General features: G+C 27.3%; 4 protein-coding genes across 4 annotated transcripts; 2 read left to right on the top strand and 2 right to left on the bottom strand.

Moving 5' to 3' along the window:
- Nucleotides 1-16,225: 16,225 nt before the first annotated feature.
- LOC145834477 (uncharacterized) lies at nt 16,226-24,014 on the bottom strand. Its single transcript, XM_082941915.1, has 4 exons — nt 23,821-24,014; nt 19,218-19,377; nt 18,454-18,632; nt 16,226-17,338 (listed from the first exon to the last, which is right to left on the bottom strand). The coding sequence occupies exons 1-4, from the start codon at nt 24,002-24,004 to the stop codon at nt 16,512-16,514; spliced, it is 1,350 nt and encodes a 449-aa protein (XP_082798041.1). The 5' UTR covers nt 24,005-24,014; the 3' UTR covers nt 16,226-16,511.
- Nucleotides 24,015-36,842: 12,828 nt separating this feature from the next.
- On the top strand, nt 36,843-48,872 carry LOC145833327 (anoctamin-5-like). Its single transcript, XM_082940510.1, has 3 exons — nt 36,843-36,864; nt 37,282-37,760; nt 46,311-48,872. Exons 1-3 carry the CDS (start codon nt 36,843-36,845, stop codon nt 48,870-48,872), a joined length of 3,063 nt encoding a protein of 1,020 aa, XP_082796636.1.
- Nucleotides 48,873-50,459: 1,587 nt separating this feature from the next.
- On the top strand, nt 50,460-53,075 carry LOC145833326 (anoctamin-5-like). Its single transcript, XM_082940509.1, has one exon. It carries the CDS (start codon nt 50,460-50,462, stop codon nt 53,073-53,075), a length of 2,616 nt encoding a protein of 871 aa, XP_082796635.1.
- Nucleotides 53,076-59,951: 6,876 nt separating this feature from the next.
- Nucleotides 59,952-68,923, bottom strand: LOC145834502 (uncharacterized). The gene is made up of 9 exons (XM_082941946.1): nt 68,344-68,923; nt 67,516-67,585; nt 67,107-67,187; nt 66,346-66,648; nt 66,245-66,279; nt 65,400-65,488; nt 65,258-65,309; nt 61,551-61,691; nt 59,952-60,300 (listed from the first exon to the last, which is right to left on the bottom strand). Exons 1-9 carry the CDS (start codon nt 68,875-68,877, stop codon nt 60,190-60,192), a joined length of 1,416 nt encoding a protein of 471 aa, XP_082798072.1. The 5' UTR covers nt 68,878-68,923; the 3' UTR covers nt 59,952-60,189.
- Between the last annotated feature and the right edge of the window lie 3,166 nt (nt 68,924-72,089).

The following is a 72,089-nucleotide window of genomic DNA, read 5'->3' as shown; positions in this document are numbered from 1 at the left end:
GTCTTAAACAAAATGCTACGTACATATATTTCGCTATTGTCACTTTCATAAAAGCTTTATTTGTACTTGGTAATATTCTTTGAAGATTTTAGTAATGGTTCACGCAAAGTTAACAACCCCGATTTTCCTAAAAAAGTACAATGTTCATCTAGCTATAGATAATTGAATTATGTGTTAAGTAGGATTTTAAATGAGATAATTGTAAATAGCCGTTTACTTACACTGTAGTACCATTACTCTAATTTACAAAGCGTGTAATTTTTTTTAAAATAAACATATTTATTTGAAGGAGTTAAACTTATAACTTGTGCTTTAAAACAACATGCTTGTAAAAGAATAAAGTATAAGCTAACAACAAATTAGCCCGTGTAAAATACGATTTTTTACTTTTTTTAATTTTTCAGCCTTCTCTCATCCTCAGAAATGAAAACCGACAGATCACGTCAGTGCAACTTTATTCATATAGAACTTTTTGCAGCAAAAGTATGCAGTTTTAAATCTGAACTAAATTAGTTGAAGAATGCTTCAAGTATTTTATTTTATTTTAACATGAGTTTATAAATTAGGTTTTGAATTTTTTTAACATAAAAAAAATTCTTTAAGCGTATAAAAGTAAATAAGCATCAATTTCAGTTTTTCATATTTTCTGCCTACTGCAAATAGTTTTTTTATACTTTTAATTTAGTTTATAAATGTATTAATTTACAATCTTTTACAATAAACGTACGTAAATAGATTTTAATGAAATATATGTTTTTTATATGTTTTTTAACTACTAAGTTAAAGTTTCATTGAAAATTGTGACTTCAATATAAAAACTAAAAAAACAAAATAAACGTTACTCAATAAATAATTACATAAGTGTTGTTAAAACATGAAAAGTTGTCACATTACAAACGATAGCAGTAACTCAAGTACGAGTTTAGAAAATGGCCGGAGCGACGCTTCATCAAATGAAGCCGGCAGCTCATTAGCTACGCAACAAGTTTTTCCCTGGATGCATGGTTCGCGACAACTTCAAAAGAAAAATTCTACAAGCAGCAACGGAAACGATGAATGTTTGTTTTTAGTTCTAAAAGTATAACTATTTTATATAGTATAAATAAAACTGGCGTTATAACCGTTTTAAGCATCAAATAAACTAATATACGCACGTTTAATAATTTAAGTTAAGATTAATTTAAGCTAACACAAATTAGAGCTGTCAAATATAAATACAACATTATAAATCTAAATATTATAAAGAAGTCTAACAACTAGTCAAAGTACATTTTATTTTAGGTAAAATACACTTGAGATTGCTATTTACGTTCAGTTTAAACTATTGAAATAAATAAGCATAATATTTGGAACTGTCCTCAGAAAGTTTTTGTAAACTTTTTACCCCAAAAAGGGCAATCTTTTATATAGTCACTACCTGTTGTATGTTTTGTATGTTTGTAGCAATTAGATGACAGATTAGATAGCCTAAAATGAACTTTGCTAACGAGCTTGTCTTACTTATCACTCATCTTCCCTAAACATTTGTTTTAAACTTCAGTTCAATTACAGTTCAAACAAATATTATAAATTTTCAACTACCGTTTAGTAAGCTGCCCTAGCCAACTTTAAAACTTGCTTGTAATTATTACTGTCCAGAATCACGTAGCAATAAAAGTTTTATACTTTTTTATTTTTAAGAACGATGTTCAGATTGAGAATTAAAGGAAAGTTTTTTAAAGATTTTAAAGAATTAATATATGGTATTTAAAGCTTATTTTTTATTATTCAGATATTGTACCAAATAAACTATAATAATTAATACGTTAAACATGACTTTTTTGTTTCTCGAATATTTACGTTTAAAGTAATTATTAATATACTGAATTTTTTTTGTTCATTTCAATTGACTTAAAGTATTTTTGAAATTAGTTTAACTTTTTTTTTTATAAAATTAAAGACTCATTAAGCAATTATAAGTAAAAACTGTGTTTATGTTGAACATAAGACTTTTTTTTACGTTTTACTTTTTCTTAGGGTATAGCAGTTATTTATGATATCTTTCCAACTTACTTAGATTTGTTAAATTATATAAAATAAAATTTTTGCAATGAATTTAAGTAAATCTTATTTTTTATACTTTCATCTTTTTTAACAAGTAGTAGCTTTTTTTTATAACCTTGGCAACTTTCTACATTTAAAAAAAGCTTAGAGTCCTCTTGTAATTAAATCACAAATACTACATAAAACCAAGGTTCAGTATGTCATTGTTCTTATGATATTGATATTATTGATTTACGTAAGGAAAATTATATGAACAGTAATTATACTAGTGCTGGTTATTTTTAACTGATTTGTTTAAATACGAATAACTGACAACTATTAATTCAAATATAATTATAAAAGTTACATATTATACCGATAAAAAAAAACTTTGAAACACAAAACTTATAACTTTTTAATATTAAACTATAACCTAACTGTACCATAAACTAAAATATATTATTGATTTTTTTTAAAGTTTGAATTTTAAAATAAGCAAAAGACTTATTTACTTCATAGTTTAATTAAAAGAAAACCAAAATTTCACTTGACAGTCATTCAGCAAAACTTAAAACTTGATTATTAACATGCGTATTTTTTATTTAAGGACAACCATATAAAACATATTAAAATTTAAAGGGAAGCTTTATAGACGTTTTGTTCTTTAAAGAAATCTTTCTCTTTATATACGTTTTGTTTTTTATAACTCAAATTGCTAGAATTTTACTTTATGTGTAAGTAGATTTATAAAGCTTGCTTACTAAGAATAATTGTAATTGATAGTCTATCTATACGTTAAGAACACAAATGAAGTTAACTACAAAATGAAAGTAAAAACTACAAAATAGTTCAGATCAATAAAAATATATTTAAGTAAATCTTACGGTTGTACGTAAGTAAGGATTCATAAAAATTAATTTAAAAGAGCTAGTTGAACTGTAGTATAGTAAATATTATTTGACTGATGATTACTTTTTTGCAAAAAAAATCAAATTTTAAAAGTTTTCTTTTTTATTCTTTATCTCGAAAAGATTCTCTAACAAAAATAAAAAATTGATTTGGACAATTTATAAATTCAATAAATAAATAACATAAAAAATATTTTTTAACGGTTGTAAACTTTACAAAAAGTGTGAATAGAGTTATGTAAAAAGTGGTTATTTTAGTGAATACAAGTTATTTAATGCTTGTTTATTTGTTACGAGTTGCTCTCCTAAACTTTTATTCTTAAAACTCTTAAAAAAGCTTTAGTACTACCTACAGACCTTTTTGCTATTGAAAAGTATATTTTAATTTTGTGCTTTTAGCAGCTGTTTTTTCGTACCACAAAACATAAAACATGGTTTAATTGAACTTCCTGATCAAATTGTGTAGCTATAACGCAGTATAATAGAGCCAAATTGCAAAATGAACAGATCATTTTGCTCTTTTCGTATCGGTAGTCTGCGGAATTTACATGCGCACAATACAACAAAAACTTTCCAATTGTTGAAGGTACTGTCTCGTGTTAAAATTCATTGTCAGGTAGACATAAGATAAGCAACTTTAATTTTCATATACGTGAGAAACATAACAACAAGTCAAATTGAAATTTACATATTGCTTTTACTTGAAAGGCTAAAGTTTTTTTTACGATAACTGTAATTGTTTTAGTTATATAACGTTTTGTAATTTTTTGTCACTTAAATTATTATAATATTAACCTAAAAAACAACTTTAAGAACAAAAAAAAAAGTTATTCTTCAACTAATATGAATCAGTACTTAAAATTTTTTTTTTTACAAACATATATCCAAAAGTTTCAAAACATTAAAAATACTTGAATAATGAAAAACCTATTAATCAATTTCAATATCACTATTATATACAGTACTAATAGTAAGTTATATACAATTTTTTATTATTTTAAATTGTGTATACAATTAAGTGTTTCAGTCTTAAGTAATATAGGTTAGTATGATTAAGGTTTTCATTAGATAGAATACAAAAATGTTTTTATAGATAGATACACTAAACAATTTAATTAATTAACAACGTTATATAAACCTCTAATCGGTCAATTTAAGCTTCATGAGCAATACAGTTTATTAAAGATAAATAATAGAAACCATAAAACTACCTTTTTACACAAAATTTAGTTCTAATACGACTAATTTGAAAGCTAACCTTTTAGGAATTTTGAAGTTTAAATTATTTATTTATTAAACTTTTAAACAAGTTTAACATGAAATTTTAGTTAAAGAAATTGACATTTTATGAACTTGATACAAAAAATGGTTTTGCAGTTATAACGTACTAAAGATATAAAACAAATAAGCAAGTTATTTTTGATTAAGTCTAAGTGATTTTTAAACCACAAGCCATCTTATAAGTTTAACAACAATTGAATTAAAGTTCCAAAAAAAAATAAATATAAAAAGTTTAATAGTTTATATTTCTGTCTTGAAAGCTTTCGTTACCTTTTGAATAATTAAAGTAGGGTTAGGAGCTTTTGATGTTCTAAATTTTTCTCTACTCCACCTCAACCTTATTATCTTTTGCTGTTACATTTTTTCTCCTTCAAAATCTTGAACCCAAATAATGAAAAATAAGAGAAAAATTGCGATCAATACGTCTACGTAGAACATGACTTTCAAAAATCCTTTTTGTTGGTAACTTAGTTTTATTTATACGAAACAATAAAAATGCTTTTAAGTAAAATATTATTTATAAATATATTTAAGATAATTTTCGGAGCCATTTTAGATTGGATCTTAAATAAATTTTGAAGCAACGCTTTTAGTTTTTAATTTTATTAACTTTCTATACGTATTTCGCTAGGATTATAGTTTATTGAACGACAAAAAAAATACGCTCAAAATATTTGGTCCTAGGACGTGGTGCACAAAAAACTTTTCGGTTATAGAGTCGAACTCCACGAATATCTTTTAACGTCTTGTCTAGGACTTGGATGTGTAAAACGATCGGTTTTATTTGAAAAAAAACTTTTTAACTTTTTTTTTATGCTGTTTCTAAACGTCGACTTTAAAATACTTAATATTATATTTTTGTTTATACCCAAGACGTATTGTCTGCATATTTTTATGAATCATCTTTATTTAACAGCACCTATCAACGATATGCAGTCGGCAGCGGCAAGCAAACGAGAAAGAACTGCTTACACCAATTCACAACTTGTAGAGCTTGAAAAAGAGTTTCATTTCAACAATTACGTTTGTAGACCGCGTCGTCATGAACTTGCCAACACTCTTGATCTCAGTGAAAAGTTAGCTTTAGATATTGCAAGTAACTAAACTGCTATGAATGAAAATAATGTACACTGGCTCTACAGTAAAACAAAAAATAACAGTCTTTTTCAAATAACTCTTAGTTTTTACACTATTCAAGATTTAAACCAATAACAAAGCTACTTAGTTCAGTTTTTCTACATAAAATACATTAACAAATAAGTTACTTACTATACTAAGTTACATTATTATGGATTATTACACGTTAGTTTACAAAAGGAAGCCATGATAAAACTGTAAGTTTAGTTAAGCCAAATAAAATTTTGATAAATAATTTGAAATTGTTTTTTTTTTTGAGAAACTTCAATAAAATTGAAAAGTATTTTTTCATAGAACGTAAAAAAATGCTTGAAAATTAAAATATTGATAACTTTTAAATAGTAAAATCATGTTGCACTATAGTAATAAAAATTTTCTAATATATGTATTTGAAACTAAGTAAAATAATATTTTCAGATGTTCTAAACATACTTAGTTAATTAAATAATAGTTTTTTTTTTTTAAGAAAATCTGTTTAGCTCTTTAAGATTATAAAATAATAGCTTAAAATTTTTGTATAACTAAAAAACACTAGTAATAAAAATAAATCACTATTTTAACCAAGTTAAATGTTCTATAACTTGCATTATGTAATCAAAAATTGAGCTGATATATAAGTTTATTTAAAAATTTTAAATGCCTTATGAGACATTTTAATTTACACAGGTAAATAAAATAATTAAACGAATATTTAGCTTAAACTAAGTTTATACTTTATAGTTTAAAGAAAAACAGTTTACTATTGCTAAACAAGTTAATATTTAAGTAAAGTTTGTTTTAACTGTACAATTATAGTTTCGAAAAATTTCTAAATTTTTTTAAATACTTTAGTTTATTTTTAGTAGAAGTATACTAAAAAAAGTATATATCAGATATACTTTTTTATATTTCTGATTTAATATAAGTCAGTACGTTGGAGTCAGACTGATTTAAGTTTTACTTTACAAAATTTTAATTTTTTATTCTTTAAACGAAATTAACTTGTTGTTAAATGTTCTCAAATTATCTTCAATTTTCATATATATTTTTTTTTTAGCACAAAAGTCTTTAAACATGTAAGCTATTTATTGATATGTTTGCTTAGAAATCACGTTAGCTTAAATTCAAAACGATGTAAAAAACTTTATGCAGAGTTTTTTTTAAAACAAATTGCATTCAAAAAAATTATCTAACTTTAAATCAGTTAAATTGGAATGAAATGAAAGCAAATGAACTGTTGAACTAATAAGTTGTATAAGCAGTTTAAAAATAAGTAGGTCAGCGTCAGTGAATTTAGCTGAACTCTGTCATTCGGCATCAATCAGTTTGTCGATCAAACGATTCTGTTGGGTAAGATTAAAACACGACTCATTGCAGATTTAAGTTTTAAAGGAAAAAAGAAACACTTTAACCGCATTAACGTTTCTATAAATAGATTTTTGATTAAATAGGTAATGAACTCAAAGCAAAGTAAAAAAAGTAAAACAAAAAGTGTTTTTTTAAATATTTGTGTACAAGAAATTAGTAGAAATGAAACAACAATAATTTCTTTTTAAATCTAAATTATAAGGTATTTTTAAAATTTTATTTTAATTATGCTGAAATGACTGCCATTAAAGTAATTATACCTTAGTTAGATATATATTTTATAAGTTATAGTACTTAAAAAATTTCAAATGATTTGATTATCTTAAAAACAACTTTTCACAGACAGATAAAGATTTGGTTCCAAAACCGCAGGATGAAGCACAAAAAAGAACAAAAACAGAGGTGTGCACTGGGAGGAAGAATGAGTGAACCTTTCCATCACTCAATCCAACATCGGCCCGATTACACGCTTCCATATGCCGATTGTTCGTCAAATCATATGCAGCCTGCCAGTGATCAAGGTATTTTTTTACATTCACCTTTAAGTTATACAATACCTTTTTTTTTATTATATTTTAACAAAGTATACTAATTTGTCAGTTATTAAATACATGTTGTCTGTAAACATTTATAAAAAATATAATATAATAAAAGTTTATCGTTGGCATTCTTCTAAAGCAGGGGTCGGCAGCCTTATGTGACTCGCGGGCAAATTATATTTGAAAAATTTGCTCGCGGGCCGCAATATTTAGAAAAAAAAAACCTTTGAGGGCCGCATTTATCTGAAAAATTTTAGTAATTAGTTGAAAAATTTTATTTAAGATCACAAATTTAACAAATTCAGTAATATTATACCATTAATAAAGAGTATTTATTGAATTAAGAGCCTATATGTAAGTTTTTATCACAAAAATATAATTTTTATTATTTTTAAAATGCCACTTTTCTGCTGAAAAGGAGCTTGTGGGCCGCTAAGATTGACTTAAAGGGCCGAATTTGGCCCACAGGCCGCAGTTTACCGACCCCTGTTCTAAAGAATTAAAAGGCACTGTTGTCAACGGAACGAACTACGCTCGTATGTTTACAAGTTTTTTTTATGTTAATCCCTTTAGAAATTAGTTGAGATAGACTGATATTTTTGACAAAAACAATTCAAAGAAAAAATTAACCTGTAGTGTATTCTGAGTTAGTTAAAGATTTTGAAGGAATATTTTTAAACTTATTTAAACTTTCTGCAATCTAAATATTTAGTTTTTATTTGTACAAATAAAAGCGTATATGAACACTCTAGTTTTATTGATAGTATGTCTTTGAAAAATAAACTTCGAAACATTATATTCATTTGATAATGTTCTATGATATATATATAGACGTCTTCATAAATACGCACTTCTTAGGTATACTTGCTCAGATTAGGTATACTTACACACATTTGATCCAAATAACGTTGTTTTTTAAAATGCAAACTTGTGTTTTGTTAACTTAACCTAAAAAATTATTTCCTGTAATCCATTGTATATATATATATCAGTATTTGTTCAAGTTTTCTAATAATTAATGAAGTTGGTTGAAGAAGGGAAAGTTGACAACACAGAGTAAAGTTACCATTAAACATAAATGGGATCATGGAAGATTTTTTTCAGTTTTTAGGAATTCGGCCATGATAACTTTTACCTGTACATTTTTGTGATAAAATATTTTAAAAACTGACAGAATGTTAAACGTAATTTTAAATTCTTTTTGTTTTGTAAAAACTACAAGTTTTACAAATTTGAAGTTTATAAAGAAAGGTTCAAGTTAAGAGTTACTTCATTTAATTATTTAATCATTTTAAATAGATCAAAACTAAATATACCTACAATATTATATAAAACTGTTTGTTAATTGAAACAAGAATATGAACAATTCGTTCACTTGCACTTTTAATAGCTTCAATAAAATAAATAGCGAATTTATACATTTTTTTAGAGATTTTAAATCAAATTATAACATTTGTTAATTTAAACATAATTCGATTAGCCTTAACGTATGAAATTGTTGACGAGGACTTTATGAGTACGCACTTTTGGGCTGTGTTCAAAGTTCGTACTTAAGCGAAAGATGACTGTACTTATAAAGTATATGCATTAAAGATCGAGCTTGGAAAACAAAATTAAAAAAATAATTACAGTACTTTTATGCAGATAGGAATGTGATAAAAAATATGCTACAAAATAATCATTCTTTCTCTAAATATTTTCTTGAAAAGCTATTACAAAAAAAATTAAAATAAAATAAAATTCTGTTTATTAAGCCTTTTAGAGTCTTTTGTTGTCTGAAATAATTATATTTACTAAATAAAAATATCAATGCTTAAATTAATGCACAAATTAAACTTATTTGTTTCTTAGTATACATAGCACTTTAAAAAAAAAATTAATGGTATGGTCCTAGTATAATCTTTAAACAAACATGTTTTTTTTTTGTTTTTGATATGATTATAAGTAAAACAACAAACGTAAAATTTCTCTCTTACATGTATGATTTATATCAAAACTTACGGAAAGTTTTAAGCTTGAAAACTTTAACTAATCGTAGTTAACTTTGTGATGATTTATGCGAAAAATATAGACATATAACTAATTAAGTTTTTTATTTACATACAATTTTTTTTCAGTAAAATATTCATTGCAAAAACTTGTTTTATGTTTATTAAAAAAACTATCATACACTAAAAAATTTTTATTTAAATAAAGAAAAAAAAAATGTTATATATTTCTTTTGGTATTTTAATAGTAACTTATTTTAAGCAGATTTTAATATTTGAAGAAAGCTATATGAAAACTATTTTCTAAAGTTAATGTATTAATTTTTATATATATTAAATTGACAAAAATTTAATGTTCACAACAAGATTTTACAGTAGAATCACTTGCATGAACTAAATATTTCTTTGTGAAACATGCTGATTAAATATCAAATATTTTTAATAAAGTTTTTTTCTCAGTATTAAAACTTTTTTAGACTTATGATTAAAACGAACCGTCCGATGATTTATTAGTTGCAAATACTTTAGCAATTAAAAAAGCCTTAAGCAAGTTAATCGATCAAATTAAACAAATTTATTTATTTGTAGCACCTGTTACCATTTGTTACATGTCTTTTAAATCTAATAAGTTAAGAAAACTTGTTGAATAAATTTAATTTTATTCAAAGCTGAATTTATTAAAACTAAAACGATATGCTTCATATAGTTTTAAATATTGATAAAGTTAGTTTCAAAGCTTAAAAGTAAAGATTTTAACGTTTAACCTAATTAAATTAATATAGATAATAATCTTATTTTTCTCAAATTTTAAAAACAGAACATTTTACAAAAAAAAGTAAAAAAGCTTAAGTTTGAGTTTAAAAACTATCTCACATCACTTACAATTTCTGTTTTAACTTGGTATTTTTACAAACACCGAATGAAGTTGGAAGCATAACATTTAAAAAAATACAATAATAATCATATAAAAGTTTTTTTTTAAATATGCATCACGTACTATTCGTTTAGTATAAGTTATTATTGAAACTTTCCAGGTTTTTCCTCCATGTACGGACCGAACGCTTACATGCAACCTCACGTGCTTCCAATAACCCGGCACCACAACAAGTACAACCACATGCCGGCCCACCACTCGGCAGTCGTGCCTCCTTCTCACCACTACCTCGGGCTGCACGGCTCCTCTTCCTTGCCACCGTCCTGCACCATCGACTGTTCCACCTCCCCTACAACGAGCACGAAACAACAGATGATGGGTCACTACCAACCTGAGTTTAATGGACACCGATCTCCAGCTAATTCCGCACTCCAAAAGTCGAGTTTTGTTGAAAAACCGAGGGCAGAGCCGATAATTAACAGCCGAAGCGCGTCAAAGACATCACCGCAGGCTTTTTCCTGTCAAAACGAGCACCAGTCCAGTCATCTGGCATTGCCATTCAATCACGAGAGCAACTCGCCTTCGACGACAATACAAAACAGTGCTGGTCGTTCCGCACAAATAAGCGAAGTCGAACCGGTGGATGCGTCGAGTCAAGCTTTGTTGCCTTACTCTAACAACGTTGCTGAAAAGTCAACTGCAATGACCACTCCATTCGACGTGATAAACAATGTCGAACCGTCAAACGTTTTTTCATATCATTCTTACAATCAAAGAAATCAATTTTCTCACTTCAACGGAGCAAACATAAGCCCTTTCAACTCACACTCTCATTTCAACACGCAGAGCAGATTCTCAAATCAGTTTTTGCCCTTTGCTTACTACCAACAACGACAAAAAATGGAGCTGGATTTCTCACTCATTGGTGGTACAAGCTCCAAAGATGCGTCGTCAGCGAACAGTAGTTATTTATTGAGCAACACAGACTCTGCTAACACGGCAACAACAAACACGGCGCACCAATCGCAACCACCCAACAATCATAACCGCTTCCAACGGCTTACTCATTTATGAACTAGCTTGTTTAGATTAATAGTTTTATTTCTAATGCCTGCCAACTGAAATTCGACGCTGCGTTTTTACTTTTGATAGCAAAAGGTTTCGAACTATTTTTAAAAACTATAACCGTTTATAAATTCACTTAATAGCTCTCATGCAAGCGTAATTTGCTGTTTTTAAAACTCCACAATACTGTAGGAAAATTAGCTATCCAAGAACTTACTTCTCATTTTTCTAACAAAGGTTTTTAATAACAATAATTTTTATTAGTTTATACAATATTTTTATAAAGTTTCAGTTCTTATTTGTAACTTAGTTGAAAACATTTACAAATTGAATTCAAAAGTATTACATAATGATACTTTTAAAAATAGCTTTGAGCTGTTAATCGTAGCACAATACTTTAAAACAGATAATTTTTTAAAATTTATTGAAAAAAGGTAAACAAATTGATATTTTTTTTTCTTAATAGACAAGAAAAAAATAGTTCACAAAAAATAGAGACACGGTTATTTTTTCTTACATACTGTACTAAATTTTATAAAAATACTAATGTACACATTTATGAACATCATTTTGTTCTTAGCAAAAATAAACTTAAAAGTTCAACTACTTTTGCTAAAAGCTTACAAAGTACTTACGAAAATATTTAACTTATAGAGTAAAACTATACAATACTATTTTTATTCTAAAACAGCACTTAGTAAAACTTACAAGTTAATATTTATGTGTACCACTAATCATTTTATTCAAAATGGAAACTTAGTACTTATTAAGAGAAATGTAGTCATGTAGTTACGAGCCTTTAATTAATAATATGTGCATGACAAATTATAAGTTTTGCATGTTTTCATAACACTTAACTTTTGGTGACGTAAAACTTTAACTTTCACAGTAAGCAACTTTTATTGTCATAAAACTTGGTTGCTACATAAAGCATTAATTAAAGTATAAAAGTAAACAATGTTCAGTTCTAGTTTTAAGTTTTTTAGAATAGCAATTAAACTTAACCTAAGTTAATTTAATTTTTAAAACTCTCAATACGCATATATTTTTCTTTAAGTTGTTTAAGTTAATTTTATTTATACTGATAAAAAGTGGTCTGAGTTTAACAAATTTCTTATTTAAGAATAATATATTTTAGATATTAAACATAAATTAATAAAATTATTCTCAAAAGCATAAGTTTTTAAAATAAAAAGCATACATAATAGATTTTTACTATCTACTAAAATGTTTCAATACTGTATTTGTATTTTGTGTAAATAAATTTAAGATTTTTTAATTTATCAAAATAGCCATTAATTTTATTTGCATGTTTCTAACTAAATATTTTTTCAAAGTTTGAGTTTTATCTTATGTATTATGATCTTTTTTACTTAATTGACTAAAGTTTATTGTCTGCGAATCCATTATAAACAATATTAAATATTTTTATGTTATTTTTGTTAATTTTTTTTATTTTTAGAACAAATATTAAATATATGTATTATCTTAAAACTTAATATTCAATTGGTTATTATTCTTTTTTTTTTGCTTGAATATAAAGTGTTAATAAAGCAAAACAAATTTAAGTTTTATTTCAAATGTGTTGAAGCTAACAATTTTAAACAGTTAGAAGAAATGTCAAATCAGTTTAATGTTTGAAATTTTTATTATATTAATGCAAGTGCTATCAATCAATTTATTAAGTTTTGTAAACATCCGATTTAACTATTACAATAAAATAAGTAGATTAAATAAGCGTCTATCACAGTTAATAAAACTTCAAAATTTGCTTAGTCTTTACAGACTTAAGAGTATTATTTTTTTTGTAGTTAACAATTTATAGGTAACAAAAATAAAAGTATCACAGTTTATATCAAAATACATAACTATTTATTATAAACCTTCAAAAGATTCGTAGATTTTTTGTCAAAAGAAAAATAGAATCTAGTCCATAGATTAGCGAAAAATTTTAAAGTCGAACTTGAGTTATAAAAACAATATTAACAATAGAAAACTTTTTCAATATAAATGGAATATATACGTTGAAACCGAAAGTTTTTAGCGACCAGTAATAGTTGACAGTATGTACTAAATGATTAACTAAATCTGTTTAAGCGTAGCCTTGAAAAGTTAAATAGAAACAAAAGTGTTTTGAGTTTAATTTATTTATTCCATTTACTAGCTTATTCAAAAGAAATGTAGAAAAAATAAATAAATTAACAACGAATTTAAATTGGGACTTTTTATACCTTTTTAGGTATCTATAGAGAGCCATAAGTTACACTTGTGAAATACAAACATCTGTCCTAGAATATTCTATAATATACTGAACTATTAAGTAAAGAATAAATACATAGAATTTAAATGAGCTAAATTATTGAACATTTAAATAGTTTTCAAGCTACAAGCTTTAAAACAGTTAGGATAAATCAAATGGATAAAACATTGAATGCTGTTTTGTAGCTTAAAAGACACTCAAATTACTTAATAATTTCAATATATAAAAATTTTAAACTCAAAAAATAAAATATAATTAAACTAAAATGCTATTAAATACAGCAAAATTAATCCTCATGTTTATTAAAGCATACAAATGCTGTATTGAAACCAAAGTAAATCAAAATATATTGCTAAGTATCAGTTTAAGTCATACAAAACAGTTATTCTAATCAAATTTTTATTAAACCAAACTTTTATTTGTAACCTTATATTTGAAGTTTGCCAGTTGAAGTTTTTAGTATAGATGTTTTCCTCCGACTTTTATTATAAACTAAAATGTTTATTAAACTTATAAAAGTTAACAAAATAAGACAAAACACAGTTATATACAAAACATCATATTATATACTTAACAAAATATCTTAAACCACTCGATGCACTTTTTTTTAGTTTTTTAGTTTTTGTTCAAAATAATTTTGTAATGTATTTTAAACGTTTGTCTATTTCTAAATATATACACTGATTACAAAATCAAAATTGTTCATATTTTTATAAGTTAGCAAAGTTTATCTTTTAGATACAGTTGAAATCTTATTTATAATAAAAAAAGCTTAATGTTTTATTGCTTATTAAATTTAGATAAATGTAAGTATACTTAAGTTTGTGCATTTATATACAACCTTATTTGTATTAAAATAGACATTATAAACGTGGCTGTTAGAAAAGTATGTCTTCTATTTATTTAGTTTTATTAGTAAAAAACTTCGAATCAATTCTTCTTACGAACAAAATAAACACACAAAAACTTTTAAGCTTAAAAAAAATCGCCACAAAATGCATGTTTTTAATTTTATTATTGAGTATATATACATTTTTTGTTAGTTCTAGCAAGTAATTTTGCAATGTATACATTAAAGAAAAAAGTAATTAAATTAAATATTTAAAGTTTAATTAACAATATAAACTTAATTCGATAATTTGAAGCAACTTATTGAAATATTTATTGTACTAAAACATTCCTAAATTAAAACAAAGCATTTATTTATTAAAAGAACGCTTTGAAATAAAGGTTGTTTTCTAAGCTTAATTGCTAGAATATCAAAAGTCGTTTAAAAGTTAAATCTTAAATCGTGGTTGTATAAATCAACAAGGGTCTAGATAAGTAGTTTTTATCACTTAAAACCCGATGTTTACAATTAAATCCTTCACATCTAAGGTTTTTGTATAGTAACATTTAAAACTCTAAAAAGTTTATAAAAGATAGCATATTTAATTACCGAGCAAAAATTTAGGATTATATCAACAAAAGGTATAGTAAGGGTAAGTATTTGACTTGTTAAACATTAATCTTAAACTTAGTTTTATAACTCAAAATAAGGGTATAAAAAATACAAATAGAAAACAAAACTAAAGAGTAGTAAATAAAACAAAAGCTCTACATTATACATGTTAACTTTAGTATTTTTTTATTTTATAAATTTCAAAAGCTATTTTCTGTTTAATTTATATTAGTTTAGTTTTTTTCGTTAAAAAGTTTTAAAATTAAGTTTAAGTGTTTTTTATCTTTACTTAATAGTTATTTTTTAGAAAATAGTTTAAACTATAGTATAACTGCATACAAAACTTCTTTTTATCTTTTTTATTAACAGAACTAACAAAATGTGAGGATTTTTATTATCAGTAGTCAACTGTTTTTCTACTTGTGTTAATTTTTTAAAATTAAGTTAAGTATAAAAAGCTTAGATCAAACGTATATTACAGCTTGAAAATGGTTAAAATCAAAATAGCAGAATTTTTATATACTTTATAAAATTAAAAGTTTTCTTATTTTCAATACTAAGACAGGGATTTTTACGAAAATTGAGTTATAAGTTTTAACGATCCAAAATATACATACAAAAAAAATCGTAGATAAAAAATTAAAGTAGTACTAAATAAAATGAAAACAACTTATAAACTTTTTTACCTAAGTTTTTTGTATAAAATATTTTAATTGAAGTCTAAAAAAAGTAAGTAAATTTTTCAAAACTTCTTCTTGTTTTCCATAGTATAAGTTTATTAAACATATACAAATAATACTAATGCCATCCAGAGCTTAAAAAACCTGTTGTAATTTTTATCCTTAAATTTGCTAGAATTTAATTTGCTAAGAAAATGCTTAAGTATAAAAATTTTCGGTACGCTTCGATTTCAAACACATAAATATATCATCAAATATTTTAGTCATAAAAAAACTATACATAAGTTGGTTTCAAAAAAGTACAACATACTTGAGAGAATTTTAGAAAATTTCAGTTCAATAATAAAAAACTTTAAAATTCATAAAGGTTTCCCTTTAATTGTTTTAATACTTATATTTATAGAATAATGATTCTCCTTGCTATGCTAAAACTGTTGGCAATTAAATCAGCCTGCAGAGTATAGTTTCAATATTTTTGTCTATTAGAATTATTTCTATACTGATAAATGTTAAAATAAACTCTACAAAGTATAATTAAGTGTATGTCTAATGCTTAAAAAACCTTAGCTCTACCAACTACATAACATATAGAATAAGTTATAAATACTTTTAATTTGAAAAAAATATGTTGATACAACATGTTAATAGTTTAATTTAACAGTTTGTTATTTTTTGAATTACGATAATTTATTGTTAAAACTGATTTATTGCGAAGTATAAAAAACGACTAGTTAACGACTTAAAATTAATTGTGTTACAACAACGTTTGTTTAACAACATTAACATACAGAAACTTATAGTAACAAATTTAGTTGTCTAAAAATTTTGATTAATGAAAAAAAATAAATAGGTTTTAAATTTAGTCAATATTTAAACAAACTTTTAATTAACAATTTTTCGTTAAATTAAGTTTGTAAACCTTTCTTTTCTGGAATTTTAAAGAAAATGAAAAACGATCTTTTATAAATATTAACTTGTATGTGCAGTGAGTGATGGACAAGAAAAGTTATCAAAATCAATTTTTGGTTTTCTTTGTTGATAGTACGCTAAAGGTAAAAGTTGATGGTTACCTAACCCATGCTGAGCTCTAAAGTGGGGGTGAGAGTTGAACTGATTAAATGGCGCTCTATTCAGGTGATGAAACTGACTTCTATGGTAATCTGAATTGTATTGAAATGGCTGAGCAGGTATACTTGAATTAGCCATATCAATATTGGGTGGTACAAAGTTCTTTTTCTCCACACAGTCACTGTAGATTGACTCTGTTCTTTTGTCGATCTCACTTGAGTAAGAAGTAGTACTAAACTGACCTATTTGATCACGGTGACTTTCAGGTTTTGCCAGGTTGTCTTTAGCGTTCAGTCCGTTATGCGCTGCTGAACTGTTAGAGTGCTTGTCGTGACCGTAACGACTATAGCTTTGTAAAGCACGGTCGTCCTGACCGCCATAATAGCTATTTGAAGAGTTGTTGCCAGCCAAGTCGTTGCTTTTGGTATTTGCCTTCAAGTCGTTGGTGAGGCCGGTCACGACGGGAGAGTTGTGGCTGCTGTATTCCGACGGGTATTGCCCAACCACGGCTTTTTTCGAACAGCTAGCAGTTGGAGAAGAAGAGTTGATGCTGGGACAAGAAGACGATAAGGGTGAGGAAGCTTGCTGCGCGATGTGCTGCTGAGAAGGTGGAAATATGTTCGGGTGGTGATGAGAATTGTAGTTGAAATGGTACTGCGATTGATTAAAAGTTGTAGGAATTCGCGAGTGCTGCACAAAGTTGTTTGTCCCATAAAGTGCTGCAAAGCCTGTTGAAGTTAGTAAAACTATTAGTGTTAACACTCATTTTGATTTGTCTAATACTTTTAGCTACTATATAAAAAGGTTGCATTTGTATACTTTTAGGAAACGTAAACATAAGTTTAACATTAAAACTTGAAACAAATAGATAAATAAAATACAGTTCTATAGTAATAGATAATTTTTTTAAAGTCTGCAACTTACTTAAAAATTTGGTATATTCCTTATTTGTAACGTTTGTTATGGTTATATAAAAAAATATAAAACCTGCTAAAGTTAAGAGAACCGTGAGAAAACTATAAACATTACACTAAACTAATTAATTAGCGTTGCTGACAAATATTCAGAGAATTGTGTTTATCATAAGTTTAGTAAAACTAATTCGTAAAAGTATTATAAAGCTTATTTCTGGAGAGGAATTAATTTGATTTAAATGAAAAATTACCTACTTAAATTTTATCACAATTACTTTAGGTGTATACTGCGATTAGCAAAATTTTACCTCAATTTAGTACATCAACTTTCCGACCAACCCTATTAGCTTATAATAATTAGAAAACACACGAGGCTTGTTTCATAGAGGCTAAACCATTGCTTTTCAAAATAAACAGAGCAACAAAACACTTAAAACTGCTACAGGCCACTTGAAAACACATTGCATAGCTTTTAATTTAAGTACAAAGTATAAAAACAATATTTCGCTAAAACGAGCCTTTAAAGTTTAGTAGAGACACAGTTTTCACTGTTAGTAATTTAGACCTTTCATAGCACAAATAAAAATCGGTCATCATTTTAATTTCAGGCTACATAAAACAAATGTAGCACTAAACTCGGTATTAATCAGAATATAATTTGTATTTGTTAAGTTTATATCCGCTATCGTTTACTTTAATTAGTCTATTTTTTTTAATTGCTTCTATACAAACTTATATTTATTCAATCAACTTTAACAAAAAAAATCAAAGTTTATTTTAGCTCATAAATACCTTTATAAACTTAAACAACAAGTCTTTTTTAATGCACGAAAATAAATGTCAAAATAACATAAAAACAAAATTAAAGTTTGCTCGATGCAAAAAAGTTGACAATAAAAAATGGCTGACAATGTGTTTATTAGAAATACCTTGATCACTGGCAGGCTGCATATGATTTGACGAACAATCGGCATATGGAAGCGTGTAATCGGGCCGATGTTGGACTGAGTGATGGAAAGGTTCACTCATTCTTCCTCCCAGTGCACACCTCTGTTTTTGTTCTTTTTTGTGCTTCATCCTGCGGTTTTGAAACCAAATCTTTATCTGCCTGCAAAAATATAGCACGACATTTACTTACGATGTTTTTAGCTTTTGTAAGCTTAATATTTAAATGTTATTTAGAAATACACGAAAATAAGGTGAGCTTGTTGAAACAAAGATATTTCTTCAAACTAATGAAATATACTTCTTTTTGTATGTGAGTATGTCTTGAGTTAATCGAGAAAAGCTAAAAACCAATTAATTTTTAAGTGAAAAAATTTAATTTTTCATTATCTAAATTAAAAAAAGTTTTGTATATTTTAAAGTCTAGTTAAATTTTCCGCTGAAATAGTTAATCTAACTTACATTTTGTTACCTATTTGATATTTTAATGCACTATAGGTTTGATATCTTAAAAACAATGAGGTCTCTACCTTGTAATTGAAAACTAACAAATACTTATCAGTGCTGAGCTCCTTGAGCGAAACTTAGTTTGATAAATAAACTTTAAAAAATTAAAATATGTACTCAAATGTTTTTGTATTTTCGAAGCGTAAATTAAACATTAAATTTTTTTTGTCTTACAAGTTAAAAATAATAAAAGCAATAAAATTATAATAAATAACTTAGTATTTAGCAGTCTTAAGCTAACTTTTCACTGAGATCAAGAGTGTTGGCAAGTTCATGACGACGCGGTCTACAAACGTAATTGTTGAAATGAAACTCTTTTTCAAGCTCTACAAGTTGTGAATTGGTGTAAGCAGTTCTTTCTCGTTTGTTTGCCGCTGCTGACTGGATATCGTTGCTTGATACTGTATGGTTATAAATTTTTTCGTATTCATAACAAATATTTTAAAAAGTTACAAATATTTTGGTTAGAAATTTCAACTAGTGTTTTCAAAACAAACACTTGAACGTTTTGATAAACAGAGATTGTTCTAAACTTTATAAAAAATCAAAGTTAAACTTTTTTGTTCTCATTTATGTTTAGCAACAAACATTGGTTGTATAATTTAAATCTAAAAGTAGATTAAAAAGTAAAGCTTTAAACTAAATTATTAAACTGAAGTTGCATTTGAGTACTTGTGAGTTTTGTAAATAAAAAAAGACTGAATTTCAGGTCTTTAAAATAAAATCAAACGATACAAGTTGAATTCTAAAAAAATCGTTTTATTTATCAGATACACGACACAGTAAAAGTAGTTTTGGTAAGCTTAACCCGGAATAAGACTGACCACTATTGCCAAGTAACTTTTGTCATGCTATGCTATCGTGGCCATTAAAAGTTTTTCTAGTCTTTTACATCAACATGTCAAACAGCGACAATTTGTTGCCTCTCTAAGTAAAATAACAACAGCTTAAAAACAAGAGCTAGATGTTTTAAAACTGTAAACACGTAAAGCTAAACAAAAAAGAACAATTAGTTTTGATAATTCAACTACTAAACACAGTTAAGAAAAATGCTAAGAATATTAATTAACATAAACAAGTTTAGTTTAGACAGAAAAAACTGAAAATCAAGTTTATACTTAACTATTTTTTTCACTATGTAAAACAATTTTCGTTTCCTTTATCTTAAGTAAAAACTAAATGTAAATTAGAATAGTTTTTAACTTGATACTTAAAACCTTAAATAACACTTATTTTAGTAATAAGTCAGTATTGATATTTTTTTTCAATTTCTAAAGCAGCTAGATATTTACAACTTAATTTAAAGTATTTTTTTAAGAAATTAATAAAACGTTTTGTTTTTGTATTTTTTTAAAGTAAACAAAATATAAGCATTATTTCAATATTAAAAGCTTTGTAAGTTATTATAAACAGTAATTTAGGTATAACATGGCTTATTGTAGACATAGGTGTCCTGTGGTTTTGTCTGACTATCGATTTTTTATTGTCATGTTTAATATTATATACGCTATATTTTATTGTTCAACTTATACATGTATTAATAAAAAGTATGTCGTTTAAAAATAGTTAAATTGTATTTTACAAAAATCTTAAAGACTAAAGCAAGTATTTTTTCTGATTACGAATCAGTAGTATATAATATGAGTTGATTGCGATACTAATAATTTGATTAGAGTTTTAACAAATGCTTTTTAAATTAACAAAAAATATGATTTTTGAGTTTTTCTTACAAAATATTTAATTTCCAAAAAAACAGACATTATTCAAATAGTAATACTTAAAAAGTAATATAAATTCATAAACAAAACAGTGATTTACTTTAACAAAAAAATACTATCGTTATTTAACTCTTTATTTTTTAAATTATAGACTATGTTTTTTGATTGTCTAAGGAAAGCGAATTATAATGTAAGTAAAGATTAAGTGTAAATATATGATACACAAAGTATTAGACTTAAACCAGTTTTAGACATTTACTTTAATAATTTACTCAAGAGAGATTAATTTAAGGACTTCATATACAAAACCGCAATTTAAAACAAAATAAAACTTAAACATTTTTAATTAAAACTGCAATTTTACAAATTTTAATGACAAAAACAACGGTATAAATACATAATTTCAAACAAAATATTTAAAATTAACTTAATATATTAATATACGCTTTTTTTAGATTTAAATAAAAAGATTAATGCTAGTTCAAAGGTTTTTGAAAAATATTTAAGGCATCTTTTAAATATAGCTTACTCAAAAGTTCCAACGCAGTTAGTTTTAAACGGCATAATTGAAATAATATTAAAAGTCGAACAGTAATTAGACAAAATTCAGAGAAAATTTATGTTTAAAAATAAACGTGCCATTTAGAGAGTGCAAAGTTAGCAGCTAGATAATTCTGTGATTCACAGCCAAAACAAATTAAAAACCAACAACAGTCAGCCCCATGCCTTTCAACATCCCCATGCGCCCACCCTTGTCCTCTGGTTAACCCCCGGTTTTAAAAGGGGCTTCCAGGGCAGGTTCACTTTGAGACTAAAATAAATTTTTCCCCCATTTAAGAATAGCTTAGCTTTTGTAAACAAACACTGAGATAAATTTAGCTTCAACTACCTCACAACACATATTGTATTACTTTTGAATATGAGCTTATATCAAGAAAAACCATCGGCGCGTATCGGAGCAAAGTTTTAGAGGGTTGGGAATTTGAGTACAGTTTAAACTTTTATTATTTTTTGAAGTAGTTTTAAGTTATATTCTGTGCCTACGTATAAATATTAACTTTATGAAAAATTAATACATTTAAATGAAACTTTGTAAAATATATTTGTTTAGAGGAAACGAAAATAAGTTATCATTTATTGTGTTTATTTTTTAATGTAATTTTTAAATAGCTAAATTCTATAACAGTTTTACGAAAAACTTATTTTGAAAACTAAATTATTGAATTACGTGAAATCTAATAAATATAATTGTGCGAAGCGTTTTCTTTATTTTTTGTCAATTGATAGTTTTAAAATTTGTTGCAACTTATTATTATATACTGCTTAAATCTTATTTTGTGTATTAAAAATATTAAAGGCAAAACAGATATTTTTAAACTAAATATCTTTTAAGTATTTAGCTTACTACTTTCTTTCTTTAAATGGTAAAAAATCTGATAAAAAGTTTTAGAGCTGTATATATAAAATCCAACAAAAATAAATACTTCAGTTATTTGTAAAAGATAACAATAATGTAAGTTAATGTACAAAATTGTATTGTTATTGTATTTATTACATATGTTATTAATGTATTGAGATAAGACACTTATTAGCAATTTTATATTCAAACTAAGCTGTAAACTCTAACACTTAAGTTTTTTTTAAACCTTCTTTATTGTTTTTAAAATCTCAAATTCAGGACAAAATTTTATAGCATTTTGTCAGTTTTATATAAAAAACGTAATGAAAATTGAAATTTGTTAACTAAAGTTACTTAAAGTTAAGCTTTTAATGTGTACAATTTTATTGTATAGTATTTAAAGATTTTATTTTCAAAAGTAAATAGCAACTTGATTCAACGCGTATACTTTTAATAGTATATCTTATTTTATAGCCTCACATTAGGGATACAGCTAGATTAAAATATATGCTAATTCGTAATAAATGATAAAAATAAACTTAGATACAAAAGATTTCGATAGATATGTAACCCATACTGCATAATTTTTTTTTAAATTCGATTATTGTACAATCAGAGTTTGTATTTTGATCATGTAACTCTAAATAACAAAAAATAAGACTAAACATAATACTTTGTATCTATAAGTTAATTAACAGTATATACATTTTTGTGTACTTTATTGCAATTTTTCTAAAGTACCTTTAAAAAGTTCTGATGCTTTTATTAATCATAATTATTTTTGTAAAAGTACTGTAAAATATAGTTGAATCTAAAGTTTATTTTGATGTAAAATATAACCGTTTGTTACATAAAATTTTTAATTAAAGCAAAATCTCTTTATACTGGTTAAAATGAATAAAGGTCAAACTTTGTAATAATCCTGTTTGTTTTTAAAATCAAAATAGCCTAAGAAGTCTACTTGGACAAAACATGCTCTTCTAGTATTAAACAAAAACATGTTTTTTTATTCGGAAATTAAGAAACATGAAAACTTTTGTAGTTTATTTTGTGTTTTTTAAAGCATTAACAAAATCGATTAATATATGAAACATACATTAAATTAAGTCGAAACCATGACAACTTTCCACCCAGCTTATAACAATATAGCTCAGGTTTGTTATAAAAATTTAAGAATATCTTGGTTTACCTTTTAGGTTAATGGCTAGTTAAGATTACGGAAGTATTTTGTAGTATGCTACCTAACACACAGATGATATTTTATGTACATTTTTTTACTTATTCTAATTTCTTAATATTTAAAAGTATTAAACTATTTTAAGTGTGAACTTTCAAATAGAGTTTAAAATAATATTAAGTATGACCATACAGCTGTTGTTATAAAACTGAAAATTAAAAACTAATTAGTCCAACTTTAAAATCAGTACGAGTGAAAACAACAACTATTTATTGATAAGTAAGACGGCCTCGTTAGCAGAGTTCATATTCGGTTATCTTATCTGCTATCTAAATGCTTGTAAACACATTTAGCATGTAACAGGTAGTCTCTGAATTCTGGATTGCTCTTTTCAGGAGCACAATGTAGGACTTTAGTTTATTTACCATAAAAAATTGAGTTGAGCTCAAAAAATATTATTACTTTTATTTTTATAATTATTAATATTTCATTTGAGTATAAATATAGTCTAAAATATAAAAAATTAATTAAATATTTTGCAAAAACAAACATTCATCGTTTCCGTTGCTGCTTGTAGAATTTTTCTTTTGAAGTTGTCGCGAACCATGCATCCAGGGAAAAACTTGTTGCGTAGCTAATGAGCTGCCGGCTTCATTTGATGAAGCGTCGCTCCGGCCATTTTCTAAACTCGTACTTGTGCTGTTGCTATCGTTCGTAATGTGACAACTTTCCATACTTTTAACTTAAACTAAATTTTTGTAAGTTCTTTTTAGTTTTAGTTATTTTAAGGTTATGTCCCAGTTAGTTTAACTTTATTTTTTGTTAGTTTTGAATTTTTAAAAAGTAATACTTTATTAGCTATAAGTCCAATTATATAATAAAACTTACTAGTTTAGATATATTTTCTCACTTATATAACAGTATTAAAATAGTAAAAATTTTATCAAAATTAAATCTAAATTTAATGAAAAAAATAACTTGTTTTAGATTAAAATTATACAATAAAGTAAGTTATTTATTGAAATATTTATAACAATAAAAACGTTTATGCACTGTTTTGTTTAATTACCAGGTTTCGGTGAGCGTGAGCTGACCTAGTCAAATAACAACAAAACAGTAAACAACATTTAAACAATGGCAGTAAAGTGTTTATTGAAATATTTAAAATATTAAAAAATATACTTAAAAGAAGTACTTTTTAACCAAATAGGTAAATTGAAAGAAATAACAACAATACTTGATTAATTAAGAAAAACATAAGTTAGTATAAAGCAAGTACCATTAGAGTTTAAGATAAAAAACCAAGCAAATATTTTATTTAAAAACAAAACAAAAAAACCTTAACAAACACACAATATTTTTTCAATACACATTTTCAGTTGATACAAGTGTCTTACTAGCTGAATCATATTTATCTAAATATAGAAACCATTATAGCACACACCGTTTATTAAGTGTGCACGTGCAAAGCAGATAAGAAGCTTACTAAGTGAGGTGAACAAATAAGCTGAAAACGCTTTCCTTCTATTGTAAACGAGAGTGTCGCTTGCGAAAAAAGTTTGGCTGCGGTGAAAAAAAAGAAAGATTTGTCATTTATACTATCAAAATCTTTGGTAAAGCGTTTTAATTTAAATGCTTATTGTCTTTTTTAGTTCTGTTTTCTTTTGGTTTTTACGGGTAGCAAAAAATCTTCAATAACGGACAATTTTTAATTTTTATGGTTATTTATCAACAAAAAAGTATAATACTTAAGGTTTTATTATAACTTTTCAAAACCTAATTTTCAACAAAACATATCACCACTCTTCATTAGTCCATAGAAAACCTTTCTTTTCACTTTGGTTTAGTATAAGATCTTAATATGTAAAAAATGTTTTCAATACTAACGGTATGCATTTAACCAAAAAAACTTGTTTGTATATATGTTTTTATACCGACAATATACTGTTTTATTTTAAACTGCAAGTGCTTCTACAAAACACAACAAAGTTGAAAAGTTGTAGAGCAAAATTGTTGACTTGTTATCTTACGACTTGTAATCTTACGACAACTATTTTAATGGTTACAAAAGTAAGTTAAATGTGAGTTATGATACTTTGTTGATTTCAAAACTAAAAAACTAGCTTGTGAAACTCAATAACAAAAATTTTGAAAAAAAATAAATAAGAAAAAGTTATTTAAAGTATTTGAAAGGGATATTTGTGTTTTGAAATTCTACTACCACCCAAAACTTTTTCTTTTTTTAACATAATGACTAAGGTCTACAGTTTATCCAATTTTGATTATGGCACAATCACAATATGTTTCAATTATTTTACACTTAATTTTTGTAAAATAACTTAACTACAAAAGTTAAAAAACAAGTTAAATAACTATTAATAAATCAAATGTTATTAGCAAAACAATTTAGTAAGCTTTACCGTAACCTTTTTACAGATCAACCTTTTTCAGAATCGCTGTTAAGTTCGAATTAAATCTTTAATTTTAAACGCAAGTATAACTGACTTTTTTAATAAAAAAAAACCTCATAAAGTATGTGCCAATATTATTTGTGTTTCTTGCAAAGCGTTTACATAAACAAAATGTTATCTTTAAGTATAGTTTTTTTTTTACTACTGTAGAAAGTAAAGAATCCTATATTTTTAAAATAAATTTATCTGTGCTCAATAAACAGCCGCTGAAACATTTTTTTAAATCCTTTACTTTGTAATACAAACTATCTTTGATATCAACTTTCTTTAAATTTTTTATGATAAAAAAAAACAGTAAACAGAATGTGTCTATGTAAGTCTTAAGGTTTTTAACTACAAACAGATTATCTACAAGCAACTTAAAGCTAACCAAAAATACTCGTATAAGTTTAAAACTACTTAAAAGTTTATTCAAAGGTCTGAACCGGCTTAACAACGATGAATCATTATACTATAAATAAGCTCAGCTTTTAAAAGCAAACTTAAATATAGACTACTTAGTTTTTCGATAACTTTACTAAACTAAAAAAAATCTAGTACCTTGTAAGCAACTAAATGGTTGAAAATCAAAACGGTATAAAAATACTGATTTTTTTTTCTTATTTGTTAGCGTATTTGATATTTTAAAAGAATACAATAAAACATTTTATCTATAAGCTTGAAAACTTTACTTTGTTTTTTTTTTGTACATAAATAAAGCAATGTTAAATTAAGTTAAGTTTTGCACACATATACCTTCCATTAATCTAACAGAAACTATAGACAAAAATAAAATTTTTAATTCATATAACTAGTTAAAAAGTTACTAAAAATCAAAACTAGTCAAAAAACTGTTAATTTAAAAACATTTTCCTTTATACTAGTTTTATTTTTTGCTAGAAAAAAAAACGTTCAGCAACGTGTTTTGTATTTGAAAGTATAGCATTAAAATATTCAAAGAACGTACAGGTACATTTTTTGAATTGACAACATGTCACATTGGAGTCAAAAAGCCAAGACCTTATCCATTAAGTGAAAGCATTTGTAACAAGTAATTAATACCAATAATTAATCATTCCCACTAAAAAAGAACTTCTGTAATTTTATTACACGCTACGGCCTTCCTTTGCCATTCTGTCAGCTCGGCTTATGGCTTGCTGCACTTTTCTTCAGTCCAACCGACTCTGAGCTCACTTATGTCGCTGTCGTGTCTTCATTCGATTTATTTTTCCTGGTGTGGCTGACTGGGCTCATTTATCATATAATCGTGTATTTTTTTCATTTAATAAAATTTTGGGCAATACCGAAGGGAAAACTTTTCTTTCCGTTTTTTTCAATAGCTGTTTGTTTTTCAACATATAACGTACAGTGATACAAGTTGTCTGATACTGTTTATTTTTTGAATATAAATATTACTAGTTACTAAATTTTCAACTAAATTGGTACATTTCCTTATACTTATAAATCTTTTTTTTTATAAAACTTTCCACGATGAAAAAAAAAACTAATTGTGCTAACTTTTAAGCGATTTTACCGGCTACTACATTTAATCAGCGCGGCCCTTATTAAGCCGTTAATTGCCGCGTCTCACGTACCTTGCGTGAACTCGCTCAGATCTCAGCGAGACAAAAATAACTTGAGCCGATCACTTTTGAGCAGAAAAGGGTTCAAAAGTTTGCCTTCATCGAATTTCACTTGACCGTTTCACCCTGTTCACCTGTTTATAGTAAAGTTACCCCGCTGACCTGCCGCTTCCTTTCAAGGCCGCTTCTTATTAGCATGCTGAACTTTGTTAGTTTAAAGCGTCGAAAGCCACTGGACTGTGAAGGCGGAACGAAAACAGAGCTTTCTGATTAGAATTCGACCGCTTTGAAAAAAATTCACCCAAGTTTTTGTTTGGGTGCTTGATTTTAATAGTGGAACTTTCTTTGTGAGTTTCAAGTAACGTACATGTTTTTTTTTTGAAGAAATCAGAATTAGACGTTATAAAACAAAACTATGGTTATTAAAGAAAATTTTGATAAAGTTGCTGAAAACAATTTTTTGATCTCGTAATTTAAACCACACAGCATGATCAAAAAAACCGTTAAAAAAAAAGTTGTGTACTACGTGACTAACATAAAGTATAACACGCGTCAAAAAATTATTTTCTCTTCACAACACCTGTTAAAACGTATATTTTTAAATAAATTTTTTTAACATAATGATGTATCGAAAAATATTTCGTTAGAATCTCAAACCATCTATTTTTACACAGGAATGTTGAGATTGCGCGCGCGCCGGCGAAATAATAATTTAATCAACATCTTCTGCGAATGATTCATTACCACCGCTAATCTTTTCAGGTAGCAAAAATTCAGCAAGAACTTGTACAACGAACGAAGTCGACAGTGCAATTTGTTTACTGTTGTCATGGCAACGCGCACAGCTGGCCGTACGGTGGAGCTGCGAAGAGATACTTGAACTCTGCGTGAACTCGCATCGCAGCACTCAGCGCCGATGAATGTTAAAAGCTTGCCCGTTTTGTTTTTTTTCTTTACTGGTTACTAAAAATAAATTTTGTTGTTACTTATCGTTTTATTTTTACGAATTTGAGTTATTTTTCGACCTATTTTTGGTGGAAAAGTTTTTATTTTAGAAAAAGTATAAAAATAGATACAAGAAAACGTACATAAAAATTGATTATTGCTAAACTTGTAAAACTATTTTATGAATAACATAAAAACCATGTATTTTTAAGGGTCGAACAAAACTCTTTAATTAAAATGTAATGGCTTTTAATTGCAAAAATTTTTCATCATAAAATATATTTAAATTGCATTTTATTTGCATAATTTATGTTAGTTGACCGTGTATTACTAATATAAAAAACAAAATAAAAAGTTCATCAATATATGATAAAAATGCAATATTATATACAATTATTAGCTGTGTTTTAAATAGTAGTCTAAGTCTTTATTTTGTAGTTTTATACATTTTTTTTACAAAAACTTTTTCTTAGTTGTTTAAAGTGTTCAGTTTTGATATATTGCTTATATGATGTTAAGATATAAATTGTAATTTGCAAAAGTACGTTGAATACTTCACATAGCTACTCAACTAGACGTCCATACTTAAAATTTAACAATGTGTTTAATACTAAATAACTTGAAAAATTATTTTATGTTCTTATTTTTTCTAAATATAGTTTTTCTAACTACTAACAAAAACACTGGTTGTAGCATCAACTAGATTACATTATAATCTGTTTAAATAATCTTGTTTATTATAAGTTATACCAGTTATGCTTTCACTATTTTTAAAGACTTTATATTCCTACAAATAGTTATATATAATTTTAATTTGTCAACTTTCTGTTTCTATAACTTTATTAGTTGTATTATTTTGTACTAATATATTAGTCGTTTGTATATTTTTCAGTATTTTGCTGCTAAAATATTAAAAGTTATTCAATTAGCTCATTTTCAAAAGCTTGATTTTTAACAGCAGCTTTACAGTGAATTACAACGGTTAAATTTTTAGATGTTTGTGATTAGTTCCAACAAAGTGTTTATAAGTTTTTATAAAAGTTTTAGAACGTAACGTTACAATAATGTTACTTGTATAAAAAACATAGTTTTTTGATTAGAAACTTTAAAGCTTAGTGTTTTCATTAATTACAAAACTAGTTATTTCAACAAGTTTAACTATTTATTTGAGGGTCGGCAATTAATCAATCCATCTAACCAAGCCTAAACATTTGGCCTGTGACTTATTATATCATAAAAAAACTTGAGTAAACCAAAATTTAAAAGTTCCATAAATATTTACAAAGCTAAATTTATTATGAATAGTCTTTGGTTCTATCTATTTTATAACTTTATCAAAACTATTTTTCTAACTTTTTTATTTTAATAATACCCCTTTTTCAATCCTTACGGCGTTCCAAGGAAATTTCTTATTTTAGGTAGCCTGCAAAATACGTTGTCAATTAAATCCAGCCCTCTTTTTGTAAATTAGTGTTGGTACATTAAAATATTTTTTGAGTTAAAATAAAAAAATATTTATACTCTTTAAATCTTATATAACTGAAACAAACACAAATTTTATGTGATAACAAAGCTTGGTGTTATAGTTAAATTAGTGAAAATGTTATTCTATTTAAAATATGCTAACCATAAAATAAATAATTTTACTATGCCATCTATAAACCAAATACTATCGTCTAAAATTAACAAATTACCTATAAAAATTACGAAATGACGATTTATAAAAAGTCTTCATAAAATATAATTTCACAGACTGTTTTGTTTAAAAAAAAAAGGAAGATAATTTTATAAAGCTTTAAAGTAAAAGTCATAAAAGCTTAAGTTCTAAAACAACAGTTAGCTACTTTTTGGCAAAGCGTTTTTTTAATCACGAAACATTGGTTGTTCAGTATTGATAGTAACAAGTTTCCTTATTCAATGCGAAATTGTTGTAAGTTTTTGTTCATCTTATTAAGCACTCAATTTATTCATAGGTCTACTTTTTTTTCTAAACTGCCTCATGTATTTAATCAAAGTCAAATAACCTTTTAAAGTGATTTTTTTAAAGTTGCAAGTTCTAACGAAGCAATATCAACAATTATGCTTGAGAATTTATAAAAAAGATATTATAAATGTTCTATTTAATTATGTTTTTGAGTTTAAACTATATAAACGGAACTTAAATAAAAAAAAACTAAAAAACTTTAACAATTCTCAAACTAAGAAAAAAACACTTAATAAAGTTGTTTAGATACTTGCAAAAAAAAATTCAAACTAAAATAAAAGTACAAAACTTGTAAATAGTTTATTCTGCTTACAACTTCTCACACTACTTTGTAGTGGTTTTTTATAAAAATAGCTAAATATCAACATCTTTGCTAATTGACACTGCACATATGCTAAAACAGTCAATACGCTTGAATTTTGAATAAATTTAGCTATCTTAATTAAATAAAATGTTTAATTTTTGGTAAAAGAAGCAAAATGAAAACGAAAAAATCAATAAACAAAGACCGAAATTCCTTTAACAAGTCCAACCCCAAGATGCTCTAATAAAAAGACAAATTGCCATGTACATTTAAAACTAATTGCAATAACAGTTCATCTATCAATTAGGCATGTAGTAATTGTTATGGATAGACTAGGTGAGATTCAATATGTTGGAAAAACTATTTGGATATGCTTTTCAATCTAGCAGTGTAAAGAATGCTTGATTAAAAAGAATATCAAATATTTTAGATGCAAATCTAAAGAAATTTTGTTGGATCTTTTTTGACATTTGCTTTTCGAATTTACTAGTTGTGACGCTGTACTTGAAAAAATTTGTAAAGAAAAAATTTACATACCATAATTTAAAAACAGAATTTTATGCTAAAATAGAGAGTTACATTATATTTTAAAATGAATTATATTAAAACAAATTTAGTTTAAAGTTGTTTCTTTTCTGTTTGCTGAAATGATGTACTTCACTTATCGTGACACGTTTAACAATAAACGATTATTTTATTATAAGCTTAATGATATTTCATTCGAAAAATTTTAATTTTTTTAATTTCAGTAAAACAAAAAACATATATTTAACTACACAGAGTTTTGTCAGCTACTATAAAAGCATTAAAACATTTTATAAAAAACCTTAAAAAGTTATTAAATAATAATATTTCAAATTCGAATTATAATTTAAAAATATGTTAAGCAAAGAGTTCAAATATATATATATATATATATATATATATACCTGTTCAAAATAAAGCTTTAATTGTTTGCTAACAAAAGATCCTAGTGAAAGATTACTGTATAATTTGTTTTTATTCATATATAAATATATATATATAACTTTTTCATGATTATTGACTATCAAACAAAAAAATATCAACAATTTCCTGATTTGGAACCACTTTAGACTAAAGCTCTGTATACTTTTTTTTTCACTTAAATTTAGTTTTATTTTGATTTTAAGTAAACTTATATAAAAAGTTATGGTTTGAAATTTATAAGTATATACGTAAAACATCAAACTTTACTTTGGCTATTTATACTTTTTTAACATTGTATAGTAATGTGAAAAAAAGTTCGTGTATTAAACATAAGTAACATAAAAGGAATAAGTTATCTAAAAGGATGATTGTTATAAAATTGTTTGAATTAAGTAGAAATATGTAAAATATACTTTTTTGTTCAAAAGCTGAATTTTATGTTAATTTTATTTTAAATACTTAATGTTTATTCCTATTTACAACTATTAATTTACTCTCAAATCTTACTTTATTTTTTAAACAGAACTTGTGTTTTATATTCAAATGTTATTTGTAATAATTTTCATATAGTGTTAAAACAACTTTTTAGTTAATAATTATTTTAGAAAGTTTTTTGATCAACTTTTAATGTTCTAAAACATACAATGTTTTGAAGCTTCAAGCAATAGGATACCATATTAACCTGGTCAAATACAACTATTAAGAATCATAACAATAACTTACCCAGAAAGCTTCAAAACAAAAATAAAAAATTAATCGGTTAAGTTTTTTATCTTTTAGTTTTTGAGTATGTTTAAGAATATCAAACAACTAGAGTTAAATTTTTACCCTTTTTTATAACTAAAGGTTTAAATATAACAAACTACTAAAAACTTTTGATTGAATTTAAAAACTGTTCAAATGTTGTATGTAGCGAAACGCGTTAGTCCGAAAAGGTTAAACATATGTAGTAGATGTTTTCAGTTTGCAAACTTGTATCTAAAACCGTTGACGTATGGAACCTTTATTTATCAAATTAGTTTTAAACTAGAAGTTGCTTTGTTATCTAAACATTAATTTTAAATGATACGAGTTAATAACTTTCTTAGTTTTAATTTTGCTATTTGCACCTCTGTAAAACTTGTAAATAACATTGTTACAAGTTTTTAATGCTAATATTGCAATTTCAGCCTGATATTTTCCTTAACCTTTGTTGGTCGGCGCCATGGGCTTATAACTAGATAAAATGAGATAGCAGATTAGTATTTTTATAACGGCCTAAATATTAACAGTACGATTTTTTAGTACAACTATTTTTTTATGTATAGTCCTCATCTAGCCTAACGTGTATAAAATTTTTTGTAACTTTTAGAAAAATTAAAGCACTCTTAAAAAATTTAGGTCAATATTTTTATTCAAATATGTAGTTTTATTTTTGCTTTAGAAGTTATTTTTTCACTTTACTGCTGATTTTATTTTATACTTTCAAAAAACAAGGCGATTTAACATACATCTTATAGAAGTATAGTTTTTTAACCGGTTTCTGATTAAGAAATACAAGATAACTGTCAGCTGCAAATTTAAGGTGCTTTTAATGACTAAAACTTGATAACAGCTTATTTTTAAGTTTAATCAATAACACTTTTTTTTGCTTGTTTGTTATATTTAAGGGTGACGGAAGGCGAGTTAGGAGTAAAGCTAACGATTTTAAAATTTTAGTAAAATGGGTCAAGCATAGGAGTTTAAACGTTATTAATGTTTAACTATATTATAAACTTATTTTGTTTGCATTTTACAATATATTAAAAAAAAAATATTTTACTACTTGATCCGACTAATAAAATTAGCATTAATCTATACTTCTTTCTTTTATACCAATACAATATTTAAAAAAGTGGAAGAACTTGCCTTAATATAACTACTTAGTTTTACCAAAAGAATGCCTAATAAAAATATTATTTGCATTACTTTTATGCGGATCGTACAGTTATTTAAACATGTTTAATCTAAAATTATTGATATACAAAAAAATTATTAGTTTGTTTCTATCGTCATCTTAAGTTATTTACCTTTTTAGTGTGTATAAGTTAGCTTTCCGCTAAAAAGTAGTTGTTCTGTACATTCATGTTTATATTGTAAATTATTATGTTACATATTAGTAAATAACTAACTATTAAAAGATTTTTCTTGAAAACCACAGTTTTTAAAAAAAGATCGATTCGATACCTCTCCCCTTTAGTTGGAGTTTTTTGCTTTCAGAGGGCTACAAATATCAAGGGGTTAAAAAAGTTTAAGGTAAATAACTACTAAAGGGACAATGTCCACAAAAGAAGGCGATTATTTTCGAAATTTCTGACAAGGGGACGATTATGAAAACGTTTTTGGGTAACCCTGGTTTGAATAGTTTAATCATTAACTCCTTAAACTTTGAAAAATTTAAAATTGTATTAGTAACAACTAATCTTTATCAAAAAATTACTATAAACAAAAACTAACTACAGTGAAAATCAAAATGCTGTAACAATAGAATGTGCATATAAAACTACAACTATATTTTAATTTTTATCAGTATATAGTTGCATACTTTGATTGGCTTTATATTAAAGCTATTTTTTAGTAATATTAAATTTAAAATTATTTTTCCATAGAAAAAACATTGTTTTAAAATATGTTTTGTGTTTTTATAAATAATTATGGTAAAGAAGTGTATTTACTTCAATTACATTTTAATTTGATGGGTAAGTTGATGGCAGTTTATAACAGAATTTGTTATACTATTTTAAACCTTTTTAATTTGTGTGTTGTAAGGGTCCTAATGAATGCTGTGAAAACTTTTTAAGTTGCAAGATTGAAAACCAGTGGTCAACACATATACAAAAAAAAAATTTAAAGCATTCAAAGTGAAAATTTAAAGTTTTTCAATGTTATTATTAGAATTATCATTAATTAGCTGGGTAACATGTTAAGTGGCTATAAATACAATGGTTATCAATATGGAGCTACCAAAATTAAGCAAAATCTGGAGTAAAGTTTTTTTGTATATGTTGACCACTGAAATTTAATCTTTCAACATTTGACTCAGAAAGTTTTTAAAGCTGTTATTAGAACCCCTACACGATCAGGCCACAACTTTTAGTACATTGAAAAATATATGACCTTAACAAAATTGTTGAAAACAATTACTCCATAATAAATTGTTCCCACTAAATTCAAAAACTCTGGAAAAACTTAATTAAAAAAAAATTTCAAAAATTGAAAAATATATATAATCTATATTATATAAAAATACCGTATTTTCTACAGGTGATTTATTTAATTTTCAAGTTAATTAAAACAAAATGATAAGTATTGTTTAATATTTTTTCATAGTTAAATTGTTTCATTTAGTATTTTCTTTACAGTAAAATAGTTGTTTCAGATTTAATTTTCATCAGATTGATTTTTTTTAATTCAATAACTTTATTTCTTGCAGTCTCTTAATAATACATGTATTATGTATTGAATTCAATTTTGTTAAGACTAAGAGTACTTTGATAACTAATATGTAAAGATTAAAAGTTTTTTAAATAGTGTTTTCTGAGTGTATACTTTTATATATTAAGTAGTCTTATTTTAAGTTGTGTTTTCTTTTAACGATTTTTTATTTATAATTTCTTTAAAAAATCTATCAGTGGGAACGGGTCAGAAAAGCAAGGAGTCACTTTAGCACAGAATTTATTTTGCATGAATCTTTTTTATGCTTATATAACATTTGTACTAATGCTTATTAAAATCTTAAAACTAACAATGAAGCATGTAAGCCATGTGTAATAAAATTTAATAAGCTTTAAATGTGTTGCAAGTTTAAGCTTCAACTAAAACTACGTATTTAAAATGTTGTTTTAGTTATCTTAAAAAATACCTTCCTGTTTACAATAAAAATTAATATATTTTATACAATAAAAACAAATTATACAGTACTTCTTTTATTATACCGACATATGTCTCTGTGTGTTAACGGATTAACACACTTCAACTGGGTTCTGTAAAAATAAATACTGTAAGGAAAGAATAGAAGTTAAAGTAGGTGTATTCATGTGTTTTTTTGAATATATAATATTGTATAGTTTTATAACAGTCAGATTTAACATTAAGTATTTTACCTGTTATTAACTATTATTAATTATATTAAACAAATAAATAAATTAAATAAATTATTGGCATTGACTTTTTCTATTTACTTTTTCTATTCTATTTACTTTTTATTCAGTTAGAATAAGAGTTAAAACATATCTTTACAGAGAGTAAGTTTTACATTAGAAAATCTTTGAAGGATGGAAACAAAATACAATTACTACAATGGGTATTAGGGGTAGCTTGAAAAACCTGCAAGTAAAACTGCTAACTTGCAAAATGCTGAGTCTGCAAAGTATTAAAAAAATAAATAAAAATAATTTTTGTTAAGTTTTTTTTTATGTACGCCTTTATACCTAACCCGCCTTACCCAAAAATATAACAAAAAAATAAGTTTTAGTGTCAAAAGTTATAAATAACATGTAAAAATAATTTAAAATTTGACTGACTCAGCAAATTTTGGACCAAAAATTTTCAACAGTTCTTCAATCCAAAATCTTTGGTGGCTAGCTTTCGGAGTGAGACAACTCAACCAAAATTTTTTTATGAGCTTTAAACACAATTTGGAACCGTTTTAGAAGGTAATGAAAAAAAAAATAACATACCCCCCTACTATTAACCTCTAAAGATCTGTAGAAATTATTTTATTTTATTGAACACATGTATACACTTACTTTAGCTTCTATTCTTTCCCTACAGTATTTTTTTTTTTTACAGAACCCAGTTGAAGTGTGTTAATCTCTTAACACATAGAAAGGTATGTTGTATAATAAAAGAAGTTTTGTATAATTTGTTTTTATTATATATTCCAGTGAACTTGTTTCTCTAGAATCTTTTATTAAAAAACACTTAAACTTTTATTTTGAATAGTTATATTATAAATAAAATTTATTTTTTAACAGAAATATTTTGGTACTTTTACATTTTGATTATAAAACTAATTTTTAAACCTAACAATGTAAATGAGCTCTATTTTTTTCAAAACTTTTTAAGACGATACCTATATTAACTTGATAATTATTAAGTAATTTAGCAACATTTGAATGTACATTATAAAAGTTCTAATATTATTTTCTGCTAAAGTGACACTGTGCTTTTCTGACACCTACCCCTATCAGTAGTAGAAAAAAGTTATTTGATATTGATTTTTTTTACAATATATACTTTATTAGTTGTTATTATAGTATGTTGAGCTGAGATAAAACTAACTTTACTTATGCAGATTAAATAAAATAACAATTTTGTCTAAAAGACAATTTGCTTGAAATGGATGAAGAGGCAAACATAGGTTTTCAAGATATTTTTTAGTGTTTTAAATGTTTTGTACATAATATTAAAGTACAAAAATCTCTATTGAATTTTTTTTCATTTATAATTATGCTATGCTTACATAAAATTTTCTATGCTTATTACAAAGCTGATTGTTGTTATTCATTTAATAAGTCAAATTGATGCTATATAATTAAGGAATTAGTTTTTTACTTGCGTAATTCCCATAAATGACATTTTAGTTTTAATTTAATTTTTGCTTTTAATGAAAAAATTACTTATTTTTATTAGTCTGCTGTACGTTTCTGATTAAATACAGTGAAAATAAATTAAAGTGTTTTTGAAAAATATTGGAATATTTTATTTAGATTTTGATTAAGTTAAATTCAAAGCAGTTACTTATTGACAAGTTTAAAACTTCAACAACGTTTTATAGATCAAGAAATTTATGTTCTTACACAAGAACTCTTGGAACACCAAGCTAATCTGTTTGATGGAGATGATGATTTACAGTCCTCAATTAGAACTCAGCAAGATATAGTTGCTAGACCTACAGCTGCTAGACCCAAAGCTTCTGGACACAAAGGTAGTAAACACAAAGGTGGTAAACACAAAGGTGGTAGTCACAAAGGTGGTAAACACAAAGGTGGTAAACACAAAGGTGGTAAACACAAAGATAGTAAACACAAAGATGCTAAACCCAACACTGCTAGACCCAACTCTGCTAGACCCATAGCTGCAAAACTTTTAAACAGGAGACACGGTAGACTTTATGACGAATCATCATTTACAACAACAACATCAACTAGTTACTCTTCAACATCATATACTTCTACATGTTCAACTGAGAGTAGAAAAAAAGTGAACGCAAATATCAACATACACCAGCATATTACAGGAGGTGGCCATGGTGGCGTGAGTAAAAGAAAATCCTTGTTTAGCCGATACATACTTTATAATTTTTTGTGATAGCTAGTTATAATTATTAACAACAGATCAAAGCTGTGAGTTGGTAGAAGTTTTCTTGTAAAGACTGAATAATTAAATGAAGTTTCTAGAGTGTTTATTGTATTAGTTTCATACTAGTTTATAATGTTAATCAATTTTTTCTTCTTGTAAATTATTTTTTAGACACCTGTTATTAGATATAAGTAAAAAGTAACAAATGTAATACTTAATGCACTAAAATATAAGTGTGCATTTAAGTAATAATTTCCTTTAGGTTTACCCTCAAATCAGGCTAACTTTGTCTATTTTTTATAATTTAAAGTAAATTGATAAAAGTTCATTCTGTACTTTAAGATATAACACGGCTAAGGAATAGTTAAATAACCCAAAAAGCTTATGTTAGTTGGTTGCATTTCAAATTTTTATGAAACTATTTATTTACATTATAATTTTGTTAAATCAGGGTTGCCACACACTCAGGCAACCCAGGATAGTTCAGGCTATATTGAGAATTTCAAAAAACTTCTGCTAAGATCAAAGAAAACAAAAAAAATTCTATCGGAGTCAAAGGTTGAACTTTCTTATGTCATGAGACAAACTCAAATTGACATTAAGTTTTGATCATACCACAAGCTTTTGTTGACTGAGACCTGGGTTTTTTTAATAAACTTATGCTAGTTTAAACTTTTTTGAAAAACTAACGACTTTTTTTGTTTTAAATCTTTGGCTAGTTTATTTGACTTTAAATCTTTTTTTTAAGTTGTGTTATTATTATTATTTTTAGATATTCAAACCTTATTAACAATAATATTTTTTTTTGCTTTTAGTATATGTTATCACGTTTCAACTTTCTCATGAACTCAGGCTAGCTTGATTTAATTCAGGCCAGTTTTCGATCACTCAGACTGTCTTTTGTCTCAAAAAGTGACATCTCTCTTAAATGTACAAAATCTAAAATAGACAAATGATAAATGAAAATTGTTTTATAATTGTATACTACATGACTATGTTTTATTTTGTAAAACAGAAAACTGTAACTACTCAATTATTCTTCAAATTTTATGATATTTAATTTACCAGTGAAAATTATTTTGGTAAGAAAAGTAAAAATTTTTAAAAATTGAAATATTTGTTGTTTTTTTAGGTAGTTATATAAGTTTTTGTTATTAAGTATTGTAAACTTGTATTTATATTTTTGATACTATTTCTTACATTTTTGTTTGCTGATCTTTTTTATAGCTATCTTGTTTTTAATAGCTTTTATCTAAAATAGATTGTAAATTAAGTAATTTTAACAGTATTTATTTCATAAACGTCGAGTCTAATTTTTTATAAAAGCTTCTGACATATTTTTTCGAAAAAGGTTACTAGTTTTACATGTAATGCTTTATATCCTGCATGATCTTTTGAGCTTCTTCTTAATGTCCTTTATTATGTGCACAGATATTGCCCCAAATGGTAAGTTTTGTCTCACGCTCGATTCAAACTGTAATTTGTATGTTATATTGCTAAAATTTTGATGTCAAATGTAAGTTATTTTTCAATGCAGGGTTATTGTAAATGAAAATAAAACTTTCCCTAAGTTTAGCAGTTCTGAAACTAGCCGCAAGACTATTTAAATTTTAGAAACTATATAATTTACTTTCACTTGTTAAAAAAAGGTAGCTATTCTTTGTATATTTTTTACAGAGGTTAATAATTGATACAATGTCATTTGGAATTTTGGTATTGTTTGGTAAACATCAGACTTTTTATCATCTGCAATTATTTTTAAATTTACTCTTTTATGCTCATAAGGGTGCTTATAAATACAGTGACTTTTAAATTTTCAGCTAGAAAAATTTTTACGTTTTGGATTTGCCACAAAAACACCCCGTGCAAAATTTTAAATGATTTGAAGAAACTTTCACGTAATTTGATTTATAAAACCATCCCAATGCAAACTGTATGGGACCCAAAAAGTTTGACCTTAAAGACGATTTAACGAAAATTTTATATTTGCAATTATTGATTTTATGTAATTTTTGTCACTTTTTGTAAGTTTTCCTGTGTTCCTAGTTTTTTTTTTCAAAAAATTAAGTAGTGCCACCATAAAACTTTTCTTAAATTATTTTAAATTGTACACAATGTGTTTATGTGTTAAATTGTCACATGTAAAAAAATATTCAGCTAAAACTTCTACTGTCTTTTTTTCATAGAATCGAATTCCGCCAACGTTTAAGTTTCTTTAAATCTTCTAAAGTTTTGCCAGGGTATTTTTGTGATATTTCCAAAACTTCAAATTTTTTCCAGCTGAGAACTCAGAAATTGCTGTAATTTAGCTCCCAATTGTTTATTTCCAATGATGGTTTTTTGAAACTTACTAGTTTGTTAGTTTTCGTATTGAAATTTTTATATAATAAATAAAAAAAAATTTATTAAGTAACAAGAAAAAAAAAAATTTTCAATTCACATCCAAATTTTGGTGCACGACTATTCAAATTCGGACAATTTAAATTCCTAAAAAACAATTGAAACGACCACAAATAAAAAGTAATGCATGTTTGATAAATATAAAAATTACATATGTAGGTTCTTTGAATATCTACAAGCCATTTTTTTCTGCCAATCATTAAATATTTTTTGAGATATAGCTTAAATAAAGTAAAAAAACATAGTTATTTTTAGTAATTTTAAAAATCTCAAAATTTTTTTAAGAATTTGCAAAAAAGAAAAAAAAATGGCTTGTAGATATTTAAAGAACCTACGCATGTATTTTTCATATTAGACAAATATACATTACTTTTTTAGTTGTGGGCGTTTCAATTTTTTTTCAAGAATTTGAATTGTCGGAATTAGTATTGTCATTTAACCCCAAATTTTTAATTCACTACAATGATTAGAAATTTAAAGGTTTATAATGATAACTAAGGTAGTTTTTTTTGCCAAGTTTTTTGAGTTAATTTAGTTTATTTTAGTATTTTACCTATAGAATACTTTTCTGGTGTATTGTAAGTATAATATTTTAAAACCAAAACAATTAAAATTTCAAAATGAAATTTAAAAATATCTACATCTAAAATACTTCGTTTACATTCAAAAGTTTTTTTTACTTTGGATTCATTCTTAAAAAGTTTGTCTTAAATTTCTTTTAATACTTAAGTTTTGTTTTTTCAACATTAATTACCATCACAAAACGTTCTTTGTGTGATTCATAATCTTTTAAGATAGTAGGTCTGGTGAATTCCAATCAATTTTTACAAGAGTCTACTTTGACTCTAAAAAGCTTGAAATACTTAAATTTCAATTGTAGCATTTTATTTAACGTTTAAAACAATTCCAGTTTGGTAATGAATTTTTCCTTAAAAACAATGAAGCATATTTTTTTTTGTTCATCTAGACTTTTTGCCTAAAAGTCTTAATATTCTATGTTATTTTTATAAAAGTTAAACAAAAAAATTCCTTTTTGCAAACTGTTTAAAGTTTTTTGTAATTTTTTAAATGTGATGGAAACTGTTGTAGGTAAAATATTATAAACTGAAACTAGATTTCTTCCACCTTTATTATTTGAAAATTTCATAATGAATTCATTAAACTCTTCAACTTTGGTCCCACTCTACCTCAGAAACTATCTAAGTTTTTTAAGTGTTAAAAGTGTTTAGTGATAAATAAAATGGCAGTCTCAAAAAAAAAGCATCCTCTGTGACCTTAAATCAAAAACACCTTTTTTGTATATATTTTTTACCAAAACCTGCCGTATTTTTGTAACTTTTTTAGTATATGATCCTTTGTGAAATTTTCAAGTTTAAATAGAAAAGGGAATAATGCCAAGTGTGTCTTTTGAAAGTTTACCACTCTAAGCATAGTTTCCAGATTTTTTATAAGAAAATCGAAACACAATAACTCAAGCGTTATGTTTTAAGTTTAAATAAATAAACGTTTATTCAGTATTCAGAATTCTCTAATTCTGACAACTTTGTCTCTTAGTATGCCCTAAAAAGTTTTTATTTAGCTATATCTCAAAAACTTGTATGAATAAATTACTTGAAATTAGTACAGCAGTTGACAAAAATAAAAATAATTTCAATAACTTGTGTTTCTTAGTAATATTAGTTACAATTGAATGTAACTCAATGCTTCGCATAATTTTTCTTCATATATATCTCCGATTTTTCCTGTAGTTTAAAAGCATTAAGTTAGACAAGTTTTCCTTCTTGAGATGACTATACTTATGCAGGATAGGTGTCAAATATGCACCAAAGGACACTTTTCCACAAAAAGTCACTATTGCACAAAGGGTCACTCTTGCACCAAGACACTTTTGCACAGATTGATATTTTTATTAAAATTAATTTTTCATTTTTATACTGTTATTCCTCACATTTACCCTTGATCGATATTTTTTAGTTTAAGTTGTTTTTTATTTTATTTTTTTACTATTACTGTTACCTCTAACCCCTACCTATGGTCAGTAATTTTTTATTTGATTAATTTTCAATCTATTTTTCCTTATTAATAATAATAATTATTATTTACATTTTGTGCAAAAGTTACCCTTCGAGCAAAAGTGACGCTTCGTGGAGAGATGTCTTTGCGCATAAGTGTCTTAATTAAAAAAATACCTTTCGTGCTTATTTTACCTGTCCCCACTTATGCATACTTTTTAATTATTTTCTTAGTATTTAAAATTTTAGTCTGTTTTTATTTGTTGCACTTAATTTATTTTTTATTGGCTAAACAAAATATTTGCTTAAAAATTAGTTCTATGTATACCTTTACAATTGCTCTTTAAGATTAAAATACTATTATTCTATACAAATTTTTTATTTTTTTAATTCAATGAAAATATTTTAAATCATTAAATTCAGTTTTTAAATGAAAATACTTATAATAAAAACTTTTTACTCTCATAAAATTTAGTATACTTCAGTAAAATAAAAGGTAAGTTTAGCCAATAATAAACTTATTAAAATGCGTAGAAAATTAAAATGTTGCAACTACTTCCAAGAGCTTTAAAGTATTTTAATATTTGTAGACATTTTATATTGAATTGGGTTTTCGGTCAACTTTTTTTTTGTTAGTCAGTTTTTTAATTATTAATTAAAAGTGTTATGGTTAGTTGATTAAAAAAATAAATACTAATAAAAAATGTTTGTTGAAAAACTAGTTTCGTTTATGAAATAAACCATGTACAAAACTTCAAAATAAATTGTATTTTTTGTGTTTTGTTTGTAATATCTCCATACTTTTTTCTTAAGAATACAAACTATCAAATATTTTTGTGGTTGAAAGTTGGTTGGTAGTTAGTTTATATTTTAATTCAGATCAATTGCATTATAATTCCAATATTTGAAGTGTTTTAATATATTTTCGAGAATGACTTTATAGGAATAAAATAAGATACTTTATCGAATTAAGCAGCAATTGTATTTTCGTCTTTAATTTTTAAATAAAAGCCTGTAAACGAATTGTAAAACTTTACAATACAGTTTCTCTTCTTAATAGAAAAACAAAATTTACAAATTCTAAACATACAATACCTGTGTCTTACAAACATTATACATTTTGTACTAGACAATTGATAAAATGTTTGTCTAAACTAAATTATTTATAGTGAATTAATTAAATAAATTTAATGTTGAGTCGGCATTCGACTAAGTTTAAATAATTTTATAATAAATAAAAAATTTTAAAGTGTGTGTCGGAAAAACGAGGATTTTCATTTTAGCTTGTTTTTATCATAGTTTTACATATAGTTAGCTATATCTAAAAACTACGTTTCAATAAATTTGTTACAGCTTTATTGTTTTTGTATAAAAAATTGATGTCAAATCTTAGAGATGAATTAAAACAATGCAGGGTGGAGGTTCGTACGAGGAGGAATCCTACTACACTTACACTGAAGTAGTTTATTTTGTTTATTATTTATTTTAAGGTCTTACTAGAAGAGCTCCGTAGTTAATCATAAGCTAAAGTAAAGTTAGAGTCGTTAGTTGTTTCTGTTTTGCATGTAAAAAACTGTTATTGAAGTAAATTTAGTGAGCTTACTTTTTGTTTATGTTTTTATTTATCTTTTCAACATACTTAATTTTTAGTTGTTTAGTTTAAGTTTTTTTCTGAAATCTTTGATATTTTAAACTTCTAATTTTTATCAAGATAGTTTTACACTGTTATCTAGTTTTACAAAGTTTAGTAAGAATTTTAATAAAATCATTCATTTAATGTTTATAAAGTTAATATAAATTAACCTTTTAATAAATCCTATCACTGTAGTGTAAGATACTATCAAATTAATTCAGTACTGGTAATTCCGCGATTGAAAAAGGAATTATTAAGGACTTTTTAAGAATTTTAATTACAAATGCGAAAATATCTAAAGTTAAACAAACGTTTAGTAGTTTATATTTTATAGTATTCCATACCATTTGATTTAGAACAGTTGCCTAAAAATTTTCCTCAAATTACAAAATGTTAAAATCTAGTATTTTTGATTTTTCATCTTTTTTTCTTTACTGTTGTTACTAAAAAAAATAACAGTTGAGCAATTTATAAAAAAATATAAGTTAGGTGTGATATTATAAATCAAAACAGTAGCAATACTGCATTATTTTTATTATTGCAACTTTACTGTAATTGTTACAGCTATTGACTGCTGTTTACATTTAGTATATACAGTAACCTGCCAACTAGTGCAAAAATGCGTACCCAACTCGCAGTGCGTACCTAGTAATTTTTGGTCTTTAAGTACCAAAGTTAGGCCTAATACAAACATGTTAAAAGGCACAACATTTTACAAATGACTATTAAAGCAAACTTTCCCAAAACAATCACTTGTACCATAAAAACAAAACGTATTTGTTGATATTAGAAGTCTTGAGTATTTATTTAAAATATGTATTTATGTGTGTACCTTGTAAATTTACATAGTACATATTACTAGTTTTAGACAAAAAAAGATTGATGAAAAAAATGATAATACTTATATTAAATTATGCTTTTTCAAAAAAGCTATCGTACAGTTATAAAATTTTACTTCTGCTTATTATTTATCAATATCTGTATTTTAACTGGTTGTCTTTGTAGAAAACACAATAATACAGAAAAATGGTGTGGTGCTCATAGTAGACTGCGGTTTTCATAACCATTATTGGCAGTAATGGATTTTAAAAAAGAGTGCTTAACAATTTTATAAGTTACTTTTTACTTATTTTGTTTATATGTTGTTGTCATTGTAACCACAATCTCAGGTTACTTAGATTAACCAGAAAAATTCAGGCTAGCTTTAAGTTTTTGAAAAACTCAGTTTATTTTGTTTTTGAACACAGCGTTTTTCGGCTAAAAAGTGCGTACTATACCGGCAGTGCGTACCTAGTTGACAGGTTACTGTATTAAGTTACTACATGTTCTGTTTCAGAAAGCTTTTGATAATTTGGGAATGATAGTAATATAGATTTTAGTGTTTTTATATGTCGAATTATTTTTAAAGTTTTATATATTTTTTTGAATTATCTTGTTTTAGCTTTTGATACAGCTTTTTATTTTAGTATTTTATTCTTTGAAAGTCTGCAGTCTTTAAACAAATTTATTTATTGCCAGAATATAAAGTTATTTAAAAAAACTAAAAAAAATTGGCTCCTCTCATCTTGGCTCCTCATCAGAGTTGCCAAAAAACCTGGAAAAACCTGAAATTTGACAATTTAGGCTAAAAAACCTGGAATTTGAGAAATTTTGAAAATACCTGGAATTTTGAACAAATATCACTAAAAAACCTAGAAAAACTTGAATTTAAAACAAGTTTTACATATTAAGTAATAAAATTTCGATATGATACAAAAATCTATTGTATAAATAATTTTTTTTGTCATCATCAAAAATTTTTTTATTAAAAAGCACATTTAAAGAAGCTTTAACATATCTTTTCAATGTCATTATACTATTTAACACAGTTTTTTACCTACAACTTAATTTAAACTTAAAGAGACCCTAAAACGTGTAATTTTAAAAATTGGAGAAAATTTGCCAAAAACATTTGGCAACCCTGCCTCATGGTTTTTGTGTTAAATTTATTTATTACAGTAGAAACGTCAATAAGGTAAGCTTCTTGAACCTAATAAAAAGTGCGTACCTTATGGGAAATGCGTACTTTGCAGTTTTGAGAGAAACTTTACCTTTTTCACACCTAATAATAACAAATATCTACTTCTTTTAATAAAAGTACAGTCTAATTTGTGGTTTATTTTAGAGTTACTATATATGTTTTTTTTAAATTTATATTATATTTGCATTAATAATATTAAAGTTATGTTTTTTTTCGTTTAATTTCTCTGTTTTACAAGTACTACAAAGTTTTCCTATCAGTTTTTGCTTTTACTTATTTTCTAGGTACTTTACGCAGGTGCCTACTTTTTTGAGTGAGAACCTTGTCAATGACCCTACTTGCACGCAAAAAGAGCCAGCCTTTTACATTAAAAAAATGTTTTTTTTACTGGCTTAAGCATTAAAATAACCACGTCAGTGCAACACACATTCTTATAACAGCCAAAAAAGAAGAAGAAAAAAGAAAGGGACGACGACGACATCGCTCAGGTTGACCTGGTCATTGCCAACGACGGCACGAAGGGGGGCGGCAACGTGGAGGCCATAAATGTAATGCTGAAGAACGCCCGCTTGATGGGGGTGAAGATAAAGCATATCCCCATGGATAACCAGAAGGAGTTCTGGTTGATTTTCATTCCCATTGGGTTGATGTGTCAGTGGCTGAAAAAGATGAAAGTTAGAATGCCGATTTACGACGAGTCGGAAAAAACTGGGGACGATCCGGACGAGGAAAAGGATGAGGAAAAGAAAGCTGAAAATTTAACTTTCCTGAAAAAGTTTCGATCCAAGTCGTTGATGACTTTCTTTTTCCCCTGTTTTACGATGCTCAACAAAAAAGAAGAGGGTGTAGCGAAAGTGGAGGCGTACAGACACAATGTTGTGTTCGACCCACACATGTTTGAAGTGTTTGAAAACACCGAAGAGTTGTTTGTTGTGCGCAACGCCGTCAGGTCTGCCGTAGCAAACAGGATCATGCAAGAAGTGCACTTCAGCCCTGACGACGATGACAAGGGTCTCGCAAAAGCGGAAAGCACAGGGATCATCACCACCTATTACCCTCCTCACCAAGAAACTTACGCTAAACCAGGTCCTATTGGCGTTCGTCACTATTTGGAACAAAACTGGGCTCAATGGTCTAACATTTTAAAGTTTCAACCGTTGATAGCTATAAAGTATTATTTCGGAGAAGCTCACGCCAGCTACTATGCTTTTTATGGGTTCTACATTAAAATGCTCGTTTTTCCTGCTGTTTTAAGTTTAGCTATTTTGATTTATAACTTGATAAATCTGACAAATACTGCAGAGTATAGGGAAATGTGTGATCCGTTTGCAGACAACTATGTTGGAAATTTACCTGTTTGTCCCCTTTGTGATGAATGTGATTATACAAAAATGAGCCTTTTTTGTGAAAAGTTACTACTCAGCAAATTTTTTGATAACTATGCCAGTACTATTTTTGGTGTCTTTTTCACCTTTTGGATAGCTTTCTTTGTGAAATATTTTAGACGGAAGATTGCTGAATTAAGATACTTTTTTGATATGGGATTAGATAATCGCAGGGACCCTAATGAATTAAAAGATTTAGTAGATGATTTAAAGTTTGGTAAGTTAGGGGCTCTTAAAACACCTTACAGTGCTGACTATAAAGATGGTGGTAGTAAATTTCTGACATTGCTTGTTATCAAGATATGGGTATTGTTTACCGTTTTATGGATTGTATTATTAGGTGCTTTCAATGCCGTAATGATTTCTAGGGAGTATCCAGCTCTAGTTGCTCTTGATGAATGGGCAGATAGAAACTTTGTAAATTTAAAAGTATTTTTGGCGGTCATAACGTTTGTTATTTATTTTTTCATCACTCTCTTATTGAATTCAGTATGGGAAAAGTTTTCACTCTGGTTGACTAATAAATCTAGACCTCATTCGGCAAAAAAATTTGTGGAAAGCTACACCTGGAAGATATTTTGCATGACGCTCGTAAACAACTTTGGATACTTTTATTACATTGCTTTGATCAAGCCAGTGCTGGCCGGACGTCCAGCTCTGAACTACTACTACTTTTTGTTCTTTCGCTGGGACAACTGCGCCATTCCGGGATGCATGGACGAGCTGAGCTACTTGCTGGTGTTCTGCGTTGCTCAGAGGTTCATACTGACGCTGGTGGCTTACAACAAGCCGAAGTTCAGCGGCAGTTCCGGCCACTGCTGGTCGGCCGACTACGGTCTGATCGACGTCAGCGACCTGGACATCCACGCCAGGTTCGCCCGTTTGGTCGCGGACACGGGTTTCGTGTTCTTTTTCCTCGCGGCCCACCCGTACGCCCCTTTTTTCGCTCTATTCCTCAACCTGCTGTCGCTCCGCATGGAGGCGCAGTTGCAAATTCGTTACAAACGTCGTCCGCTGGTGCGCTTCCTCGGCGACATCGGAACCTGGTTTCACATAGTGGAAGTCATGGGCCTGATATCGGTGGTCAGCAACGCAGTGATTGTCGCGTTTACAACGCAAACCATGCTCAAGTACTTCTACCACGTCCACTTTTGGTACTTCAACCAGGAAGGAAAGTCGAAGAACGACACCGGCTTGATAGAATTCACGTTGTCGCGGTTTCCCTCCGAAGAGCTTATCATAACTCCCGAGTCCGACACGATAGAAGAGTGCTACTACCGGGACTTCAGGTACGCGCCCGAGCACCCTCAAAAGTACGAGATCACTTTGCAGTGGTGGGAAATCCTCGGCACCAGGCTCTTCTTTCTTATCGCGGTCGGTTTCGCCGTGATTGCGTTCAACTTTCTCATCACGCCCTGCATCCCCAACGTCAACCGCAAGGTCGACAGGGCGGCGAAGCAGGAACAACACGAGCGGGAGGACATCATCGCCAACTACCCTCGCAGCCGCGAAAGGTACCAAGAGAGGCTGTCGAAGCACGCTGCTTTGGAAGAGGCCAATCCGATTTTCACTGACATAAAGTCGTACAAGGTTCAAAAGCCTCCGGAGCCCGTTTAACTTTTTTTTGTAACGAAGTTTTAATAGTGGACAAGCGGATCAGAGATTTTTGATTTATAGGCGTAGACGTTTTAGTTTGACTTTTGCTTATGCGAACTTTAGTTTTCAAAAAAAAGATTTAAAGATATATTTAAACTTTTAATTAAAGCAGCTTTCGTTTTTTATTTTTTTTTAGTACTTTAACTTACAATTACTGAATTTATTTTTATGTAGTTTTAAGACAAAAGAGGTTAAAACTACCGTATTAAATTTGAAATTTATTTCATCTTCTAGTTAAATAAGCAGAATGTTTTAAATCCATAAAAAAATTTAACTCGAAGCTTTATTTATTATAATAGTATACCAGAGTTTAGTTTAAACAAAAAAAGAAACTCAGTCAAAGTTTTTGTCAACATGTAAATGATTCTATCCGAAATTCTATTTAAAGGTTTGTATATTATCTTTAGAATCTTCATAAATAGACTCTACTGATTATTTTTAAGTTTTCAAGACCTTATTTCTCTACAGTTAAAAATTGTCTATAGCTGTACGACTTAAGTATGTTTTATTATATATAAATTTTAAAATACATACTTGATTAAACGTACTTGATTATTTAATATCATAATTTTCAACTCAACTTGTGTAAACAAATTTTATTTTAAATGAAAAAGCACGCAAGTTTCAAATACAGTTATAGTAAACTAAAACCATTTGAATGTATTCACATATTCAAATAGGTTAATTTGTGCAAGTCTGGCAGAATGAAAGCATTGCTAGGTAGTTTTACATATAGTACTTCTAAGAGATTTCAAAAAATACCTTTTATTTACACTTTTTCAGTCCTCAAGACTTCTTCAGGATCAAACAAGCCAGACCGTGTGTTTGAAAGGTAAAGTATGAGCACATGTAAAAATAAATGCATGTGTAATTTTTTTTCTAATAAAGTTTAGTTTTTTTATAGTTTTACTACAAAAGGTTGGCAAAATCAAATTTGTTTTTGCTTACTGCTTTTACAGTTTTTTTTTGACTATAGTTACAATGAGCTATTTTTAAATTTAAAGCTGTAAGTTTTAGTTTTGTGAAATATACTTTAAAAATGGTTTAAATTATTTTTCACATAAGAGGTGGTTTGTCATACCCAAACAAGGCTTAACTAATGTGCTTAATTTAAACTTTTTGAGTAATAATGTTATAAAAGACTTGCGCTCAGCTTAAGTGAGAAAACATAGTTTTACTGCAGTAGTTTCTTAATTTAGGTTGTATGAATGCTTATAACATAACCTTATAACTTAAACAAGCATATCTTTTAAATTAAAAAACCAAAAATTTTAAACCAATGTTAATTCTTAACGTAACAAAAACCATATTTAAAAATTTCGAGACGTTTACTGTCTTAATATTCTTATTTTACCAAAAACTAGTATCATGTACGAATAAGCGTCTAACCAAAATAAAGTTATATCTACTTCTTAAAAAAAGTTATCTGTAAATCGCACTAAAAATTAAAAACACTCAAATAAAAGTGTTTTAATTACGTTACATAAGAAAAATAGCTTGAATAATAAAATGCTTAAAATCTAAGTAGTTACAATTTTATGAAAGTTTATGAAAATATTGCAGACGGAACTGAGCGAACTCAGCAGTGACATCGAAGAAGAGCTGGAAAACCGAAATGACCAGTTTTTCAAAATCGACCTCATCCTCGTGCACGACTCTTCCAAGGCCAACAAGAAGTCGGCGCGCGAAAACGAGGAAAAAAGAAACGAGTTCATCAAGAATGCCAAGGCGAAGGGAATCGAAGTGAAGCACGTGCCGACGGAAGACAACAAGAGCAAAGAGTTTTGGCTGTTGCACGTTCCGATCGGCCTGATGGCGCGCTGGCTGTACAAAATGAACATCAGGCTGCCCGTTTACGACGACTCGGAAAAGAGGTACGAGCCCAACCAGACCCCCGTTCTCCAGAAGGAATTCCGCGCCAAGTCCTTCCTCAAAACCCTGCTGCCGTTCAGCACCACGTTGGAAGTGGAAGAAATGGAATTGGGCCTGGAGCCGTACCGGCGCAAAGCCCCGTTCAACCCGCATTTCATGGAGGACTTTGAGAACGGCGACGGGGTTTTTGTGGTGAGGAACGCGGTGAGGTCGGCCGTCACCAGCAGAATACTGCGCGATGTCGGCTTTGGCGCGAGCGAGGAGGACAAGGGCCTCCACAAGGCCGAAGACGACGGCGTTTTCACCACTTCCTACCCGCCCCACCCCGAGGACTTCAACTTGCCGGGACCCATGAACAAGACGGCCGTCCGCCACTACTTGAACCACAACTGGGCCCGGTGGTCGAACGTTTTGAAGTTTCAGCCTCTTTTCGCCATAAACTATTACTTTGGAGAGACGTACGCCGTCTATTACGCTTTTTACGGCTTCTACATACGCATGCTCATAATCCCGGCCATAGTCAGTCTCATAGTGTTTGCCGTAAATTACTCCTTTGTTCGAAACAACGAAGAATACAACGACATGTGCGTTGAAAGTTCGAAACACTACATTGGTAATCTTCCCGTTTGTCCGAGTTGCGACACTTGCAACTTTACAACGGTGAAAGACTTGTGCGAAAACGTGGAAATTAGTAGCTTTTTTGACAATTACGCGAGCAGCATATTCGCAATCTTTATGGCCGTTTGGTTGCTGAACTTTTTTGTAAAGTATTTTAGACGGAGAATTGCAGAGCTGAAGTACTATTTTGACATTGGGTTGGAAAAAACCGAAGACCTTAATGAGTTTCAAGCGCTGATGGAAGATCTTAGGTTCGGGCGATTCCTGCAAATTTTATCAAAGCAGTTGAACAAAGCCATAAAAAACGGAATAACTTCAGTCGTTTCGTTGGCTACCATGTCGTTTTGGATAATGGTCAGCGTTGCGTGGGTAGTCGCTCTAGCCCTTTACAACCTCGTGATGACTTCAACGCAGTTTCAAGCCATCAGAGATCTTTCGGACTGGGTCGAGGCGAACTTGTATATCAGGAAGAACATGTTTGACGCTTTCATAACTTTTGTGGTGTATTGCCTCATTGTAGCTGTTCTCGATGTGTTTTGGTCAAAGTTTGCCTTTTGGCTGACCGACCTGGATCGACCTTCTTCCTTGAAAAGATACGTCGAAAAGTACACTTGGAAGATATTTTTCATCGCCCTGGTAAACAACTACGGGTATTTAACGTACACCGCGCTACTGAGGCCCACTTTGTTAGGACGCCCCGGTGCATACAACTATATAGGACTGGTTCGCTGGGACAACTGCGCGATACAATGCAATTACGAACTGAACTACTTGCTTTTCTTCTTCGTTTGCAGAAGGTTCATGCTCACTTTGGTGTTGTACTTTTTGTGGCCAAAGTTGAAGAAGGTGTGGAGGCAAAAGAAGCAGAAGAAGGGGTACAACCGAGCTTCGGACTACCAGTCGTGGAAGGAAGACTACAGCTTGATTCCGGTCAGCGAGCTGGCCATACACGCGAAGTACGCGGAGCTGATTGCCGAGCTGGGCTACGTCACCTTCTTCCCCTCCGCCTTCCCGTACGCCCCGTGCTTCGTGCTCTTCTTCAACCTGCTCATACTGCGCATGGAGGCGCAGATGCAGGTGCGCCACAAGCGGCGGCCCATCGTGCGCTTCAGCGAGGACGTGGCCACGTGGTTCCACATGATCGAGGTGATGGCGGCGCTGTCCATCGTCGTCAACACGCTCATCTTCGTCTTTTCCACCAACACCATGTACAAGTACTTCTACTACTTCTACTTCGCCGCGTTCAACCGCAAAAAAGTGACGGTTGACGACGTGGGCTTGGTGCAGTTCATCCTGTCCAGCTACTCCGCCCACGACCTCGTGCACAAGCCCAAGTCCGACTACGAAGTCTGCTACTACAAGGACTTCAGGTACGGGCCCGAGCACCCCTACAAGTACCAGATCACGCCGGTGTGGGGTCAGTTTCTGGCCTTCAGGGCCGTTTTCATGGTGTTGGTGGGCGTTCTGGTGGTGCTGTTCAGCTACGTGCAGAACGAGTACTTCACGACGACGGACCAGCAGCTGGAGAAGAGGATCGAGAAGGAGCGGCACGAGCTGGAGGACAAGCTGGCGAGGAGGCGGGAGAAGCAGAAGGAGCTGAGGGACCGGCTGCTCATGCACGACAGGAACTTCAAGAAGAAAGAAGCGAGCAAGGCGCAGGGGAGTGTTACTTGAAATGTTGATAGTTTGAGTTTTGTTTGAAAATGTTTATGACAGCTTTTTTGTTTAATGGTTAAGTGATGTTTGTTGTTTTTTTTTCGTTCCAAGTAGTTGAAAAGATTAAACGTTTTTTTTTCTGAGTAAATTGCTTTTGTTACGTGAGTAGGTCCCGCAAATTGTTGAGTATTATTTAAAAAAACGATTAACTTTACGTAAATAAAGTTATGAATAAAAAATACTTTTGTTGGTTATAATTCTTAATAAATTTTGACTATAAATCTTTATGTTTTTCAAACGTTTAGAATAGGAGTTGATAACTTTTCTAGTCGGCGGGCCAGATTTTCCTTCAAAAGTTTTTCGCTGGTCGCGTAATTTTGAACTACAAAATTAATTGTAATGTCTGGTAATTTATTAAGTACTACTGTGTACTGAAATAAAATAAGACCACATTACTTAATTTTTACTTTAAAAAAGCAAAAAAATGTGTTGCAGGCCAGAGGTTTTTGCTGGTTATGCGTTGCCCCTAGTTTAAAAAATGGTACGGCAGTATTTTATTAGTTACGGTCCTAATTTAATAAAAAAAGTAATTGCAGACTGTGTTAGGTAGACAAATTATAATGTGGGCCATCCTGTTTTAAAAGTTTTTTTTTTTTCAAAAAGATAATGTTAATAGAACAAACCTTAAACTACCATAGTTGCTTACTCACAACTAGATTAATAACTGTTAACATTTATTAAAGAATGTTTGTTTTAAATAAAAAAAATCGATTTATCATCCTAGTATGTCGACACTCGTGGTTGGCCGACAAATGAATTATAAAACAGAAAAATTAGCGTATGTACAATTAAATTGTTTCCTTAAAATTTTTAAATTGTACAAATATTTGGATATACATTTAATACAGTATAACAACTCATAAATTTGGTTCGCAACCAGGGGTCGGCATCATAAATGTCTTTATGTCTCTAAATTTTCGACCAAATTAAGTTTGTTTTAAGAGCAGGAACATTATAACTGAAGTTTTTTTTGAATCTATCAGTTCTAAACTTTATATATTTTCGCACTTAATCAATAATAGAAGCATCGATTTAAATATAAGAAACCATAACGTTTATAAATTCTAAATTTACAAAAACTCAAGTTATGGCAACTCTTGTCGGCATTCTTTCACAAGTAAGAATTTTTTTTGAATTAACATAGTTTTGCGGGTCATCATTTTTTGGTAAACTTATACTTAATAAGAAAAAAAACGCGTATCCACAATTAAGTAAAAGTAGAATAAACTAATTATTTTTTATTTTGTTGCACTATTTTTTTAAATTTGCTAACCGCTTAACTAAAAATTTTAAAATCGCTCATTTTAATAAAAAATCGAATTTACACTGAAAATAATTTAAAATCAAAGTTTTAAAATGGTTTTGTAGGACTCTTATTTTTCTTTGAAGGACTATTTAAGTTTAACCTGTGCTTAAATTTTTTCTCAATACCAATAACTACCTAAAAAAAAACGCTCATGCCTTATACCAGTGGTCTTCAACGTGTGCACCACTGCACACTAGTGTACACGAGTTCTATTTAGGGTTGCGCGAAATTTTTTTTGGGGTGCAAAAATCTTAACTTGAAAAAATACCCTAAATTTGAAACTTACACTAGATATTCTGGAGTTGATGGTTGCTTTTCAATGGTAGGTTTAAAACTTATATTACTTATTATGAAAAAAAAGGAAATTTAGAGGGCTACAAGCCGCAAATCGGGGAACCTTAATGCCATAGTTTGAAGCTTACACTAGATATTCTGGAGTTGATAATAAAGAGCAAAAAAATGGTTTTAAGCAGTTTTTTGAGAAATCCTGTTGTAGGGTGAGAGAAAGTTTGGGAAACCCTGTACTAGATAGTACAGAAAACTTGTACTAGATATTCGCAAGTTGGGGTACACAGAATTTTATTTTTGAATTTTAGGGTCCACATACTTTGATTAGCTTGAAGACCACTGCTTTATACAATGTTTCTCATATTTAATAATCTTTATACAATAAAATAATCATATTTCAACAAATTCTAAATGTTGATGTAGTTTATATACTAAAATTGTTTATGTTATTTAATTTTAGCCAACCTTTTAATTTCTAAATGCAGAAGTGAAGCTTATTTTAGTAGACCAATATTTACAAACAAACTTTTAATTTATATTTTATTGAAGACTTATATTGGGTTAAAAACATAACACTTTGCAAGTTATATCAAAAACAAAAAAAGGTTTTATTTTTGAGTTTTATGTATTAGAATTAGTTTTCACTGTTAATTTTAGTAATATATTATATATTAATTTACAATTAATTATAGTAATATAAATATATTGAATAAGGTTTTGTAATATAAAAAAGTAAATGTCTGTTGAAGCTGAAATTAAAGCATTAGTTGAGTCCTCCAAAATTGGGAAACAGCTGAAAGAAAAACTGATTGCCATTGGAAACAAGAAGGACAATGAATTTAGTTGTTTTCAAGCTGAGATGCTTAAATTGAAGAAAGATTATAATGAAAAAAGTAGAATTATTGAAAATAACATTGATCAGATTCAAAAAGATGAATTCAGCAGTAAGAGAATAGACAATATAGAAAATAGAATTACAGAATTACAAAAAAGTTTCTCAGAATTTAAGTCTGATTTTTCTTCTAAATTTAACAAGTTTGAAGCTAAATTATCCAAATATGCTGATGCTATGCAGAAAAGTGAACCAACAGAAATTATCACAAACATTAGTACCAAATTAAATTTAGTAGCAGAAAAAATAGATGCTGAAAATGAACAAAAACTGAAAGAAAAGAAGGCTTTAAATGTAATAATATTTAACATTCCAGAAAGTAAAAATCCAACTCATAATGCACTAGAAAGTTGCAAAAATGATCTAAAAATAATTCAACAAGTATTAGGAGAAAATAAAATGAAAAAAGAAGAATTTAAGTCACTTTATCGAGTTGGTAAAATTGCAGCTAACAAAATCAGACCAATTATAGTCAAATTAAATAATTTAGCATCCAAACACAGACTGTTAAGACTGGGAGATTTGAAAATGTTTAATGGTGAAATTGAATCAAAAGTCTACATCAACCCTGACAGAACTCTCTTGGAAATTGAAGCTTTCAGAAAATTGAGAAAAGAAGTTAAAATAAAGCAAGCCATCGCTGATGAGAATAAATTGGACATAAAATATGTTATAAGGAAAAACAAGATAGTTGAACTGACAAAACAGCCCTTTCGTTACCGCTCCCAGGACATCTGGGATTAGTGGAGGAAATCGTGAGTCAACGGGTATAAACTTATTAAGTGATAGGATTAATTTTAACACTAACAAGTTTTCCTATATAAATTGTAACAACAACTATTTAAAAGTTTGTTACACTAATATAAGATCTGTTTTAAATAAATTTTATATTTTAGAGAACTATATAAATTTGAATAACATTGATTTATTTTTTTTGACTGAAACATGGTTGACTAATAAGGTCAACGATGCCACAGTGTGTCCTTTTAACTATAACATTTACCGAAGTGATAGGTCTAGTAGGGGTGGAGGTGTTGCTATCCTTTTCAAAAATTCGCTTAAAGTTATTAAAGTTAAAAACGATTCTATCTCTACTAGCAACATCAATTTTGAATACCTATGTGTAGATGTAATTTTTAAAAAGATGAAATTAAGATTTTGTTGTGTCTACCTTCCTCCACTGTCTGCTAGATGCGCACTGACTGTTCAAAATGTAATCAAAATGATTAAAATGGTTTTTCCAAAAGAGTGTTCTTTTTATGTTCTTGGTGATTTTAATATGCCAAATATAGATTGGAGGATTCCTAGCACAGATTTCAATAAACCCCATGAGTGTTTTCTTAATTTTTGTACAGACAATTTTTTAACCCAAGTAATTGAAAATCCAACCCATAAGAATGGTAACATTCTTGATCTCATAATTTGCAATCATTTTGGTCTAGATAGAATCATATCACACTCAACTAATTTTCCATTAACAAACACTTGTGACCATAACTTGCTTTCACTAAAAATTAAAATTGAAAATAAAATAGTACCTATTGCTAAAGAAGTCTCATATGACTATAAAAAAGCAGATTTTGAAAGCATCAATGATTTCCTGTCAAAAATTAATTGGACCTCTTTATTTAAAAATTCAGAAAATCTCCAGCATTTCTACGATCAATTCATCAGCTCAATCCAAATCTCAATCAAACGTTTTGTTCCAATTTTTTTCTAAAAATAACAAAAGTAAAAAATATCCATCTCATATTAAAAAGTTATTAAAAGAAAAAGCGAATCTATACAAAAAAAGTAAGACAAATAAATCACTTTTGATAAACTACAAAAACAAGTCTAAAGAATATCAATTAGCTGTTAAAAAATACAACTTTGAATATGAAAACAAATTCTGCAAAAACCCAAATTTAAAAAAGTTTTATAGCTACGTGAAATCTAAACTTAAGTTAAATAATTCCATACATCTCTTATATGATAATGATAAAAACAAAACAGTAACCTCAGATTTTGAAATAGCAACACTTTTTAACATAAATTTTCAAAAAGTTTTTAAAAAAGACGAGAGTTACCAGTCTTTTAAGCTACCCCAAAAGAATTGTAGTAAGATGCAAAATTTTTTCATAACCTATGAAGACATTATAAGTTAAATTAACCACTTAAAAGATAAAATCATAAGAACGCCAGAAAACATTCCACCCTATTATATCAAGCATGTTATCCAATCAATAATATTTCCACTTTCATTAATATTTAATTGCTCTCTAGAACTATCTGATGTTCCTAAACAATGGAAAACATCTTTTATTATTCCTGTGCACAAGAAAGGTAATATACACGATGCATTAAATTACAGACCAATATCTCTAACAAGTGGCTTTTCAAGAATTTATGAACATATTGTATCTGTAAAAATTCTCAATCACCTCTTTGATAACAAATTATTAACTAACAAACAGTTTGGTTTTGTTCCAAACCGCTCATCAACCATTCAACTGTTAACATGCTTACATTCTTGGTTAGTTCCTTATCTCAAAAATGAATTTACTAAAGTAGTTTATACGGATATTCAAAAAGCCTTTGATTCAGTATCACACAAAAGATTATTAAAAATTTTAAATCAGTATGGGCTACATGAAAGCTTAATTGATTGGTTTGATAACTTTTTAAATAATAGATCACAAAGAGTACTCATCAATAATACGCTTTCTGACTCTTTAACAATCTACAGTGGAGTACCACAAGGTGGTGTAGTTGGTCCCCTTCTCTTTTTAATTTATATTAATGATATTTGTTCAAACATTGATATTAAAAGTGAGTTAAGCTTATTTGCAGATGATGCCAAAATCTTTAGTCAGTCAAATACTTCATTACAACTATCTTTAGATAATATTTACATATGGTTAAAAACAAGAAAACTAAACTTAAATCCTAGCAAATGTAAAATTCTAACCATTAACAAAAAAGAATCTTCTCCAACTGACCTCTTAATCAATAACATCAAGTTACCAGAAATTAAAGTTTTTAAAGATTTAGGAATTTATATTTCCAAAGATTTGAAATGGAATGAACATATCAACTATTTATATAAGATTGCAAAAACTACATGTTATCAAATATTGAAAAGTTTTAAAACTAATTCTGCTTCAATTCTGACAAAACTATTTAAAACATACGTTCGCCCTAAACTTGAGTTTAATACCCAAATTTGGTCACCCCATTTAAAAAAGGATATTAACAAAATTGAATCTGTGCAAAGGAGTTTTACCCGTCATATTTGTAATCGTTGCAACATATCTTACACGTCATATAATGATAGATTGATTAAATTTGGATTGAAATCACTGGAATATAGAAGATGGGAATTTGATTTATTAATTCTTTACAAAATTATCAATGGCAAATATAAAAGTTTTTTTAACCAGTTTTTTAATTTTTCCCAAAATAAATATCAACTAAGAGGAAATAATTTGAAAATAAAATGTAAACATGATTTTCAAAACAGTCAGTGGCAAGGCGCATTTTTTCACAGAACAAAATCTATGTGGAACAGACTACCTCAGGATATAGTATCTTGTGAGAGGGTAGAACAATTTCGTTTAAAGCTAAAAAGATTTGACTTAAATACGATAAATACAAGTAAAATTAACTAATTTTCCACTGTAACAAAAGGAAAAATATTCGTTTCCCTACGCCTCCCCCCTACAAACTATTAGTTTACTTATATATTTTGTAGTTATGAATATTGTTTTATAAGCCATGATTTTAGACAAACTTCTTTACTGTGTGTACTAAGTAATATATAAATTTGAATTTTTTGAATTGAATTTTCAATTTAGTTCATTTGTTTATCATATTGTGTTTAACTTTGTGTTTCCATTTAAATTATGTTTGTATATATATATATGTATAATTTATCTTAAAGTTTTGAATATAAGTTTATTTTCTTTTTCTCTTTTTGTGTGTCCTGTTTAAGTGGCTCAGGTTTTGATGCCTGAGTCCAACATTGCACAATAAACAATATAATAATAATAATAATAATTTAAATTAAGTTTCTAAGCTGTGTTAAGTTACAATTTTTATTTTTTTACTAACATAAAACCTGGAAATTTTCATTGGTTTTAAAAAAATTATAGTTTAAAAACAGCAAAACAAGAACAAAGTGTAGATAAAAAGTACATTTCAATGAGGTATACTTTATTTTTATTAAAGTGAAACCAGAAATGATAATAAGTTATGTTTTGAAATTTAAAAATATTTCTTAGGAAAAATACAAACAGTATTTATAAAACATTAAGAAACATTTTTAGTCATTACCAACTATATTAATTATAATTTTTTTATCTTAAATATTAATACTTTGGAGTGTTTTTCCTATTTTAGGTAACTTGAAAATAACGATACAATATAGGTTTTGTACAATTACTTTTCAATAGTTTAGACAAAATAGTCACAACACAAAATCTCTTTATGTATGTTACATACTTTTTCTGAGTAACTAATATCCAAACCAGTAAAGATACTTGGTACTTTCAACTTGACATCCTCCTCTGATTTGCTTCGCTTATCTTCGTGCTAAAGTTTTACTTTCACTGTTCAGTCAAATAAACGCTCGGAACAAAACCTTCAGTCGACAAAGCTCTCACAAATATATTTGAGTGCTTATTAGACTTGTAGTGAGAACTGTCGACTAGTACGACCTGTAAAATTAGAATAGTTTAAACATAGGTTGTGTGAAAAAGAAAATGGTAATTATAATTAGTTTTTTTTTTAATTGTTATTTATTTTAGTTGTATAACAACGAAGCAACTAAAGTTAACTGTTATATTTTCTTATATTATTTAGTGTGCAATTTTATAAATATTTTTTTTTGTTTTTTTTTAATCGGATGAAATTTGATCAAAAAATTTTTATTCAACCTACAGTTACAAATTAAACAATCACATTTTGTTTAAGAAAGCTAATCTAAATTAGTTTAGTTCAGTCCGAAAAGTAAAATTTATATAGTTATTTAAAAGTTTTCAACATTCAACGCCTGATATTTCTACAGACTTTTTTTTATATAAATATATATGAACTTTGATGTTATTGCACTTATTCTTTTTCAAGTTTCGAACAATTTTAGCTGTTAACTGGAAATAATTACAAAAACAAACATTAAGTAAGGTTTTAAACTATTCTTGCAAAGCTAAACTAATACTGATTTATACGTTAAATTCAAATGCATATAAAACTTTTGTATGGGGCAATATCTCAAAAAAGAAAACTTTAAATAAAAAAAATGTACTAGCAGGTTCAACTAATGATACAGAATAGGCTTGCAAGTGGCAATTAGTTTTTTGGTGACTAAAAAACAAACTTATAAGAAAAAGCAGGAAATCCAGATCTACCCGACTATAAACAACATTTGTTTTCACTTTTTGTTCACCAAAATTAATTTTCTTTATCCAGTATGCCGCTTTACTTACCTTTTCAGCCCACTGATTAGTAGGAAAAAAACAAAATTATATTTACTAAAATTTATAGTTGCAAAAAATATCCATTGTTTAGTAAGATTAATAATTGTTTTATTCATATCTCTTACAATAGTTTGTATTTTAAAAACTACCACAAGGTCGGATAATTAAAGTAATAAAAAAAATGTAAAAAAGCACAATTCACAATGACTCAGAATTATCAGAGTTCGGTATGTTCAAAATTATATTTTCAGAATTTGAATTTTAGCGTTTTTGGTTTTATTAAATACGATGGTTATAACAAATCAAGTTTGAATAAATTTATTGAAATTTTTATCAGGTTAATAACTCTATTACTTTTAGTAGTTTTTTTTTTTTTTGAAAATGGAACTAAAATATATAAAAAAGACCTATTAAGTAAATAAAAAGGTTAAAAATTTAGCTACCTATTTATAATCTTACTTTAGTAGCTACTTTGTGTAAAACCAAACAACCTGATTTTTCTTCAGCAGCCAACTAGTATTATCGTCGCAGGCCACTTCAATAGCCTTGTTGCAAATGAAAGCTTTTTCGTTTGGCTGCCGGCTCATAACGTAATTGGAAGGAAAGTATCCCATTTTCTTGCCTCTTTCACCCTACATCATTTAGAGGGTTTAAAAAAATTAAACGTTTTAAATTTGTGTGATGCGAAACTAAAATATTTTTGATTATTTAAGCTCGCTCAATTCTTTGTTTTGAGTATTTTACATTGAACATATTTTATTAGTAAGGTTAAAATTATTTACTAAATAGTCTGTTTTAAACGTAAGATTTTTAGTAGCGTACATTTTTGAACTAAAAGTATACTTTTAAAGGTTATTTCTTCTACAGAATTCTATTTTTATTTCTTTTTTATCAATGTAGAATCTTTAGTATATTTTTTATAAATGCTAAGTGCTTCAGAAGCTAGGTAAGTTGACAAACGACAGTTTTATATTTAGCTTTAACAAAGAAAAAATAATTGAGAAATAATTAAATGCTCAGTACAGTTGTAGAATTATAGATAGTCACACAATCTAATATAAATGCAATTTATGAGTTTTGTTTTTAGTACATACTTGTTACCCAAGTTTTTCTACAGTTTAAATTTAACACATTCAAATTCTAAACAAACTATATTCTATTATATAAAACCTTGTAACAAATATAAAAATACAGAAGAAACTAATTTTTTTAGTCAATTTCTAATTTAAGATACTCCATGTATGAATTTATTCTTTCAAAAATTTATTTTTCAAACTAAGTTTCGGTCAAAGACCTCGTCAGTGCTTAAACAAATCTTATTCAAATATTAGTATTCTATTTGAATAAGATTTATTTAAGCACTGACGAGGTCTTTGATCGAAACTTAGTTTGAAAAATAAGTTCTTAAAAGAATAAGTTCATTATTTTTCCTCCAGTAGTTGAGATCTTTTTATTTGTTTTCTTAAAACCAAAACATATAATACTATATTTATAATGATTTTTAATAAAACAAACAGTTTATACTGATTAAAACTATTTGTTAAACATTTAGTTTTTTGTTCTGTTTTTATATATTCAGTTTAATTCTAAGACAAGACGTTAAAAGGCATCTAAGTGGTGGGTGATTCGATAACCGAAAGGTTTTTTTGTGCACTAGGTTCTAGGACCAAACATTTTGAGCAATTTTTTGTCGTTCAATAAATTAAAAAAAAAAAGTTGCAAATGTTTTAAGTTTTAAAGCAAAAGCATACTATTATTAATAGTTTTTTTTAAGTCTAAAAAAATGTTTAGGTACTGTAAAGATAGTTTTGGTAAAATGTTTAAATAGTTGTAAAAAAACCTAAGTCACAATACAACTTTAGTTGTCAACTTATATGCTTGCTTGCTTAAGGTTAAGATATACTTTGAATTTAAAACTATGTAGAAGCCAATGCTATGCTTATTAACAGTTTTTGCAGTATAAAGCATTAAAAAAGTATAAAGTAAAACAATCGTTTTAAGCTATAATATTAAAAATGTTTAAAGCGTTATATAGTTTAAGCAACAACACTAACTTTTTGTCATTAAATTTATAGTCATGTAAAAAAATCATATGTTTTTGTTTTATCAAAACAAATAAATTCGTCATGTAAAAGTAAACAGTTTAAATTTGTACGTATAAAAACTTTTTATAGTAAACTGTCTAAAGTTAAAACGAAAGTTTTTTATAAACAGGTTAAACAGAAAAAAATTTAATAGTGTTTTTCTTTATTTCGCAAGGCTCGGTATTAAAGACTATAGCCTGTTTTTTATATAAAAATTTCAAAAACATATAAAAACAAACCAATAACTTTTGCTTGAAAAAGGAGAATAATAAAAACTTTAGAAACAGTTTAAAACTAACTCTTATTTTACTAATTTAAAAACTATAAACAAATATTAAAATTCAATGTTCTTTGACGATTAAACTTTGCAAGTTTTTGAATTCAAAAAGTAGATAAGTTTTCAAAAACAAACGAAAATTTCAATACAGCGTTTGTAGCAAGAACTGTTAGACTAAAATGTCAGTCTTAATCAATATAAATTTTTGCGGTTGCAATTGATACTTATTTAAGTTTTTGTTATTGATTTGTACTTTATGAGTAGAATATAATTGAGTGTTTTGACCTTTATAAGAGACATATATTTACTATCATTTATTTTAGACAGTCAACAGTTAGTGAATTTTGATCATGTTTTATTTTATGCGGTTATTAATTTAAAATAAAAGCTTTATAAATAAAATTGGCTGTAGTAGATTTTAAAATTGAAACAAAATAAACTTATATTTTAATATAACTATAGCAAACAAAAATTTTCAAATTAATTTGTAAGTAACAATTAAAAAGCTGATTTGGATTTACATCGTTCATGCATATGATAAACTAAGGACAGCTTTTAGATCAACTTTTGAGGTAAAATATTTTTTATGTCACAAAAGCATAAAAATAATTATTTTTGATCTATAGTTATCATCAGCTATAAGTGTTAAAATTTTAAGTTGCTTCCTATTATAAAAATCATTTCTACAACCACTACTTAAGACTTGTTTTAAAACCAAGATTTTATTTTAAAAAAAGTTTCACAGCACATACTCAGCACTACATAAGCTACTAGACATCATTAGATTATAAATTAAAACAAAAAAAGCATTCAGCTTGGTAAAAATATATAGTATATAAGGTAGTGTCATAATTTACAATAAAATTTATATCTTAAGGTTTCAATACATAATTATTCTAAGGTAAAAGCTCACAAAGTACTGAAAAAAAAAAACTTAAGTTTTGTTTTTATTTTATTAAATTGCTGTATTAGTTAATTAAATTTTAATTTTACAATAAACTTCTTGTAAATTTCAATTATAGTCATTCAGTCTCTTATTTTTGTTGAGACCTTTCTGGTTGTAAAATTTTAAACTGACTGCTATATTAACTCCTATTCAGCTTAAAATTTTTCGCCTTTAGAAAACTTTCTTTAAAATTTAATTTTAGCGTATAAAAAAAAGAGTCTAAACTTTGACTTAAACTAAATAATTATGATCGTATGTGTCTAAAAGTGTTTTAAAGAAATTATCGTTTAATATCTTATTTAAATTTTTAAACGTCTATAAAAAACACATTTTAAACAACAAAATGAAAAACAGTTAAACAAATTTAAACAAGTCTCGTTAAAGCTATAGAAAAGTAGAGTTATAATTACAAACAAATATCACTGGTAAACATTAATTTAAAAGGATAAAAAGTGGTTATAAAGTCAAAAATATAAATCGTTTTATTTATATACTCGTTAAACAAATGGTTTGATTATATTTTAAACTACTTTAATAAACTTGTTTAAAATACATAACTTTTTTTTTAAGTGAAGAGTTTTAACTATGTTTATGCATTTAATTTCGCAGTCTAAGTTTTCCATTTCATCAAGTTAACGATATTTTCTAATATATTATCTGCAAATGTCTAAGCATATTACAACACAGTTTACGTTACACTGTAAAACTTTTTTATATAAATAACTACGTATAAGCTTAAGTAAAAGTGTACAAAAGAAAATTTGTGACCGTAAACTTTTTTATTGTTAATAATAAAAGGTTTTTTTTTGAGCAAGCGCTTGTGCACTTTTAAAAAGTATGTGGATAATCTTTACTTCTAACACTAAACTATAACTTTTGTTAATGACTAACCAGCCACCACGATTCATTTTTCATGCTTCTTACTCTTATAAAATCCCCCGATCTAAAAACGTTTTTTTAATCAAAAGCAAATGTTTTAACAAACCTTATAAACGACACAGACCAAAAAAATAATTACAAACACTTCACTAACTTTAAAGTAAGGTCGTCGCTTTCGTGGGCGTCGAAGTTGTAAAGAGCAACATACAGGTTGTTGTATCTCTTGTTAGATGAAGATGTGTTCTATTTTTTTTTTTATTATCATATATTTTGTTTTATAAAGAACAGTGAACAAAATAAAGTTGTTATTGATTTTATTGAAAACAAATTTAATAAAACTCGTCTTATTTTCTATATACATATATACATTAATTCTTGATCAAACTTTAAGTTATAGAGCTTTATAACTATTTTCATTAAACATGTTTGTAATGGTTTACATACAACAAGGTTAATAATTGAAATTAGAAACTTTTGTTGTAAATGTATTAGATATCATCTAGTTAAGACGGTCTTTAAACTACATACAATTTTTTTTAATGAATAAAAGGAGAATTTAGGTTATTAAAACTAAGTATAAAGTTTGATGCATAAAACTACAATTTTCTCTGTAATTGAACGATGTTTATTTTAAGTTAATAGTCTTTTGTAATCAGATTAATTATAAAGAATTTTTTAATTGCAAGTTTATTGTCCTACGCTCGACCTACAGGCATCAAAATTTGGGTCAGTGAAATTGAAAGGCACATAACTTTTATTTTCATATATTTTAATATTTTAAATACTATAATTTTAATATAACCATTTTTGAAACTTAAATATGTTTGAATTTAGCCACTACGAATCAAATCCTGATACTTAATATATATACCAATGCATGACTTTTTTATAAACCCGAATTTTCAAAACCTGAGTGTTTCTTACATACACTAATTAAATTTTTATCTACAGCGTGAGCATAGTTTTCGATTTCTTTTATAGTGTTTTTTAAAAACTTACTTTGTTCTTTTGACTCCATCGATCTGAATCGCTTCCTAAAAAAAAAAAAACATTTAAAGTAGGAACCAATGTTTACCGAACACTTGTTTCAAACATCTCACCAGAGACACTGGACTCAAAAGAATCCTGATGCTTGAGCCGCTTGAACTTTTCGCAAATACGGTTCAGAGTAGACTTTCGGCAGTTTTTCAAGCCCTTGTTGTTAGAACCGTTCAAGCTTTGGTCAGCTCGATGAAAAGTGCCAGTTTGGAAAAAGTTGCTGCTGCTACTGGTGCTTTTGAGGCTGCTCGGTTCGTACCCTGCAAGTCGTTCGTTGTTTTCCGCGGCGTACAACTTGGGCTCTTCGTCATCCTCGTCATAGTCTCCGAAGTAAAACTGGGATTTTTTGTTTGAACTGATCGACCCTGTTTAAGTTTGTCAAAAAAATTATGCAATTAAAAGTAGGTTATCAACTTTTCTTACGTATGGATTCATTGTTTATTGAATAACAAAAAAAAAGCACTAAGAATGTTTGGTCTAAGGAACTGGTGCATAAAAAGTACCTTTCGGTTATCGACTCTTATACCATGGGTACATTTTAATGTCTTGTCCATGACATCGACATAAACATATTATGAAGCACAAAGGTTTGTTATGAAGTATATTTAATATCAATTTAGCTTCAAAAGTAGGTTCTAAACTTTTTTGTGATGTTTGTCTTTTTGTTGTTCTTTTGCTTATCAAATTTAAAACTTGAATGTGATACGTATTCAAAATTTACTTTGTTTTAAAAACATTAGAAACTTTTATCTTAATTCATCGTTTCACAACATATTTAAGTACCTTTTAAAGCATCAAAACAAACATCATTTTGTGTTCATACCTGCTGGCGCACTTTTGTTTTCTTGTTCTGCTGTATTTTTTCTTAGCTGTATGCTTTGGTTAAGTACTTCAAATACAGCATCTGAAAAGATAAACATATTTAAGGTGATGCATTACAAGTACAGCAAATCAAATTAAAAATTGTAATTTTGTTCAAAAAAAAAAATTCTGTAACAAAAAGATTAAAATATTTATTTTTAAATAAATTTAGTACTATGAACATTTTTTTATAACATAAATGTTCAATATCTAAAAAGTCTTTACTCAATGAGTCTAGTTTTCTCGTTAAATATTTACCACTGCATTTTAAAAGTTATACATAATTAACTAATTAATAATTGGAATTAGTTTTTAACTGGTAAACATTATTTTAAAACTATATTAAATATAAAACTGTATGTAAGACTAACTTGGTCTATTTTCATCTTCAAGAACTGATTCTAATTTTGAAGGGTTTCTTCTGATATTTAAATCTTCGTGCTAAGTTGATTTTTTAATTAGATTTAAGAAAGCTAACTAAATATACTAGTTATAAAGTAAATCGATAGAAGAAAAAAAAAACATACTTTTGCATAAGAAAATGTTAACAGATCATGGTTTTTATGTTTTTTTTGACAAAACCAAGTGTTAATTAAAGATTAAATTTAAGGGTTTTATATTAATTTGAAAAAAAGGTACTTATAATTTCTTAAAAATACTAAAAGTTAAATGATTATTTAGTATAGTTTTAGTGTATCTAATTAAGAAATTTATTTTTTTCTCACAGTTTAAATCAAAAAACTTCTTTGATTAGGGATAAAAAAGTTGTACACTATTTCTACTGTTTAACTAATAAAGAACATCTAGAATGTCTGACTTTTTAAAGTTTTAAGATAGTTGTTAATAATATAAGCTTGAATAAATGCTTCTTGAAAAATAATTTGAAATTTTCATTGACAGTAATAAAATTACTTTATTAAATTATTAAGAAAAATATCATTTTTAATGTACATCATTGATAGTGACAAAACAATTAAAAAAAAAACAAATGTTAAGATAATTACTATTTTTACTTGATTACGAAAGATATTATAATACTAATAAAAACTATTTTATATATTTTACAACTCTAGGTTTATTTGTTAACATCATTGGTATTTTTACAATTGTAGTTTTGTGTTTATTTATTATTTAACTGCTTTTAAACTTTCATTGAACATAACTTTATCAAATAAAAGTTACTTTTAAATTTCACGCACCTTACTTTTATTTCTATGCACTCCTGCGTACTTGGACTTTTTCATGTCCCGCAAAAAGTTCTTCTTCTGGTGCTCAGACATGGGCGGCAACGTGCTGCTGTGCTTCAGGCCCTTCATCTGCGCCAGGTTCAGTCCCTCGAAGGTGTTTATGGAGGAAGTGGATCCCTTGTTGGAATCCACTGCCTCGTCGCTGTCGTCGACGAAAATGTGAGAGAAGGGAATGGCTGCCGAGTTTTCGTACTCATCTGACACGGTCACGTGGGGAGGAGGGGATTTTTGCGAAGACGCAAGTTTCGACGAAGACTCCTCAGCCGGCTCTTTGTTCGCTCTTCGGTTGTTGATGTTGCTGAAAAAACTTTTGACTTTCGGAAGCTTTTGCCTGAAAGTGTTTTTTAGTTTCAAGTTGGCACTGCTGATCGATGCTGTGTCTCCGTTGAGTCTGTTTCGGCTTTCTTGGCTCCTGGGTTTCGAATGCTGTGCTTTAGGTCCAACATGCCGTTCTATTGTCGAAGCTGCTAAATCTCTACTGTTCATTTTATAAAAAACTGAGCTATTCAGATTTTATCTGTTTTTATGTTTAAATACCTGTACCAAAAAACCTTTTTTGTTACTACTATTCTGGACAGAAAATTATTAAAAATTGACATCTTTAATGAAAACTAATTTATTGTTTGTACAAGCTTAGACTTTTTTGCTAATATAAAGCAATAATACATATATTTTGTTTAATTCTTTAATTATAAAAAATTATAAATTCATAACAAACTATCAAAACTAATTTTTTTATCTAACATATATAAGTATAGATTAAATAGTTTAATTTATTATGTGTAAACAGCAGTATTTTTCTACCGGTTGTTGATTTTTAAAACTATACAATTTTTATCCAAAAATTTTTTTTTCTAAGTTTGGCGCATTTGAAAAATATTATATATTTTATTAAATGATCTTAAAACTTAACTACATATAAGCATATGTTTAACCACTTTTTTACCGTATAAAAAGAAGTATATGTAAACTAACAGTTTGATTTTTTAAACAAAAACAAAAGCATTTTTACAATAAAAAACAAATTCATACTTATAAAAAATAATTAATTATCTAAATCTCTTTTTTTTTAATCAAAAATAAATAAATTTTTGATCTCTAGTTGCATTTTTAACCACTTTACTTGACCTTTAACATTTGTTAAGTGTGAAACTTAACCAAATAAAAGTGAAGCTTAGGTATCATATTGTTTAATAGTGAAGTTTGTATTTAGAATATATATATATATCTTTTTTACGTATAAGAGAAGCTTATTACTTCTTTAAAATTAACACACTTGAAATTGATTCATAAGTTGTACTTTTTAATCGTTTAATTAAAGCACTCTACTGACTAAAACACACCAAATTATATACAGTTTTAATTCAAAAACTTCCCTGTACAATAAAATACAAAAATTAACCATATAAGTTTAATAGTTTAACTTTTAAGCTAACTGTAAAAAAATTATAAAAATCTAAGAAATCAAAATTCTTTAGCCAAATACAAGAGTTTGAAACTTTGTTTTTTCAATGTTTGAAAGAAACTTTTTCCTTCATAAAAAAGCAAACACTTAAAATTAATTCATAATTTTTTTTAATAAGTATATTTTAATCGTTTAATTAAAGCCCTCTATTGACGACTAAAAAAACACCAAGTTCTATGCAGTTTTGGTAAAATTCTCTGTACAAAAAATATATACATACGCTTGAGTGTAATAGTTTAAGTTTTTGGTTTTACGTAAAATATGTATAATAAAAAAATTAGTTAAGCCAAACAAAACGTTATATTACATAACAAAGTAAAAATTCAAAAAATCACTGTTGTTAAAATGCTAACGTAAAATTACAATCAAATGTTACAGAATTCTGGTTTCTATTTTGTAAAATAGTTTAAAACTTCACTAATTTTGAATTTTTTTTTAAATAAACAAAATTAAATACCCGTTTTTCAAACTAAGGCAAGCTCAATCCATACCAAAAAACTTTCAAAGTATCAATAACATAAACTTGAACATGAAAAATAGAGTAAAATTAAGTTTGCTCTAAACAGTGCACGAGCCAACAAGCGAAAGAAAGTGCATTGCAAACTTGGTTTAAACTTGACTGCACTACTACATTGTTTAGCTATTCTTTTAAATAAATTGGGCAGCGCGTAAATCAGCTGGCTTTTTATAGAGATGATTACATACTGTATAACAAGGAAAAAGGCCTCCTGGGAAATGCTAATTTGCGAAGAACAAACTGCCAACTTGTCAAAAGTTTTCTGTTAGTACATACAAAAACCGAAACTAAGTTGTTGCAGCTTTAAACTTGACAGAAAGAGCACTAACGATTTATACAAGCGACGCAATAATTCAATTTATTTTTCCTTTTTATAACCTCAATTATACTGCAGTTGAACAAAGTAATTCTAAAAAAATCATGTTTGTACTTCTAGGTCATTTTAAACTAATTAAAGCGCAAGTCGCTATATTCTTTTCCTAGCATGCTTTCGCGCAACATCCTGGATTATTTGTACTTCAAATAAGAAGTCTCTCGTATAATTTAAGCATAAAAATCAATAAATTTTACCTTTTTATTCAAAGAGACACACGGAAAAGATAGACTCTGGTGCTACTTGACGAGTTTACTTTTTATCATTTAATTCGCATAGATTGCGCTTTTATACTGTTTGAATTTAATTTCGGAATCTTTTTGAAATTTAGAAAAGAGCTATTCAATATTAACTTATTCATATAAAACAGCAGTTATAGGAAATGTAAAAATGTAATTAGATCACTGACACAATATAGTAAGTTTAAACTATGTTAAAATTGTAAAAAAAAATATCACTTAATACACAATATTTTGAAACACAGTTGTTGTTGTTATTTTAGTTAATAGTTTTTGTAAAAAAATATTAAAGCAAATGTATATAATTAGAACCAACAAACTTTGTTAAACTTACGCTTAACATTTTTTCTTTAAATATAAGTATAAACAAAATTAGTAATCTTATATCTTATAACTTTTTTGATACTTATTTGTTTAATTTTAATTGTTTTGGTTTAATTAAAATTCATTTTAGTATGTGTACAAGTAGTTATTGTGTTCATGAATTCTGTGTAAACAAAATTGGCATGTTTTAACATATAACTCTTAACAGCTAAGTGTTTCAAGTTATACTTAATAATGATATATTTATTTGTATAGAACTAATAATAGTTAACTATTAAGAGTTCTTCAATTTCATTCAAATTAGATTTCTTGTAAACCAGTAAAAGAACATAAAAGTATGTCTTATTTACACTATACACCTTAAAAAACAGATGTGTATTTTTATATAAAATTAAAACAAAGCTTACTTGATGCTACGGTTTACGTTTTTTGTAGTATTCTTAAACAGTTATAGAGCTATCAAAACTTATGTAAAAGCATGATACACGCTTTAATGTATTTCATACTTTCTTCGTAATTTCTGTAGGCTTATCTTTGTTATGAAACATTTAAACTTTATTGATGTATATATAAATATTTGATAAAATGTTTACAAGCGTTGTCTCTTGTTGTAAAAACATCATTGCAACAAATATTTACAGTTTGGAATAAAAAACGTGTTTTTGATTTTAATTGCGGTTTGAATAGATGAGTTATATTCCTTTTTCAAAGATAAATTCCATAAACTTTATTTAATTGGAAATTATCTTTTACTAAAATGACTTATACTTTTTTATGTCG

This window comes from Thalia democratica, chromosome 4 (genome assembly GCF_965202585.1).
Source record: "Thalia democratica chromosome 4, ktThaDemo2.hap1.1, whole genome shotgun sequence".
Lineage (NCBI taxonomy): Eukaryota > Metazoa > Chordata > Thaliacea > Salpida > Salpidae > Thalia > Thalia democratica.
This window is presented reverse-complemented; position numbering and strand designations above follow the sequence as displayed.

What these genes read in the sequence shown, in the direction of transcription:
- LOC145834477 (XM_082941915.1), bottom strand. Translation starts at nt 24,004, where the DNA reads ATGGAAAGTTGTCACATTACGAACGATAGCAACAGCACAAGTACGAGT. An exon ending in ACTCTTGATCTCAGTGAAAA is followed by an intron (nt 18,633 to 19,217) that starts GTTAGCTTAAGA and finishes ATATTTTTGCAG; the next exon opens with GCAGATAAAGATTTGGTTTC. An exon ending in GCAGCCTGCCAGTGATCAAG is followed by an intron (nt 17,339 to 18,453) that starts GTATTTCTAATA and finishes TAACTTCAACAG; the next exon opens with GCTTTGCAGCACTTTATGGG.
- LOC145833327 (XM_082940510.1), top strand. Translation starts at nt 36,843, where the DNA reads ATGGATGAAGAGGCAAACATAG. An exon ending in GGATGAAGAGGCAAACATAG is followed by an intron (nt 36,865 to 37,281) that starts GTTTTCAAGATA and finishes AACGTTTTATAG; the next exon opens with ATCAAGAAATTTATGTTCTT. An exon ending in CAGGAGGTGGCCATGGTGGC is followed by an intron (nt 37,761 to 46,310) that starts GTGAGTAAAAGA and finishes TTCTTATAACAG; the next exon opens with CCAAAAAAGAAGAAGAAAAA.
- LOC145833326 (XM_082940509.1), top strand. Translation starts at nt 50,460, where the DNA reads ATGAAAATATTGCAGACGGAACTGAGCGAACTCAGCAGTGACATCGAA.
- LOC145834502 (XM_082941946.1), bottom strand. Translation starts at nt 68,877, where the DNA reads ATGAACAGTAGAGATTTAGCAGCTTCGACAATAGAACGGCATGTTGGA. An exon ending in AAAATGAATCGTGGTGGCTG is followed by an intron (nt 61,692 to 65,257) that starts GTTAGTCATTAA and finishes TAAATGATGTAG; the next exon opens with GGTGAAAGAGGCAAGAAAAT. An exon ending in GGCTGCTGAAGAAAAATCAG is followed by an intron (nt 60,301 to 61,550) that starts GTTGTTTGGTTT and finishes CTAATTTTACAG; the next exon opens with GTCGTACTAGTCGACAGTTC.